The sequence below is a fragment of the Sander lucioperca genome, chromosome 14 (genome assembly GCF_008315115.2).
Source record: "Sander lucioperca isolate FBNREF2018 chromosome 14, SLUC_FBN_1.2, whole genome shotgun sequence".
Taxonomy (NCBI): Eukaryota; Metazoa; Chordata; class Actinopteri; order Perciformes; family Percidae; genus Sander; species Sander lucioperca.
In genome coordinates this window covers 22,953,693-23,014,730 of record NC_050186.1, presented here as the reverse complement: position 1 = coordinate 23,014,730, position 61,038 = coordinate 22,953,693, and the positions used below count along the sequence as shown (strand labels likewise).

Genomic DNA, 61,038 nt, shown 5'->3' with positions numbered 1-61,038 from the left:
TAATTGGGATTAGGTCTGTGTGTGCATGTGTAACGGCCTTGCATTTACCTGGGCTTAACCTGTGAACAACTACTTTTGCATATTCACTGTAAAGAGCCATTACCCCTGCCACTGCCAACAATTGTTCCCAAAACAGTAGGACATACATTTTTTGATTGCAAATGAATTGTCCAAAAACAGTGGAGCAGGTGAAAGTGTTTGTGATAGGTACATAAAAAATCACTTGATGCGATCAAAAGGGATTGTCAGAATGAGTAACGTCATGTCATTAAGGGTGGAGCCATTTCACTTTAGACACTTGTGGCAACAGAGATATAGCAATAGAAAGGATACAGACTTCATGCTGATCTAAAGCATTGCAATTAGCAGAGGATGGTTTCAATCCATGGACCTCTGGGTTATGGGCCCAGCACGCTTCCGCTGCGCCACTCTGCTCGTCTTTTTAGGTGCAACGGTTGGAAAATCAACACCCTTCACTCTTTGTCTTATTTCTCTGGCATTACTTATTTTAGAATATTGTAACCAGCAGCAAGTGAGTAGGTTTAGGTCTGTGTAAATATGGGCCGAGCATTTACCTGGGCTGATCTTGTGAACATCTCCTTTTGCATATTCACTGTAAAGAGCCATTACCCCTCCCACTACCAAGTATTGTTCCAAAAACAGTAGGACATACATTTTTTGATTGCAAATGAATTGTCCAAAAACAATGGAGCAGGTGAAAGTGTTTGTGATAGGTACATAACAAATCACTTGATGTGATCAAAAGGGATTGTCAGAATGAGTAACGTCATGTCATTAAGGGTGGAGCCTTTAGCAGGTGGAGACATTTCACTTTAGACACTTGTGGCAACAGAGAGTTTGACAAATGGATATAGGGATAGAAAGGATACAGACTTCATGCTGATCCAAAGCATTGCAATTAGCAGAGGATGGTTTCGATCCATATATATTGTAACCAGCAGCAAGTGAGTAGATTCAGGTCTGTGTAAATATGGGCCGAGCATTTACCTGGGCTGATGTTGTGAACATCTCCTTTTGCATATTCACTGTAAAGAGCCATTACCCAAATTCCAGCACAGTTCTAAAACTTGATGTGATCAAAAGGGATTGTCAGAATGAGTAACGTCATGTCATTAAGGGTGGAACCTTCAGCAGGTGGAGACATATAAATATGTTCATTTACCATTAAAAACAAAGTACAATCATGAAACACATACTACTTAGATAATATTATGGCTGAAATCTGCGAGAGATATTCTAACCAGCATCAAGTAATTGGGATTAGGTCTGTGTGTGCATGTGTAACGGCCTTGCATTTACCGGGGCTTAACCTGTGAACAACTACTTTTGCATATTCACTGTAAAGAGCCATTACCCCTGCCACTGCCAACAATTGTTCCCAAAACAGTAGGACATACATTTTTTGATTGCAAATGAATTGTCCAAAAACAGTGGAGCAGGTGAAAGTGTTTGTGATGTGATCAAAAGGGATTGTCAGAATGAGTAACGTCATGTCATTAAGGGTGGAGCCTTCAGCAGGTGGAGACATTTCACTTTAGACACTTGTGGCAACAGAGATATAGCGATAGAAAGGATACAGACTTCATGCTGATCTAAAGCATTGCAATTAGCAGAGGATGGTTTCGATCCATATATATTGTAACCAGCAGCAAGTGAGTAGTTTTAGGTCTGTGTAAATATGGGCCGAGCATTTACCTGGGCTGATCTTGTGAACATCTCCTTTTGCATATTCACTGTAAAGAGCCATTACCCCTCCCACTACCAAGTATTGTTCCAAAAACAGTAGGACATACATTTTTTGATTGCAAATGAATTGTCCAAAAACAGTGGAGCAGGTGAAAGTGTTTGTGATAGGTACATAAAAAATCACTTGATGTGATCAAAAGCAATTGTCAGAATGAGTAACGTCATGTCATTAAGGGTGGAGCCTTCAGCAGGTGGAGACATTTCACTTTAGACACTTGTGGCAAGAGAGATATAGCGATAGAAAGGATACAGACTTCATGCTGATCTAAAGCATTGCAATTAGCAGAGGATGGTTTCGATCCATCGACCTCTGGGTTATGGGCCCAGCACGCTTCTGCTGCGCCACTCTGCTCGTCTTTTTAGGTGCAAGGGTTGGAAAATCAACACCCTTCACTCTTTGTCTTATTTCTCTGGCATTATTTATTTTAGAATGCTGTAACCAGCAGCAAGTGAGTAGGTTTAGGTCTGTGTAAATATGGGCCGAGCATTTACCTGGGCTGATCTTGTGAACATCTCCTTTTGCATATTCACCGTAAAAAGCCATTACCCATCCCACTACCAAGTATTGTTCCAAAAACAGTAGGACATACATTTTTTGATTGCAAATGAATTGTCCAAAAACAGTGGAGCAGGTGAAAGTGTTTGTGATAGGTACATAACAAATCACTTGATGTGATCAAAAGGGATTGTCAGAATGAGTAACGTCATGTCATTAAGGGTGGAGCCTTTAGCAGGTGGAGACATATAAATATGTTCATTTACCATTAAAAAACAAAAGTACAATCATGAAACACATACTACTTAGATAATATTATGGCTGAAATCTGCGAGAGATATTCTAACCAGCATCAAGTAATTGGGATTAGGTCTGTGTGTGCATGTGTAACGGCCTTGCATTTACCTGGGCTTAACCTGTGAACAACTACTTTTGCATATTCACTGTAAAGAGCCATTACCCCTGCCACTGCCAACAATTGTTCCCAAAACAGTAGGACATACATTTTTTGATTGCAAATGGACTGTTAATCTTGTAAAAACATGGTAATGCGATCCAACGCATTTATATTAGCAGACGATACTTTTAATCAACCTCTGGTTTAGGAGTGTTTTCGAGTCCATAATAAATGTTTAGTTGACATTAGACACTTGTGGCAATGAATGAGTATTTCACATTGAACACTTGTGATTGTGTGGTCTGTTGAAAACAGGGCAATGCGAGTACAGATATAAACGATGGAGTCAGCACGGAGTGTACAAAGTTGCCACTTATCATTTTAGTTGCTTCACCAAGCTATGTTATAAGAGTCCTGTGCAACATGCAGGTATGTCAGGCAATCAGATAAGTTGCTTTACTTGATATGTGACATTCGCAAATGGCAGTGGTGGGATTTGAACCCACGCCTCCAGAGAGACTGGAGCCTAAATCCAGCGCCTTAGACCACTCGGCCACACTACCTGCGTGCATCAGTTCTCTACATGGTGACACACACTGGGACCGTAACTAAGAGTACACTTGTTATCAGTGAGCCAATACTTTATTAATACATGTTATCAACACCCTTCACTCTTTGTCTTATTTCTCTGGCATTATTTATTTTAGAATATTGTAACAAGCAGGTCTGTGTAAATATGGGCCGAGCATTTACCTGGGCTGATCTTGTGAACATCTCCTTTTGCATATTCACTGTAAAGAGCCATTACTCCTCCCACTACCAAGTATTGTTCCAAAAACAGTAGGACATAAATTTTTTGATTGCAAATGAATTGTCCAAAAACAATGGAGCAGGTGAAAGTATTTGTGATAGGTACATAACAAATCACTTGATGTGATCAAAAGGTATTGTCAGAATGAGTAACGTCATGTCATTAAGGGTGGAGCCTTAAGCAGGTGGAGACATTCCACTTTAGACACTTGTGGCAACAGAGATATAGCGATAGAAAGGATACAGACATCATGCTGATCTAAAGCATTGCAAATAGCAGAGGATGGTTTTGATCCATCGACCTCTGGGTTATGGGCCCAGCACGCTTCCCCTGCGCCACTCTGCTCGTCTCTTTAGGTGAAAGGGTTTGAAAAACAACACCCTTCACTCTTTGTCTTATTTCTCTGGCATTATTTATTTTAGAATATTGTAACCAGCAGCAAGTGAGTAGGTGTAGGTCTGTGTAAATATGGGCCGAGCATTTACCTGGGCTGATCTTGTGAACATCTCCTTTTGCATATTCACTGTAAAGAGCCATTACCCCTCCCACTACCAAGTATTGTTCCAAAAACAGTAGGACATACATTTTTTGATTGCAAATGAATTGTCCAAAAACAATGGAGCAGGTGAAAGTGTTTGTGATAGGTACATAACAAATCACTTGATGTGATCAAAAGGGATTGTCAGAATGAGTAACGTCATGTCATTAAGGGTGGAGCCTTTAGCAGGTGGAGACATTTCACTTTAGACACTGCGAGAGATATTCTAACCAGCATCAAGTAATTGGGATTAGGTCTGTGTTTGCATGTGTAACGGCCTTGCATTTACCTGGGCTTAACCTGTGAACAACTACTTTTGCATATTCACTGTAAAGAGCCATTACCCCTGCCATTGCCAACAATTGTTCCCAAAACAGTAGGACATACATTTTTTGATTGCAAATGAATTGTCCAAAAACAGTGGAGCAGGTGAAAGTGTTTGTGATAGGTACATAACAAATCACTTGATGTGATCAAAAGGGATTGTCAAAATGATTAACGTCATGTCATTAAGGGTGGAGCCTTCAGCAGGTGGAGACATATAAATATGTTCATTTACCATTAAAAAACAAAAGTACAATCATGAAACACATACTACTTAGATAATATTATGGCTGAAATCTGCGAGAGATATTCTAACCAGCATCAAGTAATTGGGATTAGGTCTGTGTGTGCATGTGTAACGGCCTTGCATTTACCTGGGCTTAACCTGTGAACAACTACTTTTGCATATTCACTGTAAAGAGCCATTACCCCTGCCACTGCCAACAATTGTTCCCAAAACAGTAGGACATACATTTTTTGATTGCAAATGAATTGTCCAAAAACAGTGGAGCAGGTGAAAGTGTTTGTGATAGGTACATAAAAAAATCACTTGATGCGATCAAAAGGGATTGTCAGAATGAGTAACGTCATGTCATTAAGGGTGGAGCCATTTCACTTTAGACACTTGTGGCAACAGAGATATAGCGATAGAAAGGATACAGACTTCATGCTGATCTAAAGCATTGCAATTAGCAGAGGATGGTTTCAATCCATGGACCTCTGGGTTATGGGCCCAGCACGCTTCCGCTGCGCCACTCTGCTCGTCTTTTTAGGTGCAACGGTTGGAAAATCAACACCCTTCACTCTTTGTCTTATTTCTCTGGCATTACTTATTTTAGAATATTGTAACCAGCAGCAAGTGAGTAGGTTTAGGTCTGTGTAAATATGGGCCGAGCATTTACCTGGGCTGATCTTGTGAACATCTCCTTTTGCATATTCACTGTAAAGAGCCATTACCCCTCCCACTACCAAGTATTGTTCCAAAAACAGTAGGACATACATTTTTTGATTGCAAATGAATTGTCCAAAAACAATGGAGCAGGTGAAAGTGTTTGTGATAGGTACATAACAAATCACTTGATGTGATCAAAAGGGATTGTCAGAATGAGTAACGTCATGTCATTAAGGGTGGAGCCTTTAGCAGGTGGAGACATTTCACTTTAGACACTTGTGGCAACAGAGATATAGCGATAGAAAGGATACAGACTTCATGCTGATCTAAAGCATTGCAATTAGCAGAGGATGGTTTCGATCCATATATATTGTAACCAGCAGCAAGTGAGTAGATTCAGGTCTGTGTAAATATGGGCCGAGCATTTACCTGGGCTGATGTTGTGAACATCTCCTTTTGCATATTCACTGTAAAGAGCCATTACCCAAATTCAGCACAGTTCTAAAACTTGATGTGATCAAAAGGGATTGTCAGAATGAGTAACGTCATGTCATTAAGGGTGGAGCCTTCAGCAGGTGGAGACATATAAATATGTTCATTTACCATTAAAAAACAAAAGTACAATCATGAAACACATACTACTTAGATAATATTATGGCTGAAATCTGCGAGAGATATTCTAACCAGCATCAAGTAATTGGGATTAGGTCTGTGTGTGCATGTGTAACGGCCTTGCATTTACCTGGGCTTAACCTGTGAACAACTACTTTTGCATATTCACTGTAAAGAGCCATTACCCCTGCCACTGCCAACAATTGTTCCCAAAACAGTAGGACATACATTTTTTGATTGCAAATGAATTGTCCAAAAACAGTGGAGCAGGTGAAAGTGTTTGTGATAGGTACATAACAAATCACTTGATGTGATCAAAAGGGATTGTCAGAATGAGTAACGTCATGTCATTAAGGGTGGAGCCTTCAGCAGGTGGAGACATTTCACTTTAGACACTTGTGGCAACAGAGATATAGCGATAGAAAGGATACAGACTTCATGCTGATCTAAAGCATTGCAATTAGCAGAGGATGGTTTCAATCCATCGACCTCTGGGTTATGGGCCCAGCACGCTTCCGCTGCGCCACTCTGCTCATCTTTTTAGGTGCAAGGGTTGGAAAATCAACACCCTTCACTCTTTGTCTTATTTCTCTGGCATTACTTATTTTAGAATATTGTAACCAGCAGCAAGTGAGTAGGTTTAGGTCTGTGTAAATATGGGCCGAGCATTTACCTGGGCTGATCTTGTGAACATCTCCTTTTGCATATTCACTGTAAAGAGCCATTACCCCTCCCACTACCAAGTATTGTTCCAAAAACAGTAGGACATACATTTTTTGATTGCAAATGAATTGTCCAAAAACAATGGAGCAGGTGAAAGTGTTTGTGATAGGTACATAACAAATCACTTGATGTGATCAAAAGGGATTGTCAGAATGAGTAACGTCATGTCATTAAGGGTGGAGCCTTTAGCAGGTGGAGACATTTCACTTTAGACACTGCGAGAGATATTCTAACCAGCATCAAGTAATTGGGATTAGGTCTGTGTGTGCATGTGTAACGGCCTTGCATTTACCTGGGCTTAACCTGTGAACAACTACTTTTGCATATTCACTGTAAAGAGCCATTACCCCTGCCATTGCCAACAATTGTTCCCAAAACAGTAGGACATACATTTTTTGATTGCAAATGAATTGTCCAAAAACAGTGGAGCAGGTGAAAGTGTTTGTGATAGGTACATAACAAATCACTTGATGTGATCAAAAGGGATTGTCAAAATGATTAACGTCATGTCATTAAGGGTGGAGCCTTCAGCAGGTGGAGACATATAAATATGTTCATTTACCATTAAAAAACAAAAGTACAATCATGAAACACATACTACTTAGATAATATTATGGCTGAAATCTGCGAGAGATATTCTAACCAGCATCAAGTAATTGGGATTAGGTCTGTGTGTGCATGTGTAACGGCCTTGCATTTACCTGGGCTTAACCTGTGAACAACTACTTTTGCATATTCACTGTAAAGAGCCATTACCCCTGCCACTGCCAACAATTGTTCCCAAAACAGTAGGACATACATTTTTTGATTGCAAATGAATTGTCCAAAAACAGTGGAGCAGGTGAAAGTGTTTGTGATAGGTACATAAAAAAATCACTTGATGCGATCAAAAGGGATTGTCAGAATGAGTAACGTCATGTCATTAAGGGTGGAGCCTTCAGCAGGTGGAGACATTTCACTTTAGACACTTGTGGCAACAGAGATATAGCGATAGAAAGGATACAGACTTCATGCTGATCTAAAGCATTGCAATTAGCAGAGGATGGTTTCAATCCATCGACCTCTGGGTTATGGGCCCAGCACGCTTCCGCTGCGCCACTCTGCTCGTCTTTTTAGGTGCAAGGGTTGGAAAATCAACACCCTTCACTCTTTGTCTTATTTCTCTGGCATTACTTATTTTAGAATATTGTAACCAGCAGCAAGTGAGTAGGTTTAGGTCTGTGTAAATATGGGCCGAGCATTTACCTGGGCTGATCTTGTGAACATCTCCTTTTGCATATTCACTGTAAAGAGCCATTACCCCTCCCACTACCAAGTATTGTTCCAAAAACAGTAGGACATACATTTTTTGATTGCAAATGAATTGTCCAAAAACAGTGGAGCAGGTGAAAGTGTTTGTGATAGGTACATAACAAATCACTTGATGTGATCAAAAGGTATTGTCAGAATGAGTAACGTCATGTCATTAAGGGTGGAGCCTTTAGCAGGTGGAGACATTTCACTTTAGACACTTGTGGCAACAGAGATATAGCGATAGAAAGGATACAGACTTCATGCTGATCTAAAGCATTGCAATTAGCAGAGGATGGTTTCGATCCATATATATTGTAACCAGCAGCAAGTGAGTAGGTTTAGGTCTGTGTAAATATGGGCCGAGCATTTACCTGGGCTGATCTTGTGAACATCTCCTTTTGCATATTCACTGTAAAGAGCCATTACCCCTCCCACTACCAAGTATTGTTCCAAAAACAGTAGGACATACATTTTTTGATTGCAAATGAATTGTCCAAAAACAGTGGAGCAGGTGAAAGTGTTTGTGATAGGTACATAAAAAATCACTTGATGTGATCAAAAGCGATTGTCAGAATGAGTAACGTCATGTCATTAAGGGTGGAGCCTTCAGCAGGTGGAGACATTTCACTTTAGACACTTGTGGCAAGAGAGATATAGCGATAGAAAGGATACAGACTTCATGCTGATCTAAAGCATTGCAATTAGCAGAGGATGGTTTCGATCCATCGACCTCTGGGTTATGGGCCCAGCACGCTTCCGCTGCGCCACTCTGCTCGTCTTTTTAGGTGCAAGGGTTGGAAAATCAACACCCTTCACTCTTTGTCTTATTTCTCTGGCATTATTTATTTTAGAATGTTGTAACCAGCAGCAAGTGAGTAGGTTTAGGTCTGTGTAAATATGGGCCGAGCATTTACCTGGGCTGATCTTGTGAACATCTCCTTTTGCATATTCACTGTAAAAAGCCATTACCCCTCCCACTACCAAGTATTGTTCCAAAAACAGTAGGACATACATTTTTTGATTGCAAATGAATTGTCCAAAAACAGTGGAGCAGGTGAAAGTGTTTGTGATAGGTACATAACAAATCACTTGATGTGATCAAAAGGGATTGTCAGAATGAGTAACGTCATGTCATTAAGGGTGGAGCCTTTAGCAGGTGGAGACATATAAATATGTTCATTTACCATTAAAAAACAAAAGTACAATCATGAAACACATACTACTTAGATAATATTATGGCTGAAATCTGCGAGAGATATTCTAACCAGCATCAAGTAATTGGGATTAGGTCTGTGTGTGCATGTGTAACGGCCTTGCATTTACCTGGGCTTAACCTGTGAACAACTACTTTTGCATATTCACTGTAAAGAGCCATTACCCCTGCCACTGCCAACAATTGTTCCCAAAACAGTAGGACATACATTTTTTGATTGCAAATGGACTGTTAATCTTGTAAAAACATGGTAATGCGATCCAACGCATTTATATTAGCAGACGATACTTTTAATCAACCTCTGGTTTAGGAGTGTTTTCGAGTCCATAATAAATGTTTAGTTGACATTAGACACTTGTGGCAATGAATGAGTATTTCACATTGAACACTTGTGATTGTGTGGTCTGTTGAAAACAGGGCAATGCGAGTACAGATATAAACGATGGAGTCAGCACGGAGTGTACAAAGTTGCCACTTATCATTTTAGTTGCTTCACCAAGCTATGTTATAAGAGTCCTGTGCAACATGTAGGTATGTCAGGCAATCAGATAAGTTGCTTTACTTGATATGTGACATTCGCAAATGGCAGTGGTGGGATTTGAACCCACGCCTCCAGAGAGACTGGAGCCTAAATCCAGCGCCTTAGACCACTCGGCCACACTACCTGCGTGCATCAGTTCTCTACATGGTGACACACACTGGGACCGTAACTAAGAGTACACTTGTTATCAGTGAGCCAATACTTTATTAATACATGTTATCAACACCCTTCACTCTTTGTCTTATTTCTCTGGCATTATTTATTTTAGAATATTGTAACAAGCAGGTCTGTGTAAATATGGGCCGAGCATTTACCTGGGCTGATCTTGTGAACATCTCCTTTTGCATATTCACTGTAAAGAGCCATTACTCCCTCCCACTACCAAGTATTGTTCCAAAAACAGTAGGACATAAATTTTTTGATTGCAAATGAATTGTCCAAAAACAATGGAGCAGGTGAAAGTATTTGTGATAGGTACATAACAAATCACTTGATGTGATCAAAAGGTATTGTCAGAATGAGTAACGTCATGTCATTAAGGGTGGAGCCTTAGCAGGTGGAGACATTCCACTTTAGACACTTGTGGCAACAGAGATATAGCGATAGAAAGGATACAGACATCATGCTGATCTAAAGCATTGCAAATAGCAGAGGATGTTTTCGATCCATCGACCTCTGGGTTATGGGCCCAGCACGCTTCCGCTGCGCCACTCTGCTCGTCTCTTTAGGTGAAAGGGTTTGAAAAACAACACCCTTCACTCTTTGTCTTATTTCTCTGGCATTATTTATTTTAGAATATTGTAACCAGCAGCAAGTGAGTAGGTTTAGGTCTGTGTAAATATGGGCCGAGCATTTACCTGGGCTGATCTTGTGAACATCTCCTTTTGCATATTCACTGTAAAGAGCCATTACCCCTCCCACTACCAAGTATTGTTCCAAAAACAGTAGGACATACATTTTTTGATTGCAAATGAATTGTCCAAAAACAATGGAGCAGGTGAAAGTGTTTGTGATAGGTACATAAAAAATCACTTGATGTGATCAAAAGGGATTGTCAGAATGAGTAACGTCATGTCATTAAGGGTGGAGCCTTCAGCAGGTGGAGACATTTCACTTTAGACACTTGTGGCAACAGAGATATAGCGATAGAAAGGATACAGACTTCATGCTGATCTAAAGCATTGCAATTAGCAGAGGATGGTTTCAATCCATCGACCTCTGGGTTATGGGCCCAGCACACTTCCGCTGCGCCACTCTGCTCATCTTTTTAGGTGCAAGGGTTGGAAAATCAACACCCTTCACTCTTTGTCTTATTTCTCTGGCATTACTTATTTTAGAATATTGTAACCAGCAGCAAGTGAGTAGGTTTAGGTCTGTGTAAATATGGGCCGAGCATTTACCTGGGCTGATCTTGTGAACATCTCCTTTTGCATATTCACTGTAAAGAGCCATTACCCCTCCCACTACCAAGTATTGTTCCAAAAACAGTAGGACATACATTTTTTGATTGCAAATGAATTGTCCAAAAACAGTGGAGCAGGTGAAAGTGTTTGTGATAGGTACATAACAAATCACTTGATGTGATCAAAAGGGATTGTCAGAATGAGTAACGTCATGTCATTAAGGGTGGAGCCTTTAGCAGGTGGAGACATTTCACTTTAGACACTTGTGGCAACAGAGATATAGCGATAGAAAGGATACAGACTTCATGCTGATCTAAAGCATTGCAATTAGCAGAGGATGGTTTCGATCCATATATATTGTAACCAGCAGCAAGTGAGTAGGTTTAGGTCTGTGTAAATATGGGCCGAGCATTTACCTGGGCTGATCTTGTGAACATCTCCTTTTGCATATTCACTGTAAAGAGCCATTACCCCTCCCACTACCAAGTATTGTTCCAAAAACAGTAGGACATACATTTTTTGATTGCAAATGAATTGTCCAAAAACAGTGGAGCAGGTGAAAGTGTTTGTGATAGGTACATAAAAAATCACTTGATGTGATCAAAAGCGATTGTCAGAATGAGTAACGTCATGTCATTAAGGGTGGAGCCTTCAGCAGGTGGAGACATTTCACTTTAGACACTTGTGGCAAGAGAGATATAGCGATAGAAAGGATACAGACTTCATGCTGATCTAAAGCATTGCAATTAGCAGAGGATGGTTTCGATCCATCGACCTCTGGGTTATGGGCCCAGCACGCTTCCGCTGCGCCACTCTGCTCGTCTTTTTAGGTGCAAGGGTTGGAAAATCAACACCCTTCACTCTTTGTCTTATTTCTCTGGCATTATTTATTTTAGAATGTTGTAACCAGCAGCAAGTGAGTAGGTTTAGGTCTGTGTAAATATGGGCCGAGCATTTACCTGGGCTGATCTTGTGAACATCTCCTTTTGCATATTCACTGTAAAGAGCCATTACCCCTCCCACTACCAAGTATTGTTCCAAAAACAGTAGGACATACATTTTTTGATTGCAAATGAATTGTCCAAAAACAGTGGAGCAGGTGAAAGTGTTTGTGATAGGTACATAACAAATCACTTGATGTGATCAAAAGGGATTGTCAGAATGAGTAACGTCATGTCATTAAGGGTGGAGCCTTCAGCAGGTGGAGACATATAAATATGTTCATTTACCATTAAAAAACAAAAGTACAATCATGAAACACATACTACTTAGATAATATTATGGCTGAAATCTGCGAGAGATATTCTAACCAGCATCAAGTAATTGGGATTAGGTCTGTGTGTGCATGTGTAACGGCCTTGCATTTACCTGGGCTTAACCTGTGAACAACTACTTTTGCATATTCACTGTAAAGAGCCATTACCCCTGCCACTGCCAACAATTGTTCCCAAAACAGTAGGACATACATTTTTTGATTGCAAATGAATTGTCCAAAAACAGTGGAGCAGGTGAAAGTGTTTGTGATAGGTACATAAAAAATCACTTGATGTGATCAAAAGGGATTGCCAGAATGAGTAACGTCATGTCATTAAGGGTGGAGCCTTCAGCAGGTGGAGACATTTCACTTTAGACACTTGTGGCAACAGAGATATAGCGATAGAAAGGATACAGACTTCATGCTGATCTAAAGCATTGCAATTAGCAGAGGATGGTTTCAATCCATCGACCTCTGGGTTATGGGCCCAGCACGCTTCCGCTGCGCCACTCTGCTCGTCTTTTTAGGTGCAAGGGTTGGAAAATCAACACCCTTCACTCTTTGTCTTATTTCTCTGGCATTACTTATTTTAGAATATTGTAACCAGCAGCAAGTGAGTAGGTTTAGGTCTGTGTAAATATGGGCCGAGCATTTACCTGGGCTGATCTTGTGAACATCTCCTTTTGCATATTCACTGTAAAGAGCCATTACCCCTCCCACTACCAAGTATTGTTCCAAAAACAGTAGGACATACATTTTTTGATTGCAAATGAATTGTCCAAAAACAGTGGAGCAGGTGAAAGTGTTTGTGATAGGTACATAAAAAATCACTTGATGTGATCAAAAGGATTGTCAGAATGAGTAACGTCATGTCATTAAGGGTGGAGCCTTTAGCAGGTGGAGACATTTCACTTTAGACACTTGTGGCAACAGAGATATAGCGATAGAAAGGATACAGACTTCATGCTGATCTAAAGCATTGCAATTAGCAGAGGATGGTTTCGATCCATATATATTGTAACCAGCAGCAAGTGAGTAGGTTTAGGTCTGTGTAAATATGGGCCGAGCATTTACCTGGGCTGATCTTGTGAACATCTCCTTTTGCATATTCACTGTAAAGAGCCATTACCCCTCCCACTACCAAGTATTGTTCCAAAAACAGTAGGACATACATTTTTTGATTGCAAATGAATTGTCCAAAAACAGTGGAGCAGGTGAAAGTGTTTGTGATAGGTACATAACAAATCACTTGATGTGATCAAAAGGTATTGTCAGAATGAGTAACGTCATGTCATTAAGGGTGGAGCCTTTAGCAGGTGGAGACATTTCACTTTAGACACTTGTGGCAACAGAGATATAGCGATAGAAAGGATACAGACTTCATGCTGATCTAAAGCATTGCAATTAGCAGAGGATGGTTTCGATCCATATATATTGTAACCAGCAGCAAGTGAGTAGGTTTAGGTCTGTGTAAATATGGGCCGAGCATTTACCTGGGCTGATCTTGTGAACATCTCCTTTTGCATATTCACTGTAAAGAGCCATTACCCCTCCCACTACCAAGTATTGTTCCAAAAACAGTAGGACATACATTTTTTGATTGCAAATGAATTGTCCAAAAACAATGGAGCAGGTGAAAGTGTTTGTGATAGGTACATAACAAATCACTTGATGTGATCAAAAGGGATTGTCAGAATGAGTAACGTCATGTCATTAAGGGTGGAGCCTTTAGCAGGTGGAGACATTTCACTTTAGACACTTGTGGCAACAGAGAGTTTGACAAATGGATATAGGGATAGAAAGGATACAGACTTCATGCTGATCCAAAGCATTGCAATTAGCAGAGGATGGTTTCGATCCATATATATTGTAACCAGCAGCAAGTGAGTAGATTCAGGTCTGTGTAAATATGGGCCGAGCATTTACCTGGGCTGATCTTGTGAACATCTCCTTTTGCATATTCACTGTAAAGAGCCATTACCCAAATTCCAGCACAGTTCTAAAACTTGATGTGATCAAAAGGGATTGTCAGAATGAGTAACGTCATGTCATTAAGGGTGGAGCCTTCAGCAGGTGGAGACATATAAATATGTTCATTTACCATTAAAAAACAAAAGTACAATCATAAAAAACACATACTACTTAGATAATATTATGGCTGAAATCTGCGAGAGATATTCTAACCAGCATCAAGTAATTGGGATTAGGTCTGTGTGTGCATGTGTAACGGCCTTGCATTTACCTGGGCTTAACCTGTGAACAACTACTTTTGCATATTCACTGTAAAGAGCCATTACCCCTGCGACTGCCAACAATTGTTCCCAAAACAGTAGGACATACATTTTTTGATTGCAAATGAATTGTCCAAAAACAGTGGAGCAGGTGAAAGTGTTTGTGATAGGTACATAAAAAATCACTTGATGTGATCAAAAGGGATTGTCAGAATGAGTAACGTCATGTCATTAAGGGTGGAGCCTTCAGCAGGTGGAGACATTTCACTTTAGACACTTGTGGCAACAGAGATATAGCGATAGAAAGGATACAGACTTCATGCTGATCTAAAGCATTGCAATTAGCAGAGGATGGTTTCGATCCATATATATTGTAACCAGCAGCAAGTGAGTAGGTTTAGGTCTGTGTAAATATGGGCCGAGCATTTACCTGGGCTGATCTTGTGAACATCTCCTTTTGCATATTCACTGTAAAGAGCCATTACCCCTCCCACTACCAAGTATTGTTCCAAAAACAGTAGGACATACATTTTTTGATTGCAAATGAATTGTCCAAAAACAATGGAGCAGGTGAAAGTGTTTGTGATAGGTACATAACAAATCACTTGATGTGATCAAAAGGGATTGTCAGAATGAGTAACGTCATGTCATTAAGGGTGGAGCCTTTAGCAGGTGGAGACATTTCACTTTAGACACTTGTGGCAACAGAGAGTTTGACAAATGGATATAGGGATAGAAAGGATACAGACTTCATGCTGATCCAAAGCATTGCAATTAGCAGAGGATGGTTTCGATCCATATATATTGTAACCAGCAGCAAGTGAGTAGATTCAGGTCTGTGTAAATATGGGCCGAGCATTTACCTGGGCTGATGTTGTGAACATCTCCTTTTGCATATTCACTGTAAAGAGCCATTACCCAAATTCCAGCACAGTTCTAAAACTTGATGTGATCAAAAGGGATTGTCAGAATGAGTAACGTCATGTCATTAAGGGTGGAACCTTCAGCAGGTGGAGACATATAAATATGTTCATTTACCATTAAAAAACAAAAGTACAATCATGAAACACATACTACTTAGATAATATTATGGCTGAAATCTGCGAGAGATATTCTAACCAGCATCAAGTAATTGGGATTAGGTCTGTGTGTGCATGTGTAACGGCCTTGCATTTACCTGGGCTTAACCTGTGAACAACTACTTTTGCATATTCACTGTAAAGAGCCATTACCCCTGCCACTGCCAACAATTGTTCCCAAAACAGTAGGACATACATTTTTTGATTGCAAATGAATTGTCCAAAAACAGTGGAGCAGGTGAAAGTGTTTGTGATAGGTACATAAAAAATCACTTGATGCGATCAAAAGGGATTGTCAGAATGAGTAACGTCATGTCATTAAGGGTGGAGCCTTCAGCAGGTGGAGACATTTCACTTTAGACACTTGTGGCAACAGAGATATAGCGATAGAAAGGATACAGACTTCATGCTGATCTAAAGCATTGCAATTAGCAGAGGATGGTTTCGATCCATCGACCTCTGGGTTATGGGCCCAGCACGCTTCCGCTGCGCCACTCTGCTCGTCTTTTTAGGTGCAAGGGTTGGAAAATCAACACCCTTCACTCTTTGTCTTATTTCTCTGGCATTACTTATTTTAGAATGTTGTAACCAGCAGCAAGTGAGTAGGTTTAGGTCTGTGTAAATATGGGCCGAGCATTTACCTGGGCTGATCTTGTGAACATCTCCTTTTGCATATTCACTGTAAAGAGCCATTACCCCTCCCACTACCAAGTATTGTTCCAAAAACAGTAGGACATACATTTTTTGATTGCAAATGAATTGTCCAAAAACAGTGGAGCAGGTGAAAGTGTTTGTGATAGGTACATAACAAATCACTTGATGTGATCAAAAGGGATTGTCAGAATGAGTAACGTCATGTCATTAAGGGTGGAGCCTTTAGCAGGTGGAGACATATAAATATGTTCATTTACCATTAAAAAACAAAAGTACAATCATGAAACACATACTACTTAGATAATATTATGGCTGAAATCTGCGAGAGATATTCTAACCAGCATCAAGTAATTGGGATTAGGTCTGTGTGTGCATGTGTAACGGCCTTGCATTTACCTGGGCTTAACCTGTGAACAACTACTTTTGCATATTCACTGTAAAGAGCCATTACCCCTGCCACTGCCAACAATTGTTCCCAAAACAGTAGGACATACATTTTTTGATTGCAAATGGACTGTTAATCTTGTAAAAACATGGTAATGCGATCCAACGCATTTATATTAGCAGACGATACTTTTAATCAACCTCTGGTTTAGGAGTGTTTTCGAGTCCATAATAAATGTTTAGTTGACATTAGACACTTGTGGCAATGAATGAGTATTTCACATTGAACACTTGTGATTGTGTGGTCTGTTGAAAACAGGGCAATGCGAGTACAGATATAAACGATGGAGTCAGCACGGAGTGTACAAAGTTGCCACTTATCATTTTAGTTGCTTCACCAAGCTATGTTATAAGAGTCCTGTGCAACATGTAGGTATGTCAGGCAATCAGATAAGTTGCTTTACTTGATATGTGACATTCGCAAATGGCAGTGGTGGGATTTGAACCCACGCCTCCAGAGAGACTGGAGCCTAAATCCAGCGCCTTAGACCACTCGGCCACACTACCTGCGTGCATCAGTTCTCTACATGGTGACACACACTGGGACCGTAACTAAGAGTACACTTGTTATCAGTGAGCCAATACTTTATTAATACATGTTATCAACACCCTTCACTCTTTGTCTTATTTCTCTGGCATTATTTATTTTAGAATATTGTAACAAGCAGGTCTGTGTAAATATGGGCCGAGCATTTACCTGGGCTGATCTTGTGAACATCTCCTTTTGCATATTCACTGTAAAGAGCCATTACTCCTCCCACTACCAAGTATTGTTCCAAAAACAGTAGGACATAAATTTTTTGATTGCAAATGAATTGTCCAAAAACAATGGAGCAGGTGAAAGTATTTGTGATAGGTACATAACAAATCACTTGATGTGATCAAAAGGTATTGTCAGAATGAGTAACGTCATGTCATTAAGGGTGGAGCCTTTAGCAGGTGGAGACATTCCACTTTAGACACTTGTGGCAACAGAGATATAGCGATAGAAAGGATACAGACATCATGCTGATCTAAAGCATTGCAAATAGCAGAGGATGGTTTCGATCCATCGACCTCTGGGTTATGGGCCCAGCACGCTTCCGCTGCGCCACTCTGCTCGTCTCTTTAGGTGAAAGGGTTTGAAAAACAACACCCTTCACTCTTTGTCTTATTTCTCTGGCATTATTTATTTTAGAATATTGTAACCAGCAGCAAGTGAGTAGGTTTAGGTCTGTGTAAATATGGGCCGAGCATTTACCTGGGCTGATCTTGTGAACATCTCCTTTTGCATATTCACTGTAAAGAGCCATTACCCCTCCCACTACCAAGTATTGTTCCAAAAACAGTAGGACATACATTTTTTGATTGCAAATGAATTGTCCAAAAACAATGGAGCAGGTGAAAGTGTTTGTGATAGGTACATAACAAATCACTTGATGTGATCAAAAGGGATTGTCAGAATGAGTAACGTCATGTCATTAAGGGTGGAGCCTTTAGCAGGTGGAGACATTTCACTTTAGACACTTGTGGCAACAGAGATATAGCGATAGAAAGGATACAGACTTCATGCTGATCTAAAGCATTGCAATTAGCAGAGGATGGTTTCGATCCATCGACCTCTGGGTTATGGGCCCAGCACGCTTCCGCTGCGCCACTCTGCTCGTCTTTTTAGGTGCAAGGGTTGGAAAATCAACACCCTTCACTCTTTGTCTTATTTCTCTGGCATTATTTATTTTAGAATATTGTAACCAGCAGCAAGTGAGTAGGTTTAGGTCTGTGTAAATATGGGCCGAGCATTTACCTGGGCTGATCTTGTGAACATCTCCTTTTGCATATTCACTGTAAAGAGCCATTACCCCTCCCACTACCAAGTATTGTTCCAAAAACAGTAGGACATACATTTTTTGATTGCAAATGAATTGTCCAAAAACAGTGGAGCAGGTGAAAGTGTTTGTGATAGGTACATAACAAATCACTTGATGTGATCAAAAGGGATTGTCAGAATGAGTAACGTCATGTCATTAAGGGTGGAGCCTTTAGCAGGTGGAGACATTTCACTTTAGACACTTGTGGCAACAGAGATATAGCGATAGAAAGGATACAGACTTCATGCTGATCTAAAGCATTCCAATTAGCAGAGGATGGTTTCGATCCATATATATTGTAACCAGCAGCAAGTGAGTAGGTTTAGGTCTGTGTAAATATGGGCCGAGCATTTACCTGGGCTGATCTTGTGAACATCTCCTTTTGCATATTCACTGTAAAGAGCCATTACCCCTCCCACTACCAAGTATTGTTCCAAAAACAGTAGGACATACATTTTTTGATTGCAAATGAATTGTCCAAAAACAATGGAGCAGGTGAAAGTGTTTGTGATAGGTACATAACAAATCACTTGATGTGATCAAAAGGGATTGTCAGAATGAGTAACGTCATGTCATTAAGGGTGGAGCCTTTAGCAGGTGGAGACATTTCACTTTAGACACTGCGAGAGATATTCTAACCAGCATCAAGTAATTGGGATTAGGTCTGTGTGTGCATGTGTAACGGCCTTGCATTTACCTGGGCTTAACCTGTGAACAACTACTTTTGCATATTCACTGTAAAGAGCCATTACCCCTGCCATTGCCAACAATTGTTCCCAAAACAGTAGGACATACATTTTTTGATTGCAAATGAATTGTCCAAAAACAGTGGAGCAGGTGAAAGTGTTTGTGATAGGTACATAACAAATCACTTGATGTGATCAAAAGGGATTGTCAAAATGATTAACGTCATGTCATTAAGGGTGGAGCCTTCAGCAGGTGGAGACATATAAATATGTTCATTTACCATTAAAAAACAAAAGTACAATCATGAAACACATACTACTTAGATAATATTATGGCTGAAATCTGCGAGAGATATTCTAACCAGCATCAAGTAATTGGGATTAGGTCTGTGTGTGCATGTGTAACGGCCTTGCATTTACCTGGGCTTAACCTGTGAACAACTACTTTTGCATATTCACTGTAAAGAGCCATTACCCCTGCCACTGCCAACAATTGTTCCCAAAACAGTAGGACATACATTTTTTGATTGCAAATGAATTGTCCAAAAACAGTGGAGCAGGTGAAAGTGTTTGTGATAGGTACATAAAAAATCACTTGATGCGATCAAAAGGGATTGTCAGAATGAGTAACGTCATGTCATTAAGGGTGGAGCCTTCAGCAGGTGGAGACATTTCACTTTAGACACTTGTGGCAACAGAGATATAGCGATAGAAAGGATACAGACTTCATGCTGATCTAAAGCATTGCAATTAGCAGAGGATGGTTTCAATCCATCGACCTCTGGGTTATGGGCCCAGCACGCTTCCGCTGCGCCACTCTGCTCGTCTTTTTAGGTGCAAGGGTTGGAAAATCAACACCCTTCACTCTTTGTCTTATTTCTCTGGCATTACTTATTTTAGAATATTGTAACCAGCAGCAAGTGAGTAGGTTTAGGTCTGTGTAAATATGGGCCGAGCATTTACCTGGGCTGATCTTGTGAACATCTCCTTTTGCATATTCACTGTAAAGAGCCATTACCCCTCCCACTACCAAGTATTGTTCCAAAAACAGTAGGACATACATTTTTTGATTGCAAATGAATTGTCCAAAAACAGTGGAGCAGGTGAAAGTGTTTGTGATAGGTACATAACAAATCACTTGATGTGATCAAAAGGTATTGTCAGAATGAGTAACGTCATGTCATTAAGGGTGGAGCCTTTAGCAGGTGGAGACATTTCACTTTAGACACTTGTGGCAACAGAGATATAGCGATAGAAAGGATACAGACTTCATGCTGATCTAAAGCATTGCAATTAGCAGAGGATGGTTTCGATCCATATATATTGTAACCAGCAGCAAGTGAGTAGGTTTAGGTCTGTGTAAATATGGGCCGAGCATTTACCTGGGCTGATCTTGTGAACATCTCCTTTTGCATATTCACTGTAAAGAGCCATTACCCCTCCCACTACCAAGTATTGTTCCAAAAACAGTAGGACATACATTTTTTGATTGCAAATGAATTGTCCAAAAACAGTGGAGCAGGTGAAAGTGTTTGTGATAGGTACATAACAAATCACTTGATGTGATCAAAAGGGATTGTCAGAATGAGTAACGTCATGTCATTAAGGGTGGAGCCTTTAGCAGGTGGAGACATTTCACTTTAGACACTTGTGGCAACAGAGATATAGCGATAGAAAGGATACAGACTTCATGCTGATCTAAAGCATTGCAATTAGCAGAGGATGGTTTCGATCCATATATATTGTAACCAGCAGCAAGTGAGTAGGTTTAGGTCTGTGTAAATATGGGCCGAGCATTTACCTGGGCTGATCTTGTGAACATCTCCTTTTGCATATTCACTGTAAAGAGCCATTACCCCTCCCACTACCAAGTATTGTTCCAAAAACAGTAGGACATACATTTTTTGATTGCAAATGAATTGTCCAAAAACAGTGGAGCAGGTGAAAGTGTTTGTGATAGGTACATAAAAAATCACTTGATGTGATCAAAAGCGATTGTCAGAATGAGTAACGTCATGTCATTAAGGGTGGAGCCTTCAGCAGGTGGAGACATTTCACTTTAGACACTTGTGGCAAGAGAGATATAGCGATAGAAAGGATACAGACTTCATGCTGATCTAAAGCATTGCAATTAGCAGAGGATGGTTTCGATCCATCGACCTCTGGGTTATGGGCCCAGCACGCTTCCGCTGCGCCACTCTGCTCGTCTTTTTAGGTGCAAGGGTTGGAAAATCAACACCCTTCACTCTTTGTCTTATTTCTCTGGCATTATTTATTTTAGAATGTTGTAACCAGCAGCAAGTGAGTAGGTTTAGGTCTGTGTAAATATGGGCCGAGCATTTACCTGGGCTGATCTTGTGAACATCTCCTTTTGCATATTCACTGTAAAGAGCCATTACCCCTCCCACTACCAAGTATTGTTCCAAAAACAGTAGGACATACATTTTTTGATTGCAAATGAATTGTCCAAAAACAGTGGAGCAGGTGAAAGTGTTTGTGATAGGTACATAACAAATCACTTGATGTGATCAAAAGGGATTGTCAGAATGAGTAACGTCATGTCGTTAAGGGTGGAGCCTTTAGCAGGTGGAGACATATAAATATGTTCATTTACCATTAAAAAACAAAAGTACAATCATGAAACACATACTACTTAGATAATATTATGGCTGAAATCTGCGAGAGATATTCTAACCAGCATCAAGTAATTGGGATTAGGTCTGTGTGTGCATGTGTAACGGCCTTGCATTTACCTGGGCTTAACCTGTGAACAACTACTTTTGCATATTCACTGTAAAGAGCCATTACCCCTGCCACTGCCAACAATTGTTCCAAAAACAGTAGGACATACATTTTTTGATTGCAAATGGACTGTTAATCTTGTAAAAACATGGTAATGCGATCCAACGCATTTATATTAGCAGACGATACTTTTAATCAACCTCTGGTTTAGGAGTGTTTTCGAGTCCATAATAAATGTTTAGTTGACATTAGACACTTGTGGCAATGAATGAGTATTTCACATTGAACACTTGTGATTGTGTGGTCTGTTGAAAACAGGGCAATGCGAGTACAGATATAAACGATGGAGTCAGCACGGAGTGTACAAAGTTGCCACTTATCATTTTAGTTGCTTCACCAAGCTATGTTATAAGAGTCCTGTGCAACATGTAGGTATGTCAGGCAATCAGATAAGTTGCTTTACTTGATATGTGACATTCGCAAATGGCAGTGGTGGGATTTGAACCCACGCCTCCAGAGAGACTGGAGCCTTAATCCAGCGCCTTAGACCACTCGGCCACACTACCTGCGTGCAATAGCTCTCTACATGGTGACACACACTGGGACCGTAACTAAGAGTACACTTGTTATCAGTGAGCCAATACTTTATTAATACATGTTATCAACACCCTTCACTCTTTGTCTTATTTCTCTGGCATTATTTATTTTAGAATATTGTAACAAGCAGGTCTGTGTAAATATGGGCCGAGCATTTACCTGGGCTGATCTTGTGAACATCTCCTTTTGCATATTCACTGTAAAGAGCCATTACCCCTCCCACTACCAAGTATTGTTCCAAAAACAGTAGGACATACATTTTTTGATTGCAAATGAATTGTCCAAAAACAGTGGAGCAGGTGAAAGTGTTTGTGATAGGTACATAAAAAAATCACTTGATGTGATCAAAAGTGATTGTCAGAATGAGGAACGTCATGTCATTAAGGGTGGAGCCTTTAGCAGGTGGAGACATTTCACTTTAGACACTTCTGGCAACAGAAACGAAGAAAGTACAGATCAGCTGATCTAAAGCATCATTAGCAGAGATGGCGATCCAGTATATTGTAACCAGCAGCAAGTAGGTTTAGGTCTGTGTGTGCATGTGTACGGCCGTGCATTTACCTGGGCTGACTTGTGAACAACTACTTTTGCATATTCACTGTAAAGAGCCATTACCCCTGCCCACTGCCAACAATTGTTCCCAAAAACAGTAGGACATACATTTTTTGATTGCAAATGGACTGTTAATCTTGTAAAAACATGGTAATGCGATCCAACGCATTTATATTAGCAGACGATACTTTTAATCAACCTCTGGTTTAGGAGTGTTTTCGAGTCCATAATAAATGTTTAGTTGACATTAGACACTTGTGGCAATGAATGAGTATTTCACATTGAACACTTGTGATGTGTGTGGTCTGTTGAAACAGGGCAATGCGAGTACAGATATAAACGATGGAGTCAGCACGGAGTGTACAAAGTTGCCACTTATCATTTTAGTTGCTTCACCAAGCTATGTTATAAGAGTCCTGTGCAACATGTAGGTATGTCAGGCAATCAGATAAGTTGCTTTACTTGATATGTGACATTCGCAAATGGCAGTGGTGGGATTTGAACCCACGCCTCCAGAGAGACTGGAGCCTAAATCCAGCGCCTTAGACCACTCGGCCACACTACCTGCGTGCATCAGTCTCTACATGGTGACACACACTGGGACCGTAACTAAGAGTACACTTGTTATCAGTGAGCCAATACTTTATTAATACATGTTGTCAATTTCCCAGGCGTAAGTCACTGACGTAGTCAAACAACTCCACTGGGATTGATGAGATCCGTCCAGAAATGCTCAAGGCTCTGGGTGTGGAGGGGCTGTCTTGGTTGACACGCCTCTTCAACATTGCGTGGAAGTCTGGGACGGTGCCTAAGGAGTGGCAGACCGGGGTGGTGGTCCCCCTTTTCAAAAAGGGGGACCAGAGAGTGTGTGCCAATTACAGGGGTATCACACTTCTCAGCCTCCCTGGTAAAGTCTACTCCAAGATGCTGGAAAGGAAGGTTTGGCCGATAGTCGAACCTCAGATTGAAGAGGAACAATGTGGATTCCGTCCTGGTCGTGGAACAATGGACCAGATCTTTACTCTCGCAAGGATCCTGCTGCCAACCGGTCTACGTGTGTTTCGTGGATTTGGAGAAGGCGTATGACCGGGTCCCCCGGGAGATACTGTGGGAGGTGCTGCGGGAGTATGGGGTGAGGGGTTCTCGTCTCAGGGCCATCCAATCTCTGTACGACCAAAGCGAGAGCTGTGTCCGGGTTCTCGGCAGTAAGTCGGACTCGTTTTAGGTGAGGGTTGGCCTCCGCCAGGGCTGCGCTTTGTCACCAATCCTGTTTGTAATATTTATGGACAGGATATCGAGGCGTAGTCGGGGTGGAGAGGGGTTGCAGTTCGGTGGGCTGGGGATCTCATCTCTGCTTTTTGCAGATGATGTGGTCCTGATGGCCTGTGACCTTCAGCACTCACTGGATTGGTTCGCAGCCGAGTGTGAAGCGGCTGGGATGAGGATCAGCACTTCTAAATCTGAGGCCATGGTTCTCAGCAGGAAACCGATGGAGTGCCTTCTCCAGGTAGGGAATGAGTCCTTACCCCAAGTGAAGGAGTTCAAGTACCTTGGGGTCTTGTTCGCGAGTGAGGGGACAATGGAGCGGGAGATTGGTCGGAGAATCGGTGCAGCGGGTGCGGTATTACATTCAATTTATCGCACCATTGTGACGAAAAGAGAGCTGAGCCAGAAGGCAAAGCTCTCAATCTACCGGTCAGTTTTCGTTCCTACCCTCACCTATGGTCATGAAGGCTGGGTCATGACCGAAAGAACGAGATCCAGGGTACAAGCGGCCAAAATGGGTTTCCTCAGAAGGGTGGCTGGTGTCTCCCTTAGAGATAGGGTGAGAAGCTCAGTCATCCGTGAGGAGCTCGGAGTAGAGCCGCTGCTCCTTCGCGTCGAAAGGAGCCAGTTGAGGTGGTTCGGGCATCTGGTAAGGATGCCTCCCTAGGCAGGTGTTTTTTGAGTACAGTACAGTTACTGTAAAGTGCCTCCTGACCTATCCAAACACCTGAAGCGCATTTTCAGTAGGCCGAATGTTGGTTCAGTTATACTGTGTGTTTGTTTTCGATTAAATAGCATTCTCTGTTGCTGGCATAATAAATGGTGTCATCAGCCATGTCTTTAACGGATAGCTGTTATCCCCTAACAGCCACCCATCCAAGGGGGGATTCCCCTCGAAGATGGCAGGAATGGCAGAGTTTGCCAGTATAAATGAGTCGCGGTTTGAGCCAGGGTAATTCACAAAGACATGGGTGATTTTACAAGTAGCATCGCAAATGACTTGAATGTTGATCGAATGGGTTCCCTTGCGGTTGATGTATATCAGTGCGTTTTCTGATGGGGGACGTAACTGCACATGGGTGCAGTCTATCGCACCAAGGACACCAGGGAACCCATACTTCGCCCAAAACGCCTGCTTCGCTCTTTTCCTGGCTGTCAGGTGTGACGGAGAACTGGATGTATTCCCCAGCATGTCGGACTAGACCTGATGTAACTGCATGTATAGCCAAACTTATGGCAGATCGGGAAATGCCTCCAATGGAGCTCAGGGGGTGCTGGAACGACCCAGACACAGAAATGCAGTTGCCGCTGTAACTTTCACTGCAACGGGGAAGGCATAGGGACAGAGTGCATCAGTCCCTAGCTCATCTGCCAGGAGATGGCAGACATCTGTCACAGCCTGACAGGTCAGGCGTAGCTTACGCTTACATTCTTCCTCACTGAGGGAGAGATAGGTCTGTCTGGGCCGGTAGACCCTCTCCCTCCTGCATCTAAATCTCTGTCCCAAGATGTACTCCATCTCACTGTGCAATAGAAAAATTATGAGCAAGCGCAACTTAGCTGGTAAGTTGAAATTAGTAAGGTTTTTAATAAACTTACATGATGGTAAAAGGTGATTTTGCAGTCTTCAGAATTTTGTTTCCTGGTTCTCGACGGACAACCCACTTTGTCAGGTGTCCTTATATACACCTATGTGTCTTATCATTATTGGTCAAACAGGTTAGTTTGATCCGTCATCAATTACCCTGGATAATTTGGGTAAATGTGTATGCTAGATTTATGCCTCGCTTTTTCACATCTTCATGGACACCACAATGATTTCCCTCGTGTGGTAATATTTTCCCTCGTACATATGTATGCTTTGCAAAAATAGGAACTGCTGGGTCCGTGAGATGAGAGGAGACAAGTGTATGCGTTGTGCACACTCTACATTATGGCCAAGCATGCACCCTTAAAACAGTATCTGAACAACGCGCCACTGACTTTAGACTAGGTTTTTCCTAGTCAGTGGCGGATTGTTTTCTGAAACTGCAAAATAGCACCAGGGAACGTTTGTGCCTGAACACGCCTCCTCTTTTTGCTGAACCGCCTCCGCGAGGGCTAATTTTTTCCCAAATTTAACAGCGTGCGTCTGTGGAGGGAAAAGTCTGCTTTGCGTTGGGTGCAAAATCGGAATGATACATGCGTCGGTGTACAAAGTCAATTGCGCTGGGTGCAAGATAGGGACCAAAAGGCTGGTATAGTATATTGATCAAGAAAGTTATTAAAGTGCCTACGGCAGAAAAAGCATGAGAAAAAACCTTCCCAGATGGAGAGCTAAACAGAATATGGAGGAACATAAATGTCCCATATATCTCTCCAGCAATGTTCAATTTAGACTTTAAGATTAGACACAGAAACATTTTCACTGGAGTTGTTTTGCACCAAATACACAAAAAGTACAAACGAGAGTGTCAAATATGTGATAAGGAGGATGAAGACAGTACTTAATAAGAGTACTTATTTCTACTGTGAATTTACTAATACAAAATACAGGGAGATTCTGAGGCATGCCCCCACACGCTGGCTGTCTTTGCTGCCAGCGATAGATGATTTTAGAGTGTTGGCCAGCTTGAAAGTCTTATTTTGTATCCCTGGGAAAGGAGGACTGCCCCAGTATCATCTGGACATTTGTGTGTGGTGCAAGTGATGCAGAAAATGTGGACTGTACTGTAGCTGAACGCATCCTGGCATTCATGCACAACGTAATGCAAGAATTTGATTCATCTATTAGGGTGCTTGACTGCCCCACTGTCATTTTCAACCAATCACATAATTTGCCCTACCCCGTGCGCAATTCACATTGAAATCAACCCTAGTCTACCCTGATCAAACCCACCTCGCTACATAGGTCGCCAAGTCGAGTAGATCGTGGAGGTTTACTCCATTCAAACACACACAACGTGCCTCCAATATATTCTGATGGTGATTTTCTTCTGTGGTCTACTTCATGATACATTTCTGTTTTAGTAGTAACATTAGAAGCATTGTAGTGACGTTAGCATTGTAGCAAAAATACATAATGTCATTTGAACAACCTTTTTAGCGGCAAAGTGTGTGACTGAAGAAGAAAAATTATTAAATAGTTTGCGATAGGACAAATAGAAACATAACTAAATGAAAATACTAGCTCAGTTAAAGGACTGAATGAGGATACATTAATGTAGTAGTACACATGATTTAGAATTTTAAATGGAATTTGTTTCATGTGATAGATATAGAGTTTGTAACTAGCAGAGGTATTTTGTTTATCTTTGATATTTTGGAATCTTTGTATTGACATTAAAATGTGAAAGGAGTAATTGTCGACTGTCATTCTTTTTCCTGTTTCACAGGAATCATATCTGTCTATGGGTTCTCAGTCCGAGACCTGTAACAAATGCACAATTCCAGTGACTAATCCATGCCACTACCACTGTAGCTGAGCCAAGAGTGTGACCTGCAGTGACTGGTTGATGTAGTGCAGAGTTGATTAGTGGATGGGTTGCAGGTGTGCAGCTGGGAGCAGGTGAATCAGCTTGGCACCAATCAGGAGTGTGAGGGAATCACCACGGCAACGACACAGACACACAGAGAGACACGGGAAACAGATAATCCAATAACATAATATGTATTCTGGAATGGGCCCTTCTGCATAATAAGTACTTTTACTTTTGGTACTTTAAGTATATAGTTATAGTTATTTCACACAGTATGTATTATATAACTTTGAAGGATAGATACCCCCATTTAATGTATTTATGTGAGTACAAACGCACAAGATCATTGGTTGGTACGGTAGATTGCGCTGCCTTCTTCAGTTGGTCCAACGTCTGATGTTTGAGTAAATTAGCCAGTGAAGAGGACAATGGATGGACTGACTGTTTTTAATTATTTATTTCAGGTTTGTTTCCAAACTGCATTATTATGGATCCCATGTAACTTCTAGGCAAGTCCCGCCCTACGAAGCAGCCCGATTGGTTGGGGTTAGGCATTGACCTCGAGTGGTTAAGGTTAACCAACATTTTCGTCGGCGAAACCAAAATCCCCCCGCCCTCCCTACTATGATGTAATCCACAGGGTGTTGGGGTTAAACCAGTCTAGTGGGGTGGTATCTTGATTTGAATGGTATTAAAAAACTAGTTAAACTAGGTGTTTTCAAGACAGTGGGTGGGTCACCCCTCAGACAAAAGCTTGGGAGAATGTCTCCCACCTATCTAAATGATGTTATACGGGGCCACAGACATGTAATACTTGCTCCAATATAGTCTGATAATAGTTTGATGTAACTTTAGACCAAATACATAAATAAAAGGTCTGTCCACACATTCAACAATTACAGAAGCGTATTGCATTCACCATAGAAAAAAAAAATACACTTAATCTCGTAATTACAAGATCCTGATCTTGTAATATTGAGAAAAGATCTCGTAATTTTGAGAAAAGATCTCGTAATTACGAGATCCTTATCTCGTAATATTGAGAAAAGATCTCCTAATTATGAGATCCTGATCTCGTAATTAGGAGATAATTTTAAACACCTGGAAGGCGGCATATCTAGTTGTCAGTAGGCCACGGCAGTGATCAACTGTACCACCGAGAGGTAACATTAAATTCAGCTGGGTTAAGTTAGCGTGATACTTCTAATGTAACTTTGTAGTATTAGTTAATGGACATGTCTTTGCTCATAGATTTAAGGTTTGTAGATAACGGTTTTATGATTGTGCTTTTTGTTACTTTTGGTCAAAGTGGTCCGTGGGCAACAGAGATGCCTAACTTTAGCTAACAGGCATGATTGAGTCAATGTTGGCGTTAGCTAGTAAGTAGCCTAGCTAACAAGGGAGAATGTTTGATGTAACGTCAGCTTAACCTGTTAATGTTATGCCTCTCTTCACTGTTCGGTCACTGCAGCGGGAAACGGAATGGCGGAGCAAACGCCACACCAACATGATGGTCTGTGGGATTTTCTCCGAAAGCGAGGTGTTGCTGAACAAAACATTAACCAGATGCAACAAGACAAGGTAATTCCACTCTCATTGCAATAACGTGGACTATACTTCCCTAGGAATTATTATGTTAGCTAAGGTATTCGTCATTAGAAGTTTTTAGAACAAATTGAACTGATGAGCAGCCCCATTCATTGAATAACGTTAGCATTAGGAAGTTAGAAATTGGGCTGTAATTAGGCTCTGCTCATGTTGAATTTGAAGATATCCTGCACCGTGCAATCTGTGGAGTAAAAGGTCTGTGGTTTTATAAGGCCTGTTAGCCTTTATAGTCTGCAAGATATAATGTTATTAAAGTTTGTGAATGTGGAGAAAAGATTTGGAGCTGTAGGAAAACACAGAAATTCTCATACAGGTTTACAAAGGCTTGTTTCCAACTACTGACACAATGATGAACTAATTACAGCGGGACTGCTTAGTTTGCAACTTTTTTACCTTTTGTTTCTCTTTTTGCTATTATTACATTACATGTCATTTAGCTGACGCTTTTATCCAAAGCGACTTACAATTAAGTGCTTTCAACTGTGAAGGTTCAAACTCCAGACCACAAGTAGTAAGTGCAAATACAGTAGCTTTAAATAGGCAAAGCTACAAAGAGACATATGAAAGTGCAGGTTCGAAAGTGCAAGTTCAAGATCTTTTTTTTTTTTTATTATCCAAGGTGTAGTCGGAAGAGATGCGTTTTTAGCCTTCGGCGGAAGATGTGTAGGCTTTCGGCCATCCTGATATCGATGGGGAGCTCGTTCCACCATTTGGGAGCCAGGACAGTGAACAGTCGGGATTTCGTTGAGTGATTAGTTCTCCCTCGCTGTGAGGGAGCAGCCAGCAGTTTGGCTGATGCAGAACGAAGTGGGCGGGTTGGGGTATATGGTTTGACCATGTTCTGGATGTAAGCGGGTGCTGAACCGTTCGTGGCCCTGTACGTAAGTACTAGTGTCTTGAAGCGGATGCGGGCCGCAATTGGTAGCCAGTGAAGAGAGCGGAGGAGAGGTGTAGTGTGAGAGAACTTGGGGAGGTTGCATTCCGCTGCATTCTGAATGAGCTGCAGGGGTTGGATGGCACATGCAGGCAGGCCAATCAGGAGGGAGTTGCAGTAGTCTAGACGTGAGATGACTAGAGCCTGAACCAGAACCTGAGCCGCCTTCTGTGTTAGAAGGGGACGTATCCTTCTGATGTTATGCAGCATGTATCTACACGATCGGGTGGTTGCAGCAATGTTAGCAGTGAAGGAGAGTTGGTCGTCAAGTGTTACACCCAGGTTTCTAGCAGTCTTGGTGGGGACTACTATAGAGTTGTCAATTGTTATAGTCAGGTCTTGGGTAGGAGAGCCCTTCCCTGGAAGGAAAAGGAGCTCAGTCTTGTCGAGGTTGAGTTTCAGATGGTGTGTGGACATCCAAGAAGAGATGTCAGTCAGACAGGCCGAGATACGTGCTGCTACCTGAGTTTCAGACTCAGGAAAGGAGAGAATTAGTTGGGTGTCATCTGCGTAGCTGTGATAAGAAAAGCCGTGCGACTGAATGACAGACCCGAGAGAGTTGGTGTACAGAGAGAAGAGGAGGGGACCCAGGACTGATCCCTGAGGAACCCCAGTTTTAAGTGGGCAAGGTTCTGAGCTAGACCCTCTCCAGGTTACCCGGTAGGTTCGGTCTGCCAGGTAAGATGTGAGTAATGAGAGCGCAGAGCCTGAGACACCCAGATTTCCATCCATCCATCCATCCATCTTCGTCCGCTTATCCGGTCTCGGGTCGCGGGGGTAGCAGCTCCAGCAGGGGACCCCAAACTTCCCTTTCCCGAGCCACATTAACCAGCTCCGACTGGGGGATCCCAAGGCGTTCCCAGGCCAGGTTAGAGATATAATCCCTCCACCTAGTCCTGGGTCTTCCCCGAGGCCTCCTCCCAGCTGGACGTGCCTGGAACACCTCCCTAGGGAGGCGCCCAGGGGGCATCCTTACCAGATGCCCGAACCACCTCAACTGGCTACTTTCGACGCGAAGGAGCAGCGGCTCTACTCCGAGCTCCTCACGGATGACTGAGCTTCTCACCCTATCTCTAAGGGAGACACCAGCCACCCTCCTGAGGAAACCCATTTCGGCCGCTTGTACCCTGGTACCCAGATTTCGGAGTGTCGAAATGAGGATCTGGTGGTTCACTGTGTCAAAGGCAGCAGAAAGATCCAGAAGGATGATAATGGAAGAGAGAGAGGTTGTTCTAGCGATGTGAAGCTGCTCAGTGACAGCAAGGAGGGCAGTTTCTGTTGAGTGGCCAGCCTTGAAGCCAGACTGGTGGGGATCAAGAAGGTTGTTCTGGTGGAGATAGGTAGAGAGTTGATTATAAATGGCACGCTCAAGAGTTTTAGATAGAAATGGAAGAAGGGAGACGGGTCTATAGTTATTTACATCAGAGGAGTCGAGTGTTGGTTTTTTGAGCAGTGGGATCACTCTTGCCTCTTTGAGGGCATCTGGGAAACAGCCAGTTGACAAGGAGATGTTGATGAGATGGGTGAGGAAAGGAAGGAGGTCCGGAGCAATGGACTGGAGAAGGTGAGAAGGGATAGGATCCAGGGGGCAGGTGGTTGGGCGGGCAGAGGTAATCAAAGTAAGAATTTGGTTTGGAGATAAAGGGGTGAAAGAGGAAAGAGTACTGGAAGTGATGGATGGTAAGGTGATTTCAGGAGGTGTGGTTGAAAATGAAGAGCGTATGTCATCTATCTTTTATACAAAGTAGTTGACAAAGTGGGTTGGTAGGAGGGAGGAGGTGGACTGGGGGAATCTAGGAGGTTAGAGAAGATGGAAAAAAGTTTTTTGGGGTTCGAGAAAGAGGATTCAATTTTGGTTTGATAAAAAGAGCTTTTGGCTGCAGAAATAGAGGCAGCGAAGGAGGAAAGAAGAGACTGATAGGTAAGCAGATCATCTGGGTGTTTAGATTTCTGAGTAGTTGATCTTTCAGCACGTACTGAGTTAGATAACCACGGAGCTGGGGAGGATTTGCGAGCCTGTCGTGAAGTAAGAGGGCAGAGAGAGTCGAGAGAGGAGGATAGAGTAGAGAAGAGAGTGTCTGTGGCATCATTGGGAGACATGAGTAAGAAAGAGTCGGATGGAGGGAGGGTTGATAAAGTACATGCCGCCAGAGAAGAAGGAGAGAGTGAACGAATATTACGGCGGACAGGTATGGTGTCTCTTGAGATATGGTTGCGAGCTTGGGAGAGCGGGAGAGAGTAAGAGATGAAGAAATGGTCTGAGGTATGGAGTGGAGTAACAGTGAGGTTGGCTGTAGAGCAGTTTCTGGTTAATATGAGATCTAAGTGGTTGCCAGCTTTGTGAGTGGGTGGTGAAGGAGAGAGTGAGAGGGCAAAAGAAGAGAGAAGGTGAGAAAAGGCAGCTGACTTCTCTGTCTGGATGTTGAAGTCGCCCAGAAGTACCAGCGGAGGGCCAGTTTCAGGGATGTTTGAAAGAAGGACATCCAGCTCCTCCAAAAACTATCCCAGAGGACCTGGTGGGCGGTAGATAACAATGATGACTAGTTGTACCGGATGGGTTATGGTGACAGCATGAAGTTCAAAAGATTGTGGAGTGAACTGTGGCAATGGGTAGAGAGAAAATCTCCACTTGGGGTTAATGAGTAGGCCTGTCCCCCCACCTCTCCCAATAGGTCTTGGTGTGTGGGTGAAAGAGTAGGCAGAAGAAAGGGCAGCAGGGGTGGATGTGTTGGTCGGTGTGATCCAGGTCTCAGTGAGAGCAAGGAAGTCAAGGGATTTCAGGCTGGCAAAGCCAGAGATGAACTCAGTCTTGCGAGTGGCAGACTGGCAGTTCCACAGGCCACCTGCAACAAGCTGTTGAATGTGTGTGGAACGGGTGGGATAGGTAAGAGAGGTGGGGTTGCGGAAATGTTGCGAGCTAATGCGTGGTTTGTAGTATCTCCGAGAGGAAACATGGACAGGAATGGAGAAGCAGCACATTTCCAGATGAAGACACCGAGCAGTTAAGTGAGATAAAGATAAGATAAAGATAAGGTTAAGCCCACTTAGCCTCCCACGAAGACTCCTGCGTAGACTCCTTTGTCTTTGTCCTCCGAGTCTTCGTCCGATGAGGCTGCCGCTTCACGCAATTGCCAACAGTAAATCCAAGGAGGTGATTGGTGTTGGCTACAGGTGGGGAGGCCACACCCTGGCTAATCAGTCAAAAGCACCTGAGAGTCGTTAACCTCCACTCCCCAAATTCACACTTTACACTAACTAGTTTCACTTTAAGAAAATCCTCTAAAATTATGCCTAACAACACAACCAATCAAGCAAAGAACACACAGCAGCAGTAGAAAGTAGAAAAGTACAAGAAGCAGCAAAAAACCCAAATAAAGTCTGTACTTAACTTAATATCTAGCAGTCCAGTAGTCAGTTCCTTCAGAAATCAAATGCACTCTATTATGTTGAACTGTCTATGAAGACCACATATATGTATATGTGTATATATATTATGAGCACATTCATAGTGAATTCTACTACATTTAATGCTTTATGACTAAACTCATAAACACACACAATGCTTTCTTAATCAACAGTCAAAGTATTATGGATGTGACTTTGACTGCTAATGAATTATGAGGTCAAGTGTCTTGTGGATGCTCTTGCCTAGTTATTAGAAGTTGACTGATGGGGCTTCTAATAGTAGTAGTAGTAGTAATAATAATAATACCCTGCAGTTAATAACTAGTCAACAGCATCCATGAATAACATAACATAATGCAATATACAGGGTGAAAGTGTTACCAAATAGGATTTAATTTTGGTAAGAAAATATCACATTTATTTGTTGGAATTAAATGTGTAATAATGCATCATCATATCGTTGCCTATGGTGGCTAAATGTTTCTTGGTGTAAATTGTGAAATTTTAATGTTAAAATATACTTTTGGAAAACACTGTATATAAAAGTATAAATACTCCTGAGAAAAAAAGTGCAATCCTGGTGGATTTTTCTGTGTCCTACACACCAGAAGCGTGTCTGACGCGGCGCTGCTCCTGCTGCTAGGTACAGGGAGGGCTGATCTCGGGACATAGCGCCGACACATTCAAACTCTGACAAATGGTGGGCTGTCTGTTTATAACAACTTAGTGTAGCTGTAAAGAGCCTATATAGCCTATCTGATGTTGGACCGTCACTCAGAACACACACTATGTTGTTATTGTAGCCTATCCTACCCTTTATATATCGGCTTGTTCCACGTATGGGGAGAGAGTTGTTAAACATAAATATATAGCTTACTGATTTCATTAAAGCAAGACAACGTCGGCAGTATTGACTGCAAAATATGTTACAGAATATTTCCTTCTGTATGACAGGTGCAATATTTGAAAATCTTTTCTCTGAATTTTTTTATTACATTTATATCTACATTGATGTCAAAACCTAGAGACTTTCAAACATCAAGATGTCATTTATTAATGCATTCGTGTCTAAATGACATAAACATACAGTGAGGAAAATAAGTATTTGAACACCCTGCTATGCATGTGCATGTCCACTGTGAGAGACATAATCTAAAAAAAAAAATCCAGAAATTACAATATATGATTTTTTAACTATTTATTTGTATGATACAGCTGCAAATAAGTATTTGAACACCTGTCTATCAGCTAGAATTCTGACCCTCAAAGACCTGTTAGTCTGCCTTTAAAATGTCCACCTCCACTCTATTTATTATCCTAAATTAGATGCACCTGTTTGAGGTTGTTAGCTACATAAAGACACCTGTCCACCCCATACAATCAGTAAGAATCCAACTACTAACATGGCCAAGACCAAAGAGCTGTCCAAAGACACTAGAGACTAAATTGTACACCTCCACAAGGCTGGAAAGGGCTACAGGGAAATTGCCAAGCAGCTTGGTGAAAAAATGTCCACTGTTGGAGCAATCATTAAAAAATGGAGGAAGCTAAACATGACTGTCAATCTCCCTCGGACTGGGGCTCCATGCAAGATCTCACCTCGTGGGGTCTCAATGATCCTAAGAAAGGTGAGAAATCAGCCCAGAACTACACGGGAGGAGCTGGTCAATGACCTGAAAAGAGCTGGGACCACCGTTTCCAAGGTTACTGTTGGTAATACACTAAGACGTCATGGTTTGAAATCATGCATGGCACGGAAGGTTCCCCTGCTTAAACCAGCACATGTCAAGGCCCGTCTTAAGTTTGCCAATGACCATTTGGATGATCCAGAGGAGTCATGGGAGAAAGTCATGTGGTCAGATGAGACCAAAATAGAACTTTTTGGTCATAATTCCACTAACCGTGTTTGGAGGAAGAAGAATGATGAGTACCATCCCAAGAACACCATCCCTACTGTGAAGGGTGGTAGCATCATGCTTTGGGGGTGTTTTTCTGCACATGGGACAGGGCGACTGCACTGTATTAAGGAGAGGATGGCCGGGGCCATGTATTGCGAGATTTTGGGGAACAACCTCCTTCCCTCAGTTAGAGCATTGAAGATGGGTCGAGGCTGGGTCTTCCAACATGACAATGACCCGAAGCAACAGCCAGGATAACCAAGGAGTGGCTCTGTAAGAAGCATATCAAGGTTCTGGCGTGGCCTAGCCAGTCTCCAGACCTAAACCCAATAGAGAATCTTTGGAGGGAGCTCAAACTCCGTGTTTCTCAGCAACAGCCCAGAAACCTGACTGATCTAGAGAAGATCTGTGTGGAGGAGTGGGCCAAAATCCCTCCTGCAGTGTGTGCAAACCTGGTGAAAAACTACAGGAAACGTTTGACCTCTGTAATTGCGAACAAAGGCTACTGTACCAAATATTAACATTGATTTTCTCAGGTGTTCAAATACTTATTTGCAGCTGTATCATACAAATAAATAGTTAAAAAAAAATCATACATTGTGATTTCTGGATTTTTTTTTTTTAGATTATGTCTCTCACAGTGGACATGCACCTACGATGACAATTTCAGACCCCTTCATGATTTTTAAGTGGGAGAACTTGCAAAATAATAGCAGGGTGTTCAAATACTTATTTTCCTCACTGTATTTTCCTATTCTATTTTGCCTGGAAACGCTTCCAACACGCTCGCGTCTCGCGTGAAAAATAGGCGTTGGTTCTATTTCTAGCAGGCACGTGTGTAAGCTCTAACCTGTTAACATGGGAGCCGAAATATAAACGGACACGCCACGCGGCTGACACGCTCGAGCGACACATCCGGTGTCTAACCGACCTAAGAGAGGCATAATATTAACAGGTTAAGCTGACGTTACATCATACATTCTCTCTTGTAGCTGGGCTACCTACTAGCTATATGCTAACGTCAACATTGACTCAATCATGCCTGTTAGCTAAAGTTTGGCATCTCTGTTGCCCACGGAGCCAACACCACGTCGACCAAAGGTAACAAAAAGCACTGTTAAGGATTGTTCTGACCCAGAACGCAGAGATTTCACACACACAGACAGCGAGAGTAGTCTGTAAAGGTTTTAATGAACAAAAATAATACTCAGTGGAACAGTGTGGGTAATGTCTGAGCAGGGAGACTCCTGGCTGGTCCGAGTTCCGAGGCGAGCCGAGGGAGGAGGATCCAAGGTGGATGAGACTCGAGGCGGACAGGCAGAGATGAGTTCGAGTAGTTTCCACAGGTGGAGGATTTGGGCTGGGTGGTGAGGCTGGAGGTTAGTAGGCACAGCGGAGGAAAGAGAGTATAGTATGGGGTTTCTGTCACTTAAGAATGTGGTTTTATTGATGACTGACAGGTCAAGAGGTCACGACCTGTCAAAATTTTGATTGATGTTCGACAGGTGTTTCTGATGCAATATCTATTTACAGTACAGGGTAGAGACAGGAAATGCGGTTTTCAAACGAGCCAATGAGAAATGAGGGTGACAGGAAATAGATGGGTAGGGTTAAAAAAGAAGTTTGTTTCAAGCATATAAAGGTTAAAGGAGTTCTTTCCTGATTCTCAACAGGATACTAGCTTGCTACTCGCTATGTCAGCAATGAATGATATTACTGCTTCTAAGATGTATGATGTAGAGTCCTGCTCTCCATCTAGTCCTTACCGAGGAAGGACTGGTCCTAACACATGGTCCTCTTCGCTGATCTGTGAGACTCCTGTAACGATATATCAAGAAGGTCTCGAGGCTCCGGGCGCTCCGAAGAAATGTACATTGTACCTATGTCGTACCCAGATGCCTCCGTCGGTATCTCTGCAGGAGGAATGGTCTCTACAGGCGAGTGGGATGACTGGATCGTGGGGTTATGTGTTCAAGTATGAAGAAGGTGAACTTTGTTTTTATCGGCTGAAGGAAGGGGAAAAATTGTGTCCCTCAACCGACATGGTGAAAATGACCTTTGACGACTGGGGTGTGATGAAGACGATGCTACAATTTTCCTGTAACCCTAATAAGGAGAATGAGAGTGTTGCTACGCTGGATAAAGAGACGCAAACGGTTATGGAAGAATGCAAGGAGGAGGAAGTGTACCTTTGTAGCAATGATGATGAAGAGAATCCTGAGGAAAAGCGCCCGAGAATTGAAAATTACCCCAGTGATTATGACTTAACTCAAATGAAAATCATCTTTGGGGCTACATGGCCATCCGGAACCACAACCTCCGGCCGTTGGTGTTTCCGAGCCACTCTGGTATCACAGCCTCCGGAAGCAAAGAGAGCCTGCGATCTTTTTGTTTTGCAGAGATTTAATCCAGACTGCGGTTTATTCCGAACCGTGTTAGTCTTACCAGCGTTGGAATGGATGGTCAGGCTGATGGAAGTGAGGGAGACGATTACGGGCCTCTTCCTTCGCTGTCGCGGATGGAAGAATACGCTGGTTGTGAAAAAAACTCTAAACTTTTGAACTTTACCACGCCTCTTTTCCCAGAACTTTCCAAACCACACCTCTTCCCCTAACCACTCCTCTTTTCCTAACCACGCCTCCCCTTACGATACTATAAAGACTGAATCAGGCTTCTTTACAATGTACAAGATGTTCAACGCAAGACAGAGGAGCCTCACACCGTACAAGATGTTCAACTCATCGACAAAGAGATCCCTTACCCCTCGGGTTCTCTTCTCAGTTGAGGAGGAGGAGGAGAGTCAAAGCCTGATATGCCCTCCACCCTCTCCGGTCTCTCCTGAGGCGCCGTCTCGGGACGTCCCTGCTGAGCAGAACTCTGATGAGGGAGTGATAGCCCATACACCTCCGCCAGCTCAATCGGAAGAGGACGATGATTCATCAGAGGAGGTGGAAGAGGAAAGCGTTGATTCATCAGATGAAGAAAGTCATGATGAAATGGAGGACGAAATTCCTGATGAACAGGGTAAGGAAAGCCCTCCACATGGACAGGAGGAGAGCTCTACTCCAGAACAGGAGGATGAGGTTGACGGCTGGGTCTCTTCTCTGCTCATTGACACCATTAAATCGGCCGTTTTCCATCTTCTCAACTTGATTATTCACAAGGACAGACGCTCTGAGTGTCATGGGTGTAAGATTGACCACCCTAGTCAGCGAGAACACGCATGTCTGGAAGCATTGGAGGACGACTTTTACGGAGATAACTTTTACCGCCTGATGAAAAGACTCATCACACCTCGTTTTATTCCAGCTATTCAACGTTTGTTACTTGCCCGGAACATCAAAACCGAGGATTTCAGAGTCCGGGTAGTGGCAGAGACATTACTACATGAACTGAAAGTAGTGAAGAAAATCTTTGATCCCATCACAGACATGTATGAAAATTTGATAGGACAAGATGCAGTGAAAATTTTCCAACTGCGTTTGGTCACCGAGTGTTACGAGGGATCGTAAGTGGAAAAAAAAAAAAAAATCACAATGGTTTTTAAAAGCATGGTATAGTTGACTTGTTTTTCAAATATGTAATATTGTGTGAAGAAATGTATTTTTCTTTTGAACAGAAAAAAAAAACAAAAAAAAACATATTTTTCTACTTTTTATAGTTGACTTGTTTTTCAAATATGTATTTTTCCATCTTTTGAAAATAAAGAATAAAAAAATGAATAAAGAGTCATTCTTGCTCATGCGTTGTGTTAGAGAACATTAGAGAGCTCAGAGGAAAGGATGGCGGAGAAACGGGTGATGGAAAAAGTGTATTACGACCCTCTACATCCTGCTAGCTTTGGAGGAGTACAACGACTCCGTCAGGGTGTACAGGATGAAACTGGTGAAAAAGTCAGTGTTCAGAAAGTTAAAGATTTTTTATCCGAACAAGATGCTTATACATTGCATAAACCAGCCCGAGTACATTTCAAGAGAAACAAAGTGTTTGTTACTAAACCTTTAAATCAATTTCAAGCTGACCTCTGTGACATGCAGGCCTTGGCTGATCATAATGATGGGTTTAATTATTTACTGACCGTCATAGACGTATTTTCGAAAAAAGCGTATGTGCGTCCCTTGAAGAGGAAGACGGCTGGTGAGGTTGTAAAAGCGTTTGAATCAGTGTTTCGAGAGAGCTTAATACCCGCCAAGCTACAAACTGATGCAGGCAAAGAATTTTTCAACAAGAAATTTGAGACTCTCATGAAGAAATATGGTATCAATCATTTTAGAACGGCCAGTGACTTAAAGGCATCGGTCATCGAGAGATATAACCGTACCCTGAAATCTCGCATGTTTAAATATTTTACGGCTCGCAACACCAGACATTACTTGGACGTCTTACCAGACCTGGTAGATAGTTATAATAACAGTTATCACAGCTCTATAAAAATGACACCAATGGATGTAACATCCGAGAACGCCGATCAGGTGTTTCACAACCTGTACGGCACCTTCTCCTCGCGTCACAGGAATAAAATAAAGATGACGTTTAAGAAGGGGGATCTGGTACGTTTATCCAAGGTGAGAGGCGTGTTTGATAAAAAATATGAACAGAGTTTTACGGACGAAGTCTTTACAGTGACGGAACGTATCCCTCGTACACCCCCCGTATACAAATTAGAAGACTACGACGGCGAACCTATCGAGGGTTCATTTTATGAAGCAGAGTTGCAAAAAGTAAAAATGGCCGCAAACAAAATGTTTCAAGTGGAGAAAATCTTAAAACGACGTACCGTCAAGGGTGAAAAACAAGTTTTCGTGCAATGAAAAAACTGGCCAGAGAAGTTCAACAGTTGGGTTAAATTGTCTGATATGGTCAGTATATAAAAAGTCTGTGCACAAAGACCAATCCATCACTCGATTTCAAAAGAGAATCATGGAACACACAACCGCCGAGGGTTTTTACGTGACCCTGCCTTCCAACGCCAGTAAGGAAGTATTTAAAAGTAATACCAGCAGTTGTTATACAATCGATTTGGCTAAACCGATTGAACTGAGCGGTGAATGGGTGGTGGGTCTATGCGAAATCATATATCCTCGTACGTGGTACAATTTACCCGCAGACTCGAGCTATTTTGAACTGAACCGTGTGACAGACGAACCTCAACCGCTGGTGATCGTGAAATTCAATCGCGGCGCTTACTATAATCGGCCAAAAGATCTCCTGGAATACTTGACCCCGGCGCTCAAAAAGCACGATCCCTCTTTTGATGCTTCTTTCAACAGCGCAACCAAATGCATCGACTTCAAAGGCGACGGTCTTTACAAAATACGAACCTATCCCCCGTTGGCTTACAGGTTAGGATTAAAACCTGCCGAATGGTGGACGCTCTCCAAGAGACCGTCTACCTATCCTTGTGATTTAAATGCGGGAGTATATAACCTCTTTGTATACACCGACATTATTCAGTATCAAGCGGTCGGCGACAGCTACTCACCGCGGCTTCGTGTGGTGAATGTGAAAGGTGACTTTGGAGACGTGACTAGCATCAGATACAATACGATACATTATATACCTTTGTCTAAAAATTACATCAAAAACATACGCATAGAAATTAAAACCGATAGCAACAGGAACATAGACTTTGTTTTTGGAAAGACAATTGTGAAATTACACTTTAAACCCGTCCAACGCTCTTTGTAAGTTCCCGTTAGATGATACATATCAAAGAAGATCCTCGGCGCTTTGTAGCGTACTATGAAGGTCAAGTAGGTGGACCTTTACCCGGTTTTTACAGAGCCCCGGTGATGTACGGGAGAGGCATAGGCTCTATCTTTTCTAAATTGTTCAGGTTCGTATCCCCTCTGCTGAAAAAAGGTTTCGCTGTGGCAAAACCGCATCTTAAAACAGCCGCTACAAACATTGCTGCGGATGCTGTCAAAGGAGTGATGGGAAAACTGACCGAGAATAAGAATCAAGAAGGTTCGGGAGGTATTTTGGTCTTGTCCCGTAGAACAAGGAAACGCCCGCCAGGTTAGCGTGTCGTTTCCTCAGCATTTAAAAAACGTGCGGCGGTTAAGAAGAGCAAATCAGTCAAGAGACGCGCACCCAAGAGGAGGAAGTCTGCTCAGAGCTCTGACATATTTTAGCGCAGTACACAATGGCTCTTTTACATCAGAAATCAGCCGAGTGCACCCTGGCGGAACTGGATCTCTTTTCAGCTCCCATGACTCAACTATCTGTAGAAGATAAAAAATATCAAGAATACCAACCTCTCTCTGCACTGAGCGACAACTCTCCAATTGAATTCTTTATACCCGGAGATGGTGAAAAGTATTTGGACTTGAACGATACGTTGCTGCACCTCCGAGTTAAAATCACAGAGAAGGATGGGGCAAACATCCCTGCAGATACAGCGGTGGTGCTCATCAATTATCCTCTCAATACAATTTTTAGCCAATGCGACGTTATTCTGGGCGATAGATTGATTTCACAATCCAGCGCCACTCATCCTTACAGAGCCATGATAGAAACCTTACTCAACTTTTCAGAGGACACATTAAAGAGTCAATTTAGTGCCGGCCTGTTTTACAAAGACACTCCGGGGTCAATGGATTCTATCATAGTGACTAACGGACCGAACAAAGGATTAGTCCAGAGAGCACAATTCAGCGCAGAATCTGGGGAAGTAGAGTTGCTAGGACCTCTCCACAGCGACATCTTTTTCTGCGAGCGTCTGTTATTAAACTCTGTTGATTTGAGAATTAAACTTATTCGTTGCAATGATGCGTTTTGCCTTATGGGGGCTCGTGACTCAGAGTTCAGCCTGAAGATATTATCAGCCTCCCTGTTTGTTAAAAAGGTCACCGTTTCCCCTGCTGTACGCCTGGGTCACGCAGCCGCCCTGATGAAAGGAAATGCACTCTACCCGCTCTCGCGCGTCAGTGTGAAAACGTACTCCATCCCTGAAAATTCCAGGATATGTAACCAGGAAAATCTCTTTCTGGGTGCTATGCCACGCTATTTAGCTTTAGCCATGGTGCACCATGATTCTTTTGTAGGGAGACGGGACCTGTCACCGTTTAATTCAGTCAGAGAAATTTACAATATGTTTACTGCCACAGGACGACATCTTAAGGATTTACCTCTTAGCATCAACCGCAGCGATTTTAACCAAGGTTATTCTCTGTTTGTCTTCAATCTTGGGGCGACCGAAGACAGCGACGCCTTATCTCCCATTTCCAATGGAAATTTGCGTTTGGAAATGAGATTTAGGGTACCGGTGCCTTACACTACAACACTCACAGTATACGCATGCTACGATTCCATTCTGGAGATCAACGCTAAAAGACAGGTGCTGGTGGATTATTATTAAAAAGATGGATAATCATCAACTAGAACGACTGTTGCATCATCTTATGGGTCATTTATTTCACGGAGTGTGGGCTTCTGATCAACTACCCTCGCTGAGTCATACCTACCGTCTACCTGCTTACTTTATCGTCAACACTCACCCATCCCACATGCCCGGGGAACATTGGCTTGGATTGACGTTGGAAGAGGACGGCGCAGCAACCTTTTTCGACTCGTACGGATTCCCGCCTGATTTTGCTCATTACCCCTCGAGCATTCTACAGTTTCTGGAAAACCGTTCAAAGAATATACTATATATTCTTTGTCTACCGTATGTGGACAGCATTGTGTTTTTTATCTCTGCCATCGGGCCTGCGGCTTATCATATAAAGAAATGCTGACTCTGTATTACGATGATGTCTGTAAAAATGACCGTATGGTATCTAATTTTGTGAATAAATATCAAAGGTGCGTCAGTCGTAACCGCTCAGAATCTTTTCACCATAGTGTGTGCTCTTTAGACATGTTTAGAGATTGTTACCACTTGTAAGAAAGACTCTGTAACCATAAACTTGTGATTAATAAAACATTTTATTGAAAATGACATGAGTGTATGGTGCCGTTAATCCAAAATTGACCATCGCGGGGATAATATGAATGTTTTTCTTCTTTTTTCCCGCGGTGATTTTTCTTCAGAAGTTGACCATCGCGGTGATAATAGGAATGTTTTTCTTCTTCTTTTTTCCCGCGGTGATTTTTCTTCAGAAGTTGACCATCGCGGTGATAATAGGAATGTTTTTTTTCTTTTTTCCCGCTGTGATTTTTCTTCAAAAGCATCTCCGGCCATTTTGAGCTGATTGTACTGCGCACGTGCTTGAGGATTTTTAAACATGGATACAGGAATGTTTAACCCATCCAACGTATTTAAGAAACTAGTCCAACCTTTTGGTGTTGTTTGGGCTCTTCTTTTATTGGTCAGTGAGAGGGTTTTTATTAAGTCAAGCATATGGGCGCCTTTTACTACATCTCCCTTATATATAAATTCACCTCTCGATGTCCAACCCTCGTCACTTGCGGCTAATTTCTGCAAAATGTAGAGGGCATTTTTACGGTCACGTGGGGGTAGGTTTTTTATCACCTCGTCCACAGCGTCATCCAATGTGGTATGGGGACTAGCAGCTGCATCTGCAGGTGCTGATGGTGCTGATGCTGAGTGTTCAGATTCTGATGCATCCTGTTGCAGGCTGAGAGTAGCCTTCTGCACATCTTTCTTACTTTGTTTAAGCAAAGTGAGATACCGCAGCAGCAGAGCTTCGTACCTTTTAGCTTTTTCATATGAATTCAATCCAGGGTCATTTAGTACCGCGCTCATTTTCTCATTCAAATCATCTTCAGCCGTCTGTATGATGGATGGCTCTGGTCTAGTTATTTTGCTCAGCTGTTGAGGTGAAATCAAATACATTTTCTTGGCAGCCCTCAGAGACATATTATCTTTTTGGAAGCAGGCCTCCTAACAAATTTCCCAATATTGGAACGGCGGCCGACAGTAATGGTAGGATAAAGCCCCCCATCTGTTTTTTCAGAGCCTGATGTTTACGCTTTAAACTGTTTTTTTTAATCGGCCAGCAGCCTGATAATCTTCTTTTGACGTTTCAGTTGTTTGTATTGAGAAGACGATACAGGCAGATTCCCTTTTAACAGATTTAGAGCCACCTCACACAAGGCTTGGAGAAAATCGGGCGAGCAGTGTTTCAAAATGTCTTTACGTTTTGAAGGCGTGGCGTGGTACAGTGCTTTCAGCAACAGAGCATTCCGTTTTATACGCTCTGACATAATGACGTCCTACTTTGTTTTTGGTATGTAAATCGTCGTTTGCTGGTGGGGAAGTAACCCTGTACGCACCCTGTAACGTTCTGGGCATGAAGGCGTGAGGTCCAGGATTATATAACCGTGTTGCTCTTTCGTAGCATCTTCAAAACTTTCCAGGAAAAACTGTTTCTGTGAGGGAAAAATCTGATGAGCTAGCACCCTAATATGGAGCTGATCTCTGGGATTTTTAAATAGCACCAGATAATTGCTGTTTAAACTTATGGTACGGCTGTATCTGCCTTTATGAAACACATTTTGGGTTAGAAACACGACACTCATATTTCGATGATGTCTGTATTGTGTGAAGATTTTCACCACCTCAGGATGATCAGATGCCTGAAATATGACATCGTCGAGTATGACCAGATGTGATTGCTCAGGAGGAAACATACTTGTATCTTCAAAAGAATCAGGCAGGCCTTGGACAAACTTATTTTTTTTATTCATTTTCTTCATTTCATCATACATGGGCTGGTAACTTGTATAAATCCATACAATGTTTTGAGGTACAATATCCATCACACGTTCACATTTTTCCAGTACAGATTTCAGAAAATACGTCTTGCCACATCCACTGGGACCAACGATCAAACACGAAAATGGAACCTTTAACCTCGGATCAAAATCAATCTCTTCCATCATGCGTCCCTAGTAACCAAAAGGTAGCGTTGTACCGTCAGGACATAACCTCCTCTTGTCGTATACTACTCTAAATTTTTTCCGGAATGTTGAGTCTTTCAACAGAAACCCTTTTTTATTGCGTTTAATAATCTGTTGAGGTGTCTCAAGGGACATTTCTTTAGAACCCCTGAGGTAGCCCTCCACCAACTCTGACACGCTATCAAAGTTGATCTGTTCGCAGCACTCGCGAGTTTGGGTAATACCTTTCACCTTCATAACCACTTTTTTCTGGTTTTTGGTCTGGTAGGCATAGCTCTTTGGTCCCGCTGCTACAAATTCCTGAATTGTGTCCCCGTCCAACTCATCGGTAAGATCCCCGAGAAAATTACCCAGCTCCAGAGGTGCCTCGCCCTCTTTTGTCACATATATCAGACTGTCTGTATCTGTGTAGAGAACGTTCTGTTGCAGCCTTTCTAAATAACTGTACAATTTCAGACGACCGTACGCCGTGGTAAACGCCGCAATGAAAATGTTATTGGTTCGTCCGGGAGGCACGAAGCAACGTTCATTGTATGTCCACTGAATCAAGGCTATGTTATCCTCGTTGTTGTTTGTCGGTAAGAAAGACACGTGTCTTAGGTTATATTGCCCTGAAAACGCTAGACTGAAAAGGTGTTCGGGCGATTTGACGAGCGTGGATTGAACCAAATTACTTCTCTGTGCAAATTTCCCCCAAAAATTGCACAGGCACGATTTCGACATCTGTCTCTTGGCCGGATTTGACTCAATCTTTTCGGGGTTTAAGCGGATGCCTTGATGCATCTCATAATCGCTGATGTATTTCTGCCTACTCTCATCGTCCACGGCCTCTGATGGAAAGCCTGAGGCCTCCTGCTTCCCCTTTAAAAAGGTATGTATATACCCCACAAATAGGTCGTTGCTATGTGCTTCAAAGTGCCACACCTCCGTGATTTTAGACAGTGTACCCCAGCTGTATGGCTTTTTGTAACTCTGCAGTCACCCAGACTCCGGTTAGAGCTCTGGCTTCCTCATCACGAGTACATGAACTGTTCTGGTTATTGGTTTCCGCGCACGTACGACACAGTGTAAACATTAATTTACCTTGAGCTGTTTTATAAGGCAAAACGGGAAAATACAAGCCGCGTGGTGGGCAGACGACCGCTCTTACCAAGCCGAAGTAGTTTTGGATTTCATCAAAGTCTCTATGAATGATGACCGGATGCCCTAAAGGGTAAGAGCCTGTGGCATTGACGTATGGATACAGGGAGGTAACGTCGACATAGCGCACAGTTTCGCCGGGGGCTGTGGTGTAGCGTAGCCGCATAGCGCTGGTCCTACCGCCGTAAAGGGCCGAGCAAGGAGAGAGAGGTTCTGGAGAATCAAATTTCTTCATAAACTCTCTCACGCCTGGGTGTGTTTTTTTCATTTCGGTCCAAATGTGCTCTCTCATCACCTCCGTACGGAGGCCATGAGCAGCCCTCAGCTGATGCAATTTCTCCTTGCTAGCTGCGTGCATCTCCTCAAAGGGGCTTCCTGTCATAGGGCAGATATCATGAGGTCTGAAACAGGTAGGACAGCCGTGAAAAAAGCATCCCTGAAACTCCCACGCATGCTGCACACTGTCTATGACGGCGTATCCGTCTACAAAGTACGGACCAATCTTTTTTTCCCCGCGGTTTAGAGCATGCTGAATGAAAATGTTTTTCGAATACATCACCCATTCCAGCCACTGAATCGCGCTGCACGAGTATTTTTTGAATTGACGCCTGTAGTCGTCAGGCGAAGGGACAGCGAGTGTCTTTTCAGGCAGGAAATTTGTCTGGAAAACCTTCATACAAGCAGAGGATATTGTGATACAGCTAAAAGGATCCACGTGCGTCTCGCCTATGAACTGCTCTCTGAATTTCATGCACCCCTCGCGGAGAATGTCAACGTCATTTTTACAATAGTACACAGACTCTTTTTCAAAGTTGAAGACACCTTGAGAGACCTCTCTGTACCATCTGTAAAACTCCTCTTGCAGAGTCGCCGACATGTTTTCTACCCCATAATCTGACGGAGGTGGGTAGGCGCCGGTGTAGTTTAGATGCCGCTGGGCGCTAAATTTGTGCGGGAAATGACCCTTGGACTTGTCTGCAAATCCCAAAGCCTTCGGCATTGCGGCGAGTTTCATGCTAAGAAAAGATAGCGAGTCGATAAAACGTAACCGGTAATCGGTTTCAGTGAAACTTGAAATCTTACTTCCTTGCATCAGAATCGTCGGTGTCATTCCTAAACGGACCATACTTTTTAGGATCAGGTAACTGTCGAATCCTTTTGCATTGTGCGCGATAAATGTAGCGTTACGATAGCGAGGTTCCCTGAACTTTGTGAGAAACTTTTCGACGCAGTCCATGCCATAACACTGCCATTCTTCACCCTGTAAAGATTTTGTACACACAAGATATGCTCGATGTTCGCCGGCCCTGTTGCTAAATGTTTCAAAGTCGTAAAAAAATAAATTTTGGGTGTGTTCTTTTACTTTCAGAGGCTTTATATAGCACATGTGTAGTTCAGAGTCATTAGTACCGTTCCCACAAACTCTACATTTTTCACGCGGGCATTTGTGCTCTGTACAAGCGACGAAAAGATTTTTACATTTTGAACATTTGTGAAACTTCTGACATGTACTGAGGTTTGAATCAGCCAAAGCTCTAGCCTTTTTGTGTTTAACATAACACGTGTGTGTACGGAAAGTCCTATTACAATCCGCACAGTACACAGGATTGGTATAGTCATTAGGGCATTCAGGGTCTAGGCAGAGATTACAGTGACCTGGACAATAGTGTTTCTCACTCTGACAGTAGCTTCTGTAGCAGTAATGACAGACATTATCAACCCCTAAAAACCCTTTAACATTTTTTATTCCGTAGTAGTGGTCTTGAAGCAAGAATAAAAACACGGGATTGTCAGACTTTGGGTAGTCTGTTTCAAAATGGGAGATAGCACGATCCTCGGAGGCTCTGTAAAACACTACAATTTTGCGCTTTACTATCTGTTCAAATGTATTGACCTGACTGAAGGTTACATCTGTTTGATCGCTCAGACCCGCGAGATGCTGAAATTCTCTAGCCTGCTCAGAACCTTGTATATCGGTGAGATCAGGATTGATAAGCAGAGGCTGATGGCAAAGCATAGTTTATTGTTGCGGTTGTGTACTATATACAAATGTTTTCTTTTCTTATTAATGATTTCACAGTCCAAAGTTTTTTTTATTTTTCATTTAACACCACCACCTCGAGGGTTACGCACCACTTGAATAACGAATTCTAGATTGGACTCGTCGTCAATATTTCGGTTAGATTGTATCAACCGTTCCAGTAACCCTTCAAAAACGGTCTGAAAGTAGACACCCCTCTCACTGACTCGAATTATATCGTGTTCTTGAGCATTTTCAGCTATTATTTCGACCTGTACGATGTCATTAGGTCTAACCTCTGGTCTCACTCTCTCTGCTAAGCCTGTAAAATGGCTCGAAACCTCTTGATAAAATTGCGCTAGATCGGGTACATTTCCGAGGGGAGGCATGGTAAAGGTTTGACGGAATTCCAAATTGCCGAAGCTATCGCGTCTTCTTGACAAAATGTCATTGTTCAGATTTTCAGCCTGTTGTAAAGCGTCTTCTATAGGTCGAAAGTAATTTTCATTGGGAGGGTCAGTTTGATTGTCTGTTGATGGATGTGGTTCTGTGTCAGTATTATTTAAAGAAGGTTCTGTGTTTGAATTATTCAACTCGCGGATAGCCTCAAGCAGTTGGGTTGGTATGTAATTTACTGGTTCATTTAATTCATCGACAGCCTGAAGTAATTGGAACGGAATTATACAGGGTTGATCGTGCTCCATTTTGGGTGTGATATAAAAATAAAAAAGCAAAAAATAAATAAATAAATAAAAATAAAAAATGTCACCCCTTACAACTTTTTACATATCTGAAGAATTGTCTGGAAATTGGTCAACAACAATCTGGCGATGTCCAAATTGTTTTCACGGTCTCGCTCCCGTCTCACCCTCTGTTCTCTTTGAACGTTCCTCAGTGCTGCTTCTGTCGTAAAAAAAAAAAATGTTTAATCAGAAATTTTAATCAGAAAATAATAATAAAATATATGGATAAAAATTACCTCTGATTCGTTGAGTCCTCTCCCTACTGCGCCTCACTCTGCGAATGCGGCTCCGTACTGGTTCTGTCATAAAACAGAGAAAATACATCTGTAAATAAATATATTTAATTATAAAATAAATGAATAGTTCAATTCAATAAAGCTAGCTAACAATGTTAACAATGTTAATAAAGTTGTTACCTCCGGAAACCATTCTCTCTGTTCACCCCTCCCTCTCTCTCTCTCTCTCACACACACACACACACAGACCCTCGCCCCTCCCTTCCTCTCTCTCTCTGTTCACCCCTCTCTCTCTCTCTCTCTCTCTCTCTCTCTCTCTCTCTCTCTCTCTCTCTCTCTCTCTCTCTCACACACACACACACACACACACACACACACACACACACACACACACACACACACCCTCGCCCCTCCCTTCCTCTCTCTCTCTCTCTCTCTGGTTCACCCTCCCTCTCTCTCTCTCTCACACACACACACACACACACACACTCACACACACACCCCCTCGCCCCTCCCTTCCTCTCTCTCTCTCTGGTTCACCCTCCCTCTCTCTCACACACACACTCACACACACACCCTCGCCCCTCCCTTCCTCTCTCTCTGGTTCACCCTCCCTCTTTCTCTCTCTCTCTCACACACACACACTCGCCCCTCTCTCTCTCTCTCTCTCTCTCTCTCTCTCTCTCTCTCTCTCTCTCTCTCTCTCTCTCTCTCTCTCTCTCTCACACACACACACACACACACACACACACACACACACACACACCCCTCCCTTCCTCTCTCTCTGGTTCACCCTCCCTCTCTCTCTCTCTCACCAGCGTAATATTCATTGTTTAAAATGTAAGGCGGTAAAAACATTTAAGAGTTATAATGTAGATACACTTACCCTCAGTCATTGGGGTAGGAGTTTGAGAAGGGCCCGAATGAGGTATCTCTGTCAAGACTTCAGCTCTGTCCACCTGTTGTAGGGTCTCCAGTGGTTCTCGTCCAATATCAGGAGGAATGATCGATCGGTCATTGCCTTCTTCAGATACATTCAAACTTTGAACATCTTCTGCATTTTCTTCTCCTTCGCTCGTTATTTCTTCAGTTTCAACATCTGCGTTGGTGGGATTATCTGAGTATATAGATATGGTATGTTCAATACAGTTAGTTTTAAAAAACAATGCTGATACAGTTTTTAACTAAAGCCTCTCTCTCTAATTAACATTCATTGTTTAAAACATAACCAGTAAAAATTACAAAGTAACAAAGTAAAAAACCATTTATGACATACATCTACATTAAGCGGTATAATATTAAAATAAAAACTTACCCTCAGTCATTTCAGGGGGAGCTGTCTGGTGATTAGGAGCCGTTTGCAGAATTTCATTATAGTGATCCTGTCTTGAGAGCAGTGGTTGTATAGGATGTCTGAAATGGGTCTCCACTGTTACAATAGATCTATTTGGTTGCATAATTGGCCGGGCATTGATCTGTGGATTTGATGTTTCAGATATTTCTTCAATTTCAAGATCTCCGTAGAAGACAGCAGGGTTTGGATTGTAATATGCTCTGATACAACGATCAATCGACTCTGCCGAATAACAGAAAATCTGTGTCATTTATTTTATCTACATCATAAACTTTTGTTGATAAAACATTAGTTGAGAAAACAACCTACCGTAATCTGATTGACTCAAATGAATGTCTATGAATTCGTCACTGGTAACTGTTAGGAACAGAGAGAGAGAGAGAGGATAGCTTGAAAAAGAATATTTTCAACACCCTTAACATAATAATAATCATTAATAATATATGACTCACCAGGGAACTGAAGTGGTGAAGTCTGCATCTTTTTCAACCCTCTCCACTTGGCCGTCAGTGAATGAATGAACAGCCCTAACCACCGTCTTTTGTGTGAAAATTGAGCGCGATCTCTCGTACATGATTGAGGGCTGCATTTGCTCTTGAAAACGATACATGGAGACGTGGGTAAAAAGTAAAATACAGCGCCTATGTGACTACATGTTTGTGTATGTGTGTGTGTGTGTGTGTGTGTGTGTGTGTGTGTGTGTATGTTCATCAGAGCAGAGGTTGACCCCTGACCTTAGGCCCAGTAGACAACAGTTGACACAGAAATGAGACGCCTTCCTCTGGCTCGCGGGAGACAGCTGCTTTTGGTGAGCACTCAGTCTAAAGTTCATACAGAAAGAGCTGCAGAAACAAGTTCTGAAAATATAGGGTTTAACATCCTTAATCATACTTTTATGGTGTAATAATTTCTCCTTTGCAATATTGTAATATTGTAATGTACTTGGAGCAGATGAGGGTGCAGGAGAAGCAGAGGACACTGGGCACCAGATATACGAACCAGAGCGATGCATGCACAGACCCGTCAACATTTTCTACAAAATGTAAAGCCTAATTTGACCCAAGTTATTAGTTATTAAGCTGTTCCATTTCATATAATGATAATAAGCTTTGTTGGATCAAGTATGCCAATACTACCATTGGACATTATTTTCGTGGGATGTCAGCTTTAATTTTTTGTTTGCGGTTCATTCCTATATTATTAAAAGACATTGAATGCAGTGACAATTGGATTTAACAATCTTAAACATTCACCATTTTTAGTTCTCTCAGTTATATGAGGCGTGTATCAAATACTGATAAAGATATTTAACTCATTCAAAACCATCATCTACCACCACCATCATCTACATATTTCCTGTCGCCCTCATTTCTCATTGGTTCGTTTGAAAAACGCATTTCCTGTCTCTGCCCTGTACTGTAAATAGATATTGCATCAGAAACACCTGTCGAACATCAATCAAAATTTTGACAGGTCGTGACCTCTTGACCTGTCAGTCATCAATCAAAGCACATTCTTAAGTGACAGAAACCCCATACTATACTCTCTGAGGAAGCAGCAGGTCGGAGCGGTCTCTACACAAAAACACAAGGTAAGTATAAGCTTCAGAGAATCAAGACAAAAACCAGTGAGCACAAAACTGGAGATTAACGAGAACTCAGAGCCAAGTTACCACAAGGGTGTTGATAACTAACTGGCGCCAAAGGGGTGATCAGCCCGGGTTTAAGTATTGCTGGATGACTCTAATAGATGAGCTGCAGCTGTGAACAAACGGCTGTGCAGGTTTGAATCGGCCACGCCCCTTGACCTACTTTCTCCTGTACACGCCTCCAGCACTCCAGATGGAAAAACACCGACACACACACACACAGAGACACATAGACAAACAGAGAACAAAAACACCCAGAACAGGGCGGAGAAAGAGCTGCCCATTAGGGCTGTCCTCGACTAAAGAAATTCTTAGTCGACTAACACTTATATGATTTTGTCGATTAATTGATTAGTTGATCGAATAATAAGTAATCGATAGAGCTGTGCTCTTTGAGAGGTGGTTAAGACTAGAAAAGCACAATATAAATGTAGTTAATTAACCATCTGTAAAACTGAGTTTCTCCACAATTAATCCTGCAAAAGCACCACTTTAAATCTTGTGTTTACCAGAAATGTGCTCATAAGTTTCTTGGAAATGAGTAATTAAGCATGAATAAGCATAAAAAATGCGTCATCAACTAAAGAAATCTTAGTCGACTAAGACCAAAACGACCGATTAGTCGACTAATCGACTAAGAGGTGGCAGCCCTACTGCCCATAACAAGCACATTAACAGGCGTTTGACGTTACATCAAACATTCTCCCTTGTTAGCTAGGCTACTTACTAGCTATATGCTAACGCCAACATTGACTCAATCATGCCTGTTAGCTAAAGTTAGGCACCTCTGTTGCCGACGGACCACTTAGACCAAAAGTAACAAAAAGCACAATCATAAAACCGTTATCTACAAACCTTAAATCTACGAGCAAAGACATGTCCATTAACTAATACTACAAAGTTACATTAGAAGTATCACGCTAACTTAACCCAGCTGAATTTAATGTTACCTCTCGGTGGTACAGTTGATCACAAGTTCGTCAGGGTTTACCCAGGCTACAAAATTACGAGATCTTTTCTCAAAATTACGAGATCTTTTCTCAATATTACGAGATCAGGATCTCGTAATTACGGGATAAAGTGTCTATTTTTTTTTTCTATGGTGAATGCAATACGCTTCTGTAATTGTTGAATGTGTGGACAGACCTTTTATTTATGTATTTGGTCTAAAGTTACATCAAACTATTATCAGACTATATTGGAGCAAGTATTACATGTCTGTGGCCCCGTATAACATCATTTAGATAGGTGGGGGACATTCTCCCCAAATCAAGATACCACCCTACTAGACTGGTTTAACCCCAACACCCTGTGGATTACATCATAGTAGGGAGAGCGGGGGATTTTGGTTTCGCCGACGAAAATGTTGGTTTCCGCTTCCAGGCTACGCCCACTTTCCGGCCACGCCCACCGCCGCCATGTTAAGTGCAGTATATTACTACTTACATAATTACAACAAAATAAAAATTAGCATCAACAGTCATACTCCTTAGAACACATTGTTACTCTATTTAAAGATAAACAAGATAGTCACAAATCTTCAGGGACTTGTGTTAGCATAATCTATTGCGCCCATTTCGCCACAGCGCCGTCATTTACGACATTGTTATTAATTAAACAAAGTACAATAATAATTTAAAGACAATAAACAGACTAACTCCATTACTGTAACACATGTAAAGGTAGTTTAGACCCGCCCTTCAATAGCATTCACACACTACTACTGGCCAGGCGTCCATGCTTACGCAAGTTAACGTAACCCGATTAGTTCAGGTCCTATCCCCTGACCAATCGGCTATCCTAACCTTAACCACTCGAGGTCAATGCCTAACCCCAACCAATCGGGCTGCTTCGTAGGGCGGGACTTGCCTAGAAGTTACGTGGGATCCATAATAACACAGTTTGGAAACAAACCTGAAAGAAATAATTAAAAACGGTCAGTCCATCCATTGTCCTCTTCACTGGCTAATTTACTCAAACATCAGACGTTGGACCAACTGAAGAAGGCAGCGCAATCTACCGTACCAACCAATGATCTTGTGCGTTTGTACTCACATAAATACATTAAATGGGGGGATCTGTTCTTCAAAATTATATAATACAGACTGTGTAAAATAAGTTTAAAATACCCCAATTCAGTTTTTGTCAAATTCAGTGAATATCTCCTTGTGGTCACCTAGCTCTCTATTTTCTGTGTGGTCTGAAGAAGAATCTGGTGTTAATACCATAGACTGTATAAAACAGGTTAATATACAGCCCTGGCTCTGTCAATGCTAAACTAACAGAAAGGAGCACACAGGTTGGATTTTTTTAGAAGTTGAGTTCAAACATCAACAATCTTTGGGCAACATTGCTTGCTGCTCCATTCCAGAATACATATTATGTTATTGGATTATCTGTTTCCCGTGTCTCTCTGTGTGTCTGTGTCGTTGCCGTGGTGATTCCCTCACTCTCCTGATTGGTGCCAAGCTGATTCACCTGCTCCCAGCTGCACACCTGCAACCCATCCACTAATCAACTCTGCACTACATCAACCAGTCACTGCAGGCCACACTCTTGGCTCAGCTACAGTGGTAGTGGCACAGATTAGTCACTGGAATTGTGCATTTGTTACAGGTCTCGAAGTAGTACTATACACCCAAGCTTCGCGCGTAACAGTCTCACGCACATGACTGATACACGCATTGCTTTCAAGGGCGTTGTTTGGGCGAGCGGCCGTAGCTGCGTGCGCATCTCACTGTTGTAGCTGCGCGCGCGCACACATCTCGCGTGCGTGGTGATGTCGTCATCACGGCCGTATTGCGTATGGTGGATCGACGCCTGACGTTAATGACAGTGCTTTATTTAGATTTGTAAAGGTGATAAAAACGTGTGATAGACCAATGGTTAGCGGCTAAAAGTGTGATGGTAGGGTTGGGGGTGTCAAATCGTATGGTTTAAAAGCCCTTGTTACATGCAGTCTGCTCACTTTTTCCCCAGTCATTTTAGCTAGCTAGCTTGTTAGCTCGTTTTCCCCCACAGCTATTTTTCCTCCACTAAAAAGATCTTCTCAACAATCGACGGTGCTTTTTCTTTTTAATTCTTTTGGTGAAGGCAAGTGGAATCCTCTTTCAGTCATGTCTACACGCCTATTTGGATATCAAGCTGGATCATCTGTTGAAAAAGGTACACATGATACATGCTCTCCCAGTACATTTGAATTGAGACTTGCACCACAAAATGGATCATCTATTGCTGGAGAAGCTACTGCTATTACAGATAATCCATTTGCATTGAATCGGGCACCCCAGAAAAAGAGACCCTGTCCAGAGATGTTTACGCCAAGCATGGCTGAGTCGTGTACAGCTGATGTGGAATATGCGGGTGACAATGGATATTGTTGTTCTATTCGTTACAGTGCGGGGTATGTGACATTAGCTGTCTACACTAGCGTTGTTGTGGAGTTATTTAGTAAAGCTAAAACAGAGTGTACAATCTCGGCGAAAGACTGGAACCTTTTTCGTGATGTTGTCTGTATGGACCTTGACAATCCTGGATTTCCTGAGATTTTATGTATCCCAATGGGATAGCAGCAAAGGGGGCAAAATCTACCGTGTGGAAGCAGACCGTTTCACAAGATCTGCTGAGGACTTTATTTTCCTCAGTGTATGCAAAGAAAGGGAGAAGGTCATTGCAGCCAGAGGTCGTGAAGAATGGTTGTTAAAGCCATATCCTGTTTCTAACGAGGAATGCAACAAGTGGTTTAAAAATGGCTTTTTTATACAATGGTGTGACTGGGAGATTTTGAAGAAGCAGTTTGATACCGTCAATTATATCACCAGAAGAGACCAAATAAGGAGCTATGAGACCATAAGAAAAAAGTTGATTTTCGATCACAGCAGACGACACACTCTTCCCCTGCCATGATCACTTTATAAACCTAAAATCGTCAGACACAAAGATAGCAAAAACGGTGGGTCTATTTGTATGTGCGATTTAATTACAAAATATTTAAAATGCTTTTTTGTTTTTGTTTTACTGTGACTGTAATGTGTGGATTTTTTTTTCTCCAGAATGTATGGAGTGGCACTGTCATTCACCGGGGGCGCCTCCTAGCCAACACAGCTTATTTGCTCCACTGACTGCAACCGGGTCTCCTCAATCACTCTCGTCATCGTCATCATCATCATCATCATCATCATCATCATCATCATCACATATGAACCCTGAATGCTTCCTGGTGCCGCCACATATGTCACCTCCTTTACCACCTCCTTTACCACCCTCTCTTTTGAGCTGGTCACCGCTACCCGCCCCCCATCCCTATGCACATCCGTTTTTCCCCCCATTGTCTGATGTCTTACAACAGACAGCTGGCAGCATTTGTTCAGACATTGTGGGGGGTGATCAACCAGACGGTCTGGTGTCAGCGTTGTTTATAGACAGTGTTAGAACAGCATCTCTACATCTGCCTAACATTGTACTTTACAACTATCGGGAGGAGGTGTGCCATGGTTGTCAGATCAACCATCCAAGTCAGAAACCTCACGAGTGTTTGGGTAGTATCCCAGAAGGATTCTATCCAAGACATTTTCAGAATCAGAATCAGAAAAAGCTTTATTGCCAAGTACGTTTACACACACAAGGAATTTGTCCTGGTGTTGTAGGTGCATGTCACATTAAAGCAACACGCACAGACACACCGAGTCGCCATATGCGGCACCATCACAACTCTCTCTTAACTCTCGCAGGGACAGATACAGCATGACATGAGGAGAGGAGAGGGGAAAAAAGCAACTCTCAGACTATCCTCATAAAGAGAAGAACAGTGTGGGAACAGGACAAAACACCTCAGCACGTAAGCACACAAACAGTACATTTGCACTGCTGAACATAACATAACATAAATGTACAGTTGCACATTTAGCGCCAAGGCGTGGGACTGGGGGTATAGGGTAGGGTGGGGGAGTTTGGCCTGCTGAGAAACGCACAGCCCGGCAGTCCCACTTGTGTCCCAGTCCACAGAATGTTATAGCGATAACACAGCACGTTGCCATGGTGACACCCTTGTACAGTCCAGAACCGATACGACAATCAGCAGGCAGTGGGGAAGACGGGGGAGGAACCAAGAGCGTCTCGCTTGCAGAGCCCCAACAGGGTGACTGTTTGTTTCAAGAAACGGCCTTGGCAAGGCCGTTCAGGATAAGGGAGCCGAAAGATTAAATTTGTTTTGTCTAAACGAATGGCTGCTCTAATTTAAACATTCATTCTATAGTTCATCTGTTCAACTGGTCAATTTTTCTTTCCAAATCCATGACCTTCCTCATGATGGTATCCAAGCCGCGGGTCATTACCATGTTGTTTTCCATCACGCGATTAATAGTTCTAGTTTGTGAACTGATCGCTTTCTCAACAGCTTCAGTCAGGCCAGGCAGCTTCCTTGGGCTTTGGACAGCTACCAAAGTCTTTCCAATTTTTCGATAAACCAGAGCGAAGCATCCTCCAATCAGCAACATTCCAGTTATCATGGTTCCGAATAGGTAGATATCCTCAACGTCCTCCACGGAAAGAGCAGAGAGACACACGACACGCCATTTCTCCCAGCCGTCCATCGTATACCCCGCAGCAAACGTCCCGTCAGGACATGCTGGCTCACCCGAACCAGTGCTCCTCCTCGAGAATACAGTGTCAATTGCGCTGAGAGACCAGTTAATCAATTCCATGATTTTGGGTATTTGTGGAGCCTTGCAGGGAGAGTCTCTAAAAAGTTAACAACAGACAACACGAGACAAGATAGCAAGCAGGGTAGGCCTGGGAGGGAGAGGGAGAGAAAAGCGACCGCCTTCGCTGAGAGCTGGAAAGAGAAGCAACTTATGAAAAGACTGTTGACTGATAAATTTATCTCTGTGGTACAGCGCTTTCTGGCGATAAAACAGCTCCGTGCTGATGGTGCAAGAATCCATGGAGTAGCAGAAACTGTTTTGTACGAGTTGAAATCTGTGGAAGATGTCACAATCAAAATACGAGAAATGTATGATGCTATGATCGGTGAGGATGTCGTCAAAGTGGCTGAAATTCGAGAGATTGGAGACTGTTGGAGAGATATATATATATAAAAAAGTAGCCGTCTGTGGATATGGGGAATTGTTTACGTGTAATGTATAACCATATCAGTGAGAGATATGTGATAGCTCGTTTACCCTGTATTTTAGATCAAACCATTGCCATCAATGTGAAGGATGTTAAAAAGTACCAAAGTAAGCGTAATGTAAATAGCATTGATGTGTGTAGGTTAGAAAAACTGATGGATCTTGTTAGAAGACAGTATAGCATGCCACCATGGGATGAGTTGATGCAAATGTTATCAATGCTAATAACTCGTGAGAGTGTTGTGGAGACATTTTGTGCAGTCATAACTAACCTCACACACAATTTCAAGATGCTGAAAGTATATCATATACTGACTATGTATGCAATGTTTGTAGATGCGGTGAGTTTGTATGTGAAAGAAAAACAATGTAGTGATGTCTTACATGATTTGCAAAAGCTACACATATTCATAATCAGTAAAACTGGTGTAGCCGATTTAGCCAAAACTCTATCTGTAATAGAACGGGTTTCGCTGTCCTTATAATTGTCATGTGTGTTATAGAATAAAAAGGGTGGCGTGTGTGGCATCTATTAGCTGTCACAGGGTCCCTGTTTTAAATTCTGCAATAGCACTACGTACAGCGCTGTTTGGAATAATGTATGTTAATGTTGGAAAAATGTTTTTAAAAATACGTTCCATCCCGTAGGTCTCAAATGGTCTGAAACATTCTTATGTGTTGTTACACTTTTCAGTAGATCATACAGGTGACTGCCTGCCACATTCTTATTTTCAACAACAATTCCCCGTGATTTGTCCATGAAATCTGATCATTATTAAGGGATAAAGAGGTGATTATGTATTCAGTGTTTTGCTTATTCCTTGTGGGCATGTGTTTCAATACTTCTGATCTTATCATATCGTCTTCTACGGTCGTATCTTGTGCATCAACCTTTGAAGCATCGTCGGGTAGGGATAATGTAATTATATTTTTCTCACGCTCACCCTGTTTTACTATGGTTAGATACCTCTGTAAAACACTTGAATATTTTTTGGCTTTTTCATATACGTCAATGCCAGACTGATTCAATATATCACTCATGGATCGGTCCAATTCATTTTGGACAGACTGCCGTTTGCCGGTTTGATGCTGCTGTAATGCTGCTAATTGTTGCTGAGGCACCAGAAACATTTTCTGAGTGTGCTCCATATCAGTTCCTATTGATGAGACTCGCTATGAACAGTATAGCAGCACCGAGTAGAGGCAGTAGAAAGCCACCTGTTTGAGTAATTGTCTTTTTTTTCAAATGTTTGACTTTTTTATCAGCTATTAGTCTAATAACTTTCTTCTTCTTCTTCTTCAACAACTTGTACTGACTGCTAGACAGCGGTATATTACCTCTGAATACGTTCAGAGCTATTTCACACAGAGCGTTAATAAAATCTGGACTAGCATTGCTCACAATAACACCTCTAGCTCGGGGGGCTGCCTTATGAAGTAGGTCCAACAGTGCGAAATGACGTTGCATCCGGATTGACATTATTACACGTTCTGTTTTCTCGGGATGTATACAACTTGCTGTGGCGATATCAGAGCTGTTCTGAGTCGTAATTTATCTGGAGTTCTGGATTTATAATCTATCAGGAGATAGCCGTACGGTGAACTTGTGGCGTCGTTAAACGCCTCTAAAAAATTTTTATTTCCGGGGAACATCTGACGGCCTAATAAACTCATCTGAATTTGATCTCTAGGATTTTTAAATAATACCATATAGTTTGTGTTCAAACTGATTGTATGACTGGCCTTACCTTGAATAAACAGATTTGTCACTAAATATATACAGCTGAGGTTTCTGTGGTGAACATACTTGGTGAAAACGTTTTGAACCTCTAAATTACCACTGGCTTGATTCATAAGATCATCTTAGTAGATGGAAGAAGTGTGTTGTCGCAAAGCGAATCAGGGATACCTTCCACAAAATTTATATTCACTGTTTTAAGCAACTGGTCATATATTGGCTGCTAACACGAATAAATGTATACAATGTTATCGATCTTGTGCGATATTACCAATGATGAATTTTCAATAATGTCTTTGACAAAATATGTTTTTCTGCAATTCGATGGACCGCTAATAACGGCGCAGAATGGAACAGGCCTGTGCGTGATTGAGCTCGTCCGTAAAATTGCCAAGATATGGCCCCAGAGGAGGGACCCATTCATCTTTTTTGGTTGTGAAGATAATTCAATTCAATTCAATTCAATTTTATTTATAGTATCAAATCATAACAAGAGAT

At 42.2% G+C, this 61,038-nt stretch overlaps 1 long non-coding RNA gene and 5 other non-coding genes across 6 annotated transcripts; 1 reads left to right on the top strand and 5 right to left on the bottom strand.

Annotated features, from left to right (window-relative positions):
* Positions 1-3,141: 3,141 nt before the first annotated feature.
* trnal-uag lies at positions 3,142-3,223 on the bottom strand. The gene has a single exon. It is a non-coding gene; the product is annotated as a tRNA-Leu (tRNA).
* Positions 3,224-9,649: 6,426 nt separating this feature from the next.
* trnal-uag lies at positions 9,650-9,731 on the bottom strand. The gene has a single exon. It is a non-coding gene; the product is annotated as a tRNA-Leu (tRNA).
* A 7,367-nt stretch (positions 9,732-17,098) lies between these two features.
* On the bottom strand, positions 17,099-17,180 carry trnal-uag. The gene has a single exon. It is a non-coding gene; the product is annotated as a tRNA-Leu (tRNA).
* Positions 17,181-22,432: 5,252 nt separating this feature from the next.
* Positions 22,433-22,514, bottom strand: trnal-aag. The gene has a single exon. It is a non-coding gene; the product is annotated as a tRNA-Leu (tRNA).
* A 1,066-nt stretch (positions 22,515-23,580) lies between these two features.
* On the bottom strand, positions 23,581-23,662 carry trnal-uag. Its single transcript has one exon. It is a non-coding gene; the product is annotated as a tRNA-Leu (tRNA).
* Positions 23,663-37,123: 13,461 nt separating this feature from the next.
* On the top strand, positions 37,124-52,780 carry LOC118493123. The gene is made up of 3 exons (XR_004895090.1): positions 37,124-37,134; positions 38,879-38,891; positions 52,705-52,780. It is a non-coding gene; the product is annotated as an uncharacterized LOC118493123 (long non-coding RNA).
* Positions 52,781-61,038: the final 8,258 nt, after the last annotated feature.